The sequence below is a fragment of the Vicia villosa genome, unplaced genomic scaffold (assembly GCF_029867415.1).
Source record: "Vicia villosa cultivar HV-30 ecotype Madison, WI unplaced genomic scaffold, Vvil1.0 ctg.004691F_1_1, whole genome shotgun sequence".
Taxonomy (NCBI): domain Eukaryota; kingdom Viridiplantae; phylum Streptophyta; class Magnoliopsida; order Fabales; family Fabaceae; genus Vicia; species Vicia villosa.
In genome coordinates this window covers 76,013-148,101 of record NW_026706494.1, presented here as the reverse complement: position 1 = coordinate 148,101, position 72,089 = coordinate 76,013, and positions in this window count along the sequence as shown.

The following is a 72,089-nucleotide window of genomic DNA, read 5'->3' as shown; positions in this document are numbered from 1 at the left end:
GTTCATACACAAGGATCTCACCAAGCAAGTCAACAGATGGTAGTCTCCCTCAAAGAGATAGTTTGTTCACTTTTGGAATTCCTCAGCCGAGAATCTCCTGCAGAGCGACATTCGACAGTCTTCTTCAAATAAGATAGTCTGCTTCACATTTTGGAATTCCCTACAGGTTTGGTATTTCCCCAGCAGGGTCAAGAGGTGCCACTTCTTGTCAAAGAAAAATTCAGAATCTCCCAGCAGATCGACAAATGATTCCCCAGCGGAGTCAGCGAATGATAGTCTTCGTCCAGAAGATAGTTCAGATTCCCCAACAAAGTCAGCAAATGGCAGTCTCTTTCAGCAGAAGGCAGTTTGCTCACTTTCTATCATAACAGAGTCAGCAAATGGCAGTCTCTTTCAGCAGAAGACAGTTTGCTCATTTTCTATCATAACAAAGTCAGCAAATGGCAGTCTCTTTCAGCAGAAGACAGTTTGCTCACTTTCTTTCATGACAGGGTCGACAAATGGCAGTCTCTCCCAGTAGAAGACAGTTTGCTCCCCTAGCAATTGGCAAATGGCAGTCTTTTCCCAAGAAAAGACAGTTTGTCTGTTAAATACTCAAGAGATTGACAAATGGCAGTTTCTTCGAACAGTTTGTCTGTTTCTGGGATGTTTAACTCCCCACAGAGTCGATGAATGGCAGTTTTCCTCTTAGGAAAACAGTTCGTTGATTCCCCGGGCATCAGTTGACGAATGGCAGTTTTCACCCCGAAAACAGTTCGTCCGCCTTCAAACAAAGTCATTAGCCCCTCAAAAGATCATGAGGCCATATGACATTCTTTCAAAGACGTCAAGTCAAAAGGGAAGATGGTGAAGTTTCTTTACAACCGTCAAATGGCATCTTATCTCCAAGCGCTGATAAGAAGTTTGACGAGGAAACAAACCTTTGAAGTTTCTTTACAGCCGTCAAATGGCATCTTATCTCCAAGCGCTGATAAGAAGTTTGACGAGGAAACAAACCTTTGAAGTTTCTTTACAGCCGTCAAATGGCATCTTACCTCCAAGCGCTGGTAAGAAGTTTGATGAGGAAACAGACCTTTGGAGATTTTCTCTTTATCTGAGATATTGTCCAAACGCAACTGAGACCAGTTTCGAGATTTGGACATCCGGAACGAGAGGAGGTTGTTTACCTTTTTCTAAGTATCAACACTTAGTTAAAGAAGATGGATTGCGCATCCTACACTGCCATCCATTCGCCAGAATCCACATCAAGTATTTCTACAAGGAGTTTGTCTCCTCATCCCCCGCCAAGTGCGATAACGGGATCAAATCATGCAAAGATTTTATCATCTCAGGAGCGCCCAAAATTCGGGCATTCTTTGATATTTAAGTCTCTTTTACGCAGGAGAGATCGAGATCTCAATCTCTCTTCCTCCAGATAAAAGAAACTTAAATAGGGGCATCTGTCATACCCTAATTTTTGACCCCCCCCTGAGATGTCACATCATTGACGTCAAATTCAAAAATGTTTCTTGATCGGTTTGGAAGCCGTGATCAAGATTTCATTCATTCACTCATTCTTTGAAAGAAAATTTCGGGTTCATGGAAGTTTTCATTTAAAGGCACCATTACCATTGGTTTGATTTAAGAGACTTGTTTAGGATTTGTTCCATGGTTTTTGGGCACGTGGATTGCTCATGGTGAAGAAATCGAATCATATGGATTATTTGATCATTCATGGAAATTTAATCAAAAGTTGCAAGAAATATCTTTTAATCCATTTTGTTGAAATATTATTTCAAGTATGGTTCAAAGACATGAATTTAAGAATTTCGAGTTCAATATCTTTTCAAGTTCATTGGTGCAAAGACATTCTTCAAATCACTTCAAGGAATTTCCATTCAAGATTGATCATTGTTCATTTGAATTTGCACGATTCAAAATTTCATTCAAAGAATATCCAAGATTCATGATTCGTACAATTTCATTCAAAGAATTCTAAAGGAAATTCAAGCATTACAAATGATGTTCTTTTACATGAAACAATTTCTAATTTCTAAACAAATTACAAGGTTTCATCCAAAATTCAAGAATTACATCATTCCATTCATACAAAGTTCAAGTTCATGCAACTTCTAAAGTTGGAATTCCATTAGAATTACAAGAACAAAAGAAAATACAAAGCTTCTTGAATTAATTCTTCAATCTTCAAAGTCTTCATTAAAGTTTCTCCATGCTTTCTTCAAAAGTTCTCATCTCACATGAAAAAGAAACAAAAAGGGTGGAATTAGCAAAAGTCCAACCAAAATAATTCAAGAGGGCCCAAAAGCCCAATTAAAAGTCAAAGATGTTAGAACAAGATTTGTTCTTATCAATTATCTTAGTTTTGATGATAACAATAATATGAATTTTGCTTAAGATAATATGGTACTCTAATCCAATGCAATTTCCCTTTCAGGAAATATATAAAGAGTACGCATAATTCAGCGCTCAGAAGTTGTGTCTCAAATGGTTCAGCGTGCAACATCAGAACATGGTCTGGCAAGACATCAGAAGATGGTCGAAGCAGAATCAGAACATGGGTCTATGGAAGCATCAGAAGAACATGAGATCAGAAGCACTGAAGATCAGAAGATGGTATCACGCTCAGAAGCACTTCAAGATCAGAAGATCAGAAGATGCTGTGCACCAAGCTGTTTGACTCTGATGACATTCAAACGTCGTATTCACAAACATCAGATCAGAAGGAAGTACACGTGGCAGACTACGCTGACTGACAAAAGGAACGTTAAAGCTACTAAAGGCTACGTCAGTAGACACAGCGTGAACAAGGCTCGAGGTAGTTGACAAAAGCGTATAACATTAAATGCAAAGCTGTACGGAACACGCAAAGCATTAAATGCATTCAACGGTCATCTTCTCAACGCCTATAAATATGAAGTTCTGATGAGAAGCAAGGTTAACGATTCTGCACCAAAACAACTCATATCAAACTTGCTGAAACGCTGTTCAAATCTAAACTCAGAATCTTCATCTTCATCAAAGCTCACTACATTGCTGTTGTAATATCTTAGTGAGATTAAGCTTAAATTGTAAGAGAAATATCACAGTTGTGATTATCGCTTTTAAGAAGCATTTGTAAACTCTTGAATAGATTACATTAAGTTGTAAGGAACTAGAGTGATCAGTTGATCAGTATACTCTAGGAAGTCTTAGCAGTTAGCTGAGCAGGAAGTCTTGGCAGTTGGCTGAGCAAGAAGTCTTGGCAGTTGGCTGAGCAGAAAGTCTTAGGAGTGAACTAAGCCTAGAGTGATCGTGTTGATCAGTAGACTCTAGAAAAGTCTTAGGAGTGAACTAAGCAGTTGTTCCTGGAGTGATCAGGTTGTGATCAGAAGACTCTGGAAGACTTAGTTGCGGCTAAGTGGAAAACCATTGTAATCCGTGCGATTAGTGGATTAAATCCTCAGTTGAGGTAAATCATCTCTGCGGGGGTGGACTGGAGTAGCTTCGTTAACAGCGAACCAGGATAAAAATAATTGTGCATTTTATTTTTATCGCTCAAGATTTTAAGTCACACTTATTCAATCCCCCCCTTTCTAAGTGTTTTTCTATCCTTCAATTGGCATCAGAGCGCCGGTTCTAAGGTGCAAGCACTTAACCGTGTTTAGAAAAGATTCAGGAAGAGAAAAACGCTTCATTTAAAAGATGGTTGATGAAAGTGAAAGGACTATACCTACACCTGCATCTACATCTGGCTCTGCTGAGCAATACAACGGTAACAATGGTTATACTAGACCGCCGGTATTTGATGGTGAAAACTTTGAATACTGGAAAGATAAACTGGAGAGTTACTTTCTGGGTCTAGATGGTGATCTATGGGATCTTCTGATGGATGGTTACAAACATCCAGTAAATGCCAGAGGCGTGAAGCTGTCAAGGCAAGAAATGAATGATGACCAAAAGAAGCTTTTCAGGAATCATCATAAATGTAGAACTGTTTTGCTGAATGCTATCTCTCATGCTGAGTATGAGAAGATATCTAACAGGGAAACGGCCTATGACATATATGAGTCCTTGAAAATGACTCATGAAGGAAATGCTCAAGTCAAGGAGACAAAAGCTCTTGCCTTAATCCAGAAGTATGAAGCCTTCAAGATGGAGGATGATGAAGACATTGAAAAGATGTTTTCGAGATTTCAAACTCTGACTGCTGGATTGAGAGTTCTTGACAAAGGATACACCAAGGCTGATCATGTAAAGAAGATCATCAGAAGCTTACCCAGAAGATGGGGTCCGATGGTGACTGCATTCAAGATTGCGAAGAATCTGAATGAAGTTTCTCTGGAAGAGCTTATCAGTGCCTTGAGAAGCCATGAGATTGAGCTGGACGCAAATGAGCCTCAAAAGAAAGGTAAGTCTATTGCATTAAAATCTAATATCAAGAAATGCACTAACGCTTTTCAGGCTAGAGAAGAAGATCCTGAAGAATCAGAATCTGAAGAAGAAGATGAACTATCCATGATTTCCAGAAGGCTAAACCAACTCTAGAAGACCAAGCAAAGGAAGTTCAGAGGCTTCAGAAGTTCAAGGAAATTTGAACGTGGAGAATCTTCTGATGAAAGAAGATTTGACAAGAAGAAGGTCATGTGCTATGAATGCAATGAGCCTGGACACTACAAGAATGAATGTCCAAATCTTCAGAAGGAAAGTCCCAAGAAAAAGTTTCATAAGAAGAAAGGTCTTATGGCAACCTGGGATGAGTCAGAAGATGATTCAGAAGATGAGCAGGCCAAATGTGCGCTGATGGCGACAGAAGATGACGGATCAGAATCTACATCAGAATCAGATTCTGAAGAGGTATTTTCTGAACTTACTAGAGATGAGTTAGTTTCCGGTCTAACTGAACTTCTGGAACTCAAGTCTCAGATTAGTCTCAAATACAAAAAGCTGAAAAAGCAATTTGAATTTGAAACAAAGAAGCTTGAGTTGGAGAATTCTGAATTAAAAGAAAAACTTTTAAAATTATCCAATAATGTTGGATCTCCTTCTGATTCAGAAAAATCCACTCCTAGTCTGAACCATATTCTGAAAGAATATGATTTAAGTTTCAGAAAGTTCTTATCTAGAAGTATTGGCAGAAATCAGCTAGCTTCTATGATATATGCTGTGTCTGGAAACAAAAGAGTTGGCATTGGTTATGAGGGTGAAACCCCATACAAACTTGAACCTGTTGATGAAATGAAACTTACATACAAGCCATTGTATGATCAGTTCAAGTATGGCCACTCTCATGATATTAGGCACACCTCACATGCACAAAGTTTTCACATAACACACACTAAGAAGCATGTGACACAACCTAGGAAATATCATGAAACTCACATTAAGAATTATCATGCTGTTCCTCCTATTGCTTATAATGTAAAACCCAAGTTCAAACAGAACTTGAGAAAATCTAACAAGAAAGGACCCAAAAAGATGTGGGTACCTAAGGATAAGATTATTCCTATTGCAGATATCCTTGGCTGCAAGAAGGACAAAGCACAACATGTCATGGTACCTGGACTCTGGATGCTCGCGACACATGACAGGAAGAAGGTCTATGTTCCAAGACCTGGTGCTTAAGTCTGGAGGAGAAGTCAAGTTCGGAGGAGATCAGAAGGGCAAGATAATTGGCTCTGGAACTATAAAATCTGGTAACTCTCCTTCCATCTCTAATGTACTTCTTGTAGAAGGATTAACACATAACCTTTTATCTATCAGTCAATTAAGTGACAATGGTTATGATATAATCTTTAATCAAGAGTCTTGCAAGGCTGTAAATCAGAAGGATGGCTCAATCCTATTTACAGGCAAGAGGAAGAACAACATTTATAAGACAGATCTGCAAGATCTTATGAGTCAAAAGGTGACTTGTCTTATGTCTGTTTCTGAAGAGCAGTGGGTCTGGCACAGGAGATTAGGTCATGCTAGTTTGAGAAAGATCTCTCAGATTAACAAACTGAATCTTGTCAGAGGACTCCCTAATCTGAAATTCCAATCAGATGCTCTTTGTGAGGCATGTCAGAAGGGCAAGTTCTCCAAACCTGCATTCAAGTCTAAGAATGTTGTTTCTACCTCAAGGCCATTAGAACTCTTGCACATTGATCTGTTTGGCCCAGTCAAAACAGCATCTGTCAGAGGAAAGAAATATGGATTAGTCATCGTAGATGATTATAGCCGCTGGACATGGGTAAAATTCTTAAAACACAAGGATGAGACTCATTCAGTGTTCTTTGATTTCTGCATTCAGATTCAATCTGAAAAAGAGTGTAAAATCATAAAGGTCAGAAGTGATCATGGTGGTGAATTTGAGAACAAATCCTTTGAAGAATTCTTCAAAGAAAATGGTATTGCCCATGATTTCTCTTGTCCTAGAACTCCACAGCAAAATGGGGTTGTAGAACGAAAGAATAGGACTCTTCAAGAAATGGCCAGAACCATGATCAATGAAACCAATATGGCTAAGCATTTCTGGGCAGAAGCAATAAACACTGCATGTTATATTCAGAATAGAATCTCTATCAGACCTATTCTTAATAAGACTCCCTATGAATTGTGGAAGAATAAAAAGCCCAACATTTCATATTTCCATCCTTTTGGATGTGTATGCTTTATTCTGAACACTAAAGATCATCTTGGTAAGTTTGATTCCAAAGCTCAAAAGTGTTTCCTTCTTGGATACTCTGAACGCTCAAAAGGCTACAGGGTATACAATACTGAAACATTGGTTGTAGAAGAATCAATCAATATCAGGTTTGATGATAAGCTTGGTTCTGAAAAACCAAAGCAAGTTGATAATTTTGCAGGTTGTGATATTGACATATCAGAAGTTGCTGATCCAAGAAGCAACGCATCAGAAGCAGAGCTCCTCAGAAGCAAAGAATCTGAAGATCAAGTAACAGCTTCTCTGGAGGATCTAAGTATTTCTGAAGAACCATCTGTCAGAAGATCATCCAGACTCATCTCTGGTCATTCAGAAGATGTCATTCTTGGAAAGAAGGATGATCCAATCAGAACAAGAGCATTCCTTAGGAACAATGCAGACTGTCAATTAGGTCTTGTATCTTTGATCGAGCCAACTTCTGTTGATCATGCTCTAGAAGATCCAGACTGGATAATTGCTATGCAAGAAGAACTAAATCAGTTCACAAGGAATGATGTTTGGGATCTTGTTCCTAGACCAGAAGGATTCAATATAATCGGTAAAAATTGGGTCTTCAGAAACAAGCTCAGAATGAGAAGATGAGAAATTCTTACGTATGAGTATCCTTTGATATGAAATTTTTGTTAAGAAGTTCTGATAGAAATCTATTAGAAATTGTGATTCAGTTATTACTAACGTTTCAGTGTCTAAGTTGATTCAGAATCTCTCTTTAAAGCAAAACAGCTGTAACTGGCTATCCAGATGGTAAACACGTGTTCACTATTCCTGGACAAGCGTGCGTGCAGTTGAGGGGACGTCTTCTTAGGTAACTGTGCAAATCACGTCTTTTGTCATTATTATCTCTCCTCATGTCACATAACATTAAATGCTTTTCATCATTTACTCTCTTTCAGTTTTCTTTTTATACTCTTCAAACGTTTCTTTTCCCTCTCATATTTCTCTCTCTCTGCATTCGGTTTCTTTTTCATCTCTCTCTTTTCATATCATAAACCCTAGCAATTTCCAATATCTGAAAGTTCATCATGAATCCATCGTCAAACTCTGGAAATCAAGACAATGATAGGAAACAAAAGAGAAAGGCTTCTGCTGAACCAGAAACCAAACCTAAAAGAGTTAGGATCTCCTATGACCCTCTCAAAATATATCAACCCCTTGACGATTCTCGTCAATCACCTCCCTCTTCAAAGACCTCCACCACCTCTTCCTCCTCATTCATCCTCTCGGAACCACCTTCTTCACCATCTGATATCTCCTCTCCTTTAACCCTTCCCTCAGATATTTCTTCATCCCTCTCATACCCTTTTCCCACCAGAACACCTAATCCCTATAGTGTTGTTCTTCCCGACTCAAGGATCACTGTCAACCCTCCAACCCCTACCACTCAAACATATCTGGAGCTCTTACATGCTGATGTAAATGGCTGGTTGGAGATTCTTGGTGCTGCTCACCTTAATCATCTGGATGAGTATGCTACAAACAACCTCTGGAATACCTTTCGTCAGGATTTTCTGGAGAAGGCTACAGACACTCAGAGAAGGATTATGTCTGAAGCTCCTGGTGTTCGTGGTCTCCGGTTGGAAGTTGGTGAGAGCAGCCACCACTGTCTCATCAGGAACAGAAGTGTTCTTGAAGAGAAGATACCTGCAGATGAGTTGGAAGAAGAAAATCTCTGCAGAGATATCGTGGTATGGAAACCCCGATCTTCTGTGCTCTGGTTTCCTGTGCTGACTGGAGATTTTCAGTGGCTGTTCAACTGGTTCAGAATGAACCCTTCTGAAAAAGAACCTCACATGGTCTTTCCAGTAGTGGTTTATCGTGCTGAAGTTGCTGGTCCTACTCCTCCAACAAACCTTGCAGCTATTCTTCAAGCATTGGAAGATGGAACTTCTGAGCTGCCTGAACCAGAATATGCTAAGGCTCCTTCTGAGTCAGACTCAGATGAGGAAATGGGAGATGCACAAGCTGAAGATCTTCCAGAAGATCACTCTGCTGAGATTGCTGTCCCTCTGGGCAGAAATACTGGTGCTTCTTCTTCTGGTGAAACCTCAGCTCTGATGGAGACCTTGGAAACTCTTCATCAGAATCAAGCTATGCTGGCTTCTCGTTTGGACGCGCAAGAAGCAGCCAATGCTGAGTTTCGTTCCTTCATGACAAGGCAAGCTACAAGCACTGACGGGATTCATGATGTTCTGGCGCGGATTTTGCGTAGGCTAGGATCTTAGTCTTTTGGTCTTTGTAGTTTCCTTTCCTTGTTGCATCTGTTTTCCTGCATTCTTCTTGTAATCCTCCTTTGCTGATCTATGAAAAAGTTTCTTTGTGTTTTACATACCAGTAAATGTTTTCTTTTGTCGTTTTTTTTACATCTGAATCTTTTTAAATATTCTTTTTGATGTTATGACAAAAAGGGGGAGAAGATAAATGATAAATGATTTGATTAAATCTATCAGTTGCTGGGTAAAGGCTCCCACACATTCACTAACAAGAACTGCAAGTTCTATATGGTTTAAGTGTTTTGCAGGTACAAAGAAGTGAAGTGAATCTTCAGAAGCAAACACTAGAAGCAAAACCATGGAAACTGAAGCAAGCTGAGTGCTATCAAGCTTCAGAGATCAGAAGCAAGAAAGAAGAATGAATCAGAAGCACTGATAATAGAATTTGAATATCATTGTCTATCCTGTTCTGACAAAATTCTATTTGCCCTGATACACATAATGATATGGCTCTGATACATTATTTGCTCTGATACATGTTTTTAGCCTAAAATGCTCTGATACATTTGGCTCTGATACATATCATGTATTTGAATATACATTTTATGTTCTAACTCGTTCATGCTGACTTTTGTCGTTTAGTTTTTGTTCTGTAACATTTCAGGATGTAGAGATGCTCAGATGATGCTCTGGTACATTCAACAATGTTCTGATACAAAACTAGCATGAAGTGATGTTGGTAGACATTCAAAGTTCTGAAGCTATCCGAGGGAAGCAGAAATCAGAAGATGTGAATGTTCTAAAAGATCCAGTAATTCAAGTTCTGAAGCTGTCCTGAATGGAAGCAGAAGTCAGAAGCTGTGAATGTTCTGAAGATCAAAGAAATTCAAGTTCTGAAGCTGTCCTGAATGGAAGCAGAAGTCAGAAGCTGTGAGTGTTCTAAGGATCTAAAGAAATTCAAGTTCTGAAGCTGTCCAATGGAAGCAGAAATCAGAAGCTATGAATTCTCTGAAGGCAGAAGCTTATATGATCGTCTCTACCGAAATAATCAGGGAAGTCTTTTATCAAAGTTCTTCGAGTATTTATTTCAGGGGGAGATTATTTATCTCAGGGGGAGATTGTTAATCTCAGGGGGAGACATATTCATATGCTTATGCTATAGCTGTGTAATTTGTCTTTTGCCGTCTACTCTTTCTGATCGCAAATTCATATCATTTATATATGTTTTTGTCATCATCAAAAAGGGGGAGATTGTTAGAACAAGATTTGTTCTTATCAATTATCTTAGTTTTGATGATAACAATAATATGAATTTTGCTTAAGATAATATGGTACTCTAATCCAATGCAATTTCCCTTTCAGGAAATATATAAAGAGTACGCATAATTCAGCGCTCAGAAGTTGTGTCTCAAATGGTTCAGCGTGCAACATCAGAACATGGTCTGGCAAGACATCAGAAGATGGTCGAAGCAGAATCAGAACATGGGTCTATGGAAGCATCAGAAGAACATGAGATCAGAAGCACTGAAGATCAGAAGATGGTATCACGCTCAGAAGCACTTCAAGATCAGAAGATCAGAAGATGCTGTGCACCAAGCTGTTTGACTCTGATGACATTCAAACGTCGTATTCACAAACATCAGATCAGAAGGAAGTACACGTGGCAGACTACGCTGACTGACAAAAGGAACGTTAAAGCTACTAAAGGCTACGTCAGTAGACACAGCGTGAACAAGGCTCGAGGTAGTTGACAAAAGCGTATAACATTAAATGCAAAGCTGTACGGAACACGCAAAGCATTAAATGCATTCAACGGTCATCTTCTCAACGCCTATAAATATGAAGTTCTGATGAGAAGCAAGGTTAACGATTCTGCACCAAAACAACTCATATCAAACTTGCTGAAACGCTGTTCAAATCTAAACTCAGAATCTTCATCTTCATCAAAGCTCACTACATTGCTGTTGTAATATCTTAGTGAGATTAAGCTTAAATTGTAAGAGAAATATCACAGTTGTGATTATCGCTTTTAAGAAGCATTTGTAAACTCTTGAATAGATTACATTAAGTTGTAAGGAACTAGAGTGATCAGTTGATCAGTATACTCTAGGAAGTCTTAGCAGTTAGCTGAGCAGGAAGTCTTGGCAGTTGGCTGAGCAAGAAGTCTTGGCAGTTGGCTGAGCAGAAAGTCTTAGGAGTGAACTAAGCCTAGAGTGATCGTGTTGATCAGTAGACTCTAGAAAAGTCTTAGGAGTGAACTAAGCAGTTGTTCCTGGAGTGATCAGGTTGTGATCAGAAGACTCTGGAAGACTTAGTTGCGGCTAAGTGGAAAACCATTGTAATCCGTGCGATTAGTGGATTAAATCCTCAGTTGAGGTAAATCATCTCTGCGGGGGTGGACTGGAGTAGCTTCGTTAACAGCGAACCAGGATAAAAATAATTGTGCATTTTATTTTTATCGCTCAAGATTTTAAGTCACACTTATTCAATCCCCCCCTTTCTAAGTGTTTTTCTATCCTTCAAAAGAGTCAAAGTGGGATATTTTTATGTCACAAATTCTGTCACTTAGAAGTTATGACATAAACTTCACTAAACTATGGCTTATGTCGTGTAGAATCCATCCCATGTGCATAATATATATTCCATGTGATACTTGGTCACTAAGGAAATTCAACAACTAAGGCAGCTTGGCAATGATTACTTGGCAATCATTATTTTGGAGAATATTCTTTGTAATGATTAAAGCTTTGCCACTAAGTAATCTTACAGACTAAGCTAAAGCTCTTGAGGTGCCAAAAATGACCAAAATTGTCCCTCTTTTGTTCCTCTATAAATAGAGGAAAGGCAAGAAAAAAAAGAAGAAAAGGAGGGGAGAACGCAGCAAGAAGTCTGTAACTTCTAAGTTACATTCTACAAAGAAAATACAGAAGGAAGAAGGAGAAGGGAAACTTTCATACCTTGCTTGTTTGCTTGCTGGCAGCTTTTCAACGATGGCTCCCATCTTCGAGCCTCCATAGACGAATCTTCGACATCTTCGCCGCAGGTAAGTCTTCTTCCTTCACTCTCAGTATTTCCATTAATCAGTGTTGTACCTGCAGCAACAACAACAGTTGCGACAACAACAAGCCAAGGTTCAGAAACACAAGGAAATTGCTCGGCAACATCAACCAATTCAAAGCAACAGCAACAACGTGTTCAAGAATTCAGAATAACATCAACAACAACAAGTTCGGTTTCCAGAAGCAGAACAAGACACATACCTCAACACCAACCGGCGAAATCCTCCTCGCCGTAGGTAAGTCCGACTACACTCTCACCCCTTTAAATTGCTGTCAGTTGTTGTTGTTAGTTTTTTTGTTGTTCTTGTGCACTATCTGAAAACCGAAAAAAAAAAACACATAGAACATAAACAATTTTGCTATGTCATAAAAACAAAACTATTCTGTGAAAACGAAATTGGAACAAATTTGTGTTACCTTGAGTTAAGAGAAATTTTGTTCTTTCAAACAGAATAAGTGATATCTTTAGAAATACAAGCTGTTGTTGTTAAACCCAGAACAACCGTGAATCCGAGAGTAGCTTCGTTGTTGTTGTTGTTGCTGTTCACGGCGAGAATGAATGAGTGAGAGAAATAAACCGAATGAAAGTTTGTTGTTGTTCACGGTGAGAGTGAACCGAGAGAGACAGTAGCGATCAAGAGGAGAAAACTGTGAGGGAGAGAGTTGTTGTTCATCTTCACGGAGAAAATCATGAGAGAGCAGAGAGTGATTCAGGGAGAGAGATAATCGTTTGAGAGAAAAATGAGAGTGAGAGCAAGAGAGCGCTCGAGAGAAAGAGAGGATTTTTTTTCCATTGCTTTTGCAGAAGCGTGAAAATGAGAAAGAGAGAGGAGAGTGAGCCGTTGCCTCATTCTTTTGTTCTTAGGGTTTTTTTTCCCAACCCAATTGTGTAGTGAAAGGAAATGGATCCGGGTTCCTCACGAACCGACCCGGTCCGGTCCAAAATCTTTTTATTATTTCAGTTTGGGCCACTGCACCCCCAATCCGAATTTGCACTCCCTCTGGCCCACTTATTAAGCTCTTTTAATTATTTCTTTTAATTTTCTTTAGAAAAATAGTTTGCATCAAAAGACTTAGTTTTTATTTTTAATATAGGATTTAGTTTTAATTTTCTAATTCTTATTAAAAATGCCAAAAAATATATTAGATGCATATTTATAAATATATTTCTAATTATTTTCTTTTCTCATAAAAAATACAAAAACATTTTCTCTTAGAATTAATTTCATTTGAACTTGATATTTTTTTATATTATTGTTGTATAGTTAATCATTTAAAATTTTATTTGATTACTGTTGCACATTACTTGAATTTTCTCACTTCATCCAAGACTTAGAGATTATTTCTCTGTTGTCTTTTGGATTTGTCTGTTTGTTTGGTCTTCCATTTGCTGTAGAAGTCCATACACAATTACTAAGTGATCATGGAATGCTGTAAGCTGTGAGCTTATCCGATGTTCTTTTCTGCTGGTGTGAATGCTCAATAACTGTTGAGATCCCAATTTATTCCAAGCATATCACTTAAGGATCAAGGTAACACCTCAAACTCAGAAATCCAATTTCTCATTCTTCGAGGTAAGCCTAAAACTCATAAAACTGTTTTTCATAACAGTAATCATTTCAAATCATCAATCAACTGTTTTCACAACAGTAATCATTTCAAAAATCACAAATCATTTTCAACTGTTTTTTAACCAGTACTGTAAAGTACTGGGCCTCTAATAGAGTGTAAGTCCCAAACACCTTCTCTTCTTAGCTTGTTTTCAAAACTGTATTTTCAAAATCTTCTTTCTGTTTTCAAAACATTCTTCTGGTATTTGAAGGGCATTATTCCCGGTGAAACTCTTCAGATACCTATGTGACCTTTGTCCATCTTCACTTCTTCTGTTTTCAAAAACCATTAACTGTTTATCCTATATATTCAACTGTTATCCATCAATTGCTGGTAAGGCTTTGTACATACTTCTTCAAAGGCCTCCACTCCATCCAGGTTAGGCTTTACAAGCTTTCAATTTACAGTCTTTATTTAAATTACTGTCAAATATAAATTGTGCATATATATTAGTTTAGAACTACGTTTGAGTATAAACCTTAGGACAGTTAAACTATATATATTTATTATAGGAATATGACCTAGGATTGAGAATGTCTTCCCGGTGAAGGCTCTTTCCTAATTAGAGATCTGTAGTTCAAACCCCCAAGATGAATTATTCCCGGTGAAACATCTTGGCAAAAACCTTAGAATCCAAAAATATAGGACACATCCACCCAAAGAGGAATTATTCCCGGTGAAACCTCTTACCCATTTGCTTAGAGCCCAAAATAAGTTCAAAACTACATAGCTTTCTCTTGTGCTATAACAAGGACCCTCGATTAGCCTCCTCTTGGGCTTTGTACAAGGACCCACGGGCTTCTTAAAAGCATTTCCAGCTTCCTCTTGAGCTTGTATACAAGGACCCATCAGGTTTCTTATAAACATAGGAACAGGTCTTTAGTCACCTTTTAGCCTACCCTGGTGAGTTTTCTTCCAATTTAAACCAGACTTTTAACAAGCCAAGTTTGTCTCAATTTTGCATTGAGTACACCTTTTGGAATGAGAGACATGGACAAGTCTCTGTCACCCTTATCTTCATCAATCTTCCTTAGCAGAGTCTAGGATCCATATTTGCTTATCCTCAGCATGAGTCAGCCTTCATCTTGGGCTTTAAACAAGAAGTCTCCACTAGATAATCTTTCTGCCATTCACCAAAAGAGTCAAAACCCCTGGAAAGGGTTAGCCTCCAAATCAATCCATCATTTCAATAAAAACCCCTGGAAAGGGTTAGCCTCCAAAGTCAATTAATCAAAAAGAGTCACGACCCCTAGAAAGGGTCAGCCTCCAAAAAAAAAACATGATAAAGTCAGTCTTTTAACAGACAATTTCTCCAGCTGAGTCAAAACCCCTGGAAAGGGTTAGCCTCCAAAATCAGTCTTTCAAAAAATCAAAGATTCATTCTCTTAGGAGATAATCTCCCCAAATAGAGTCTCCCTAAGTAGAGTCAGCCTCAATTCTGGGCTTCGTACAGAACACAAAAAAATCCTTAGTTTAAATACTCCCCAGTAGAGTTATCATTTCAATAAGTCAATAAAATCAATCAAAAAGCCTCAAGCTTGGGCCTCATTCAAGCCAGCTAAAGTCAAATCTTTCATATAGTAAATAGACATAGCTTATCTCTATAGAGAGATATTTTTACTACTCTACCACATTCAAACAAACAAACATTTCAATTTCAATTTCATTCAAAGTCTCCCATTTAGGACTCTGAAAGACATGCTCTGGCACATCCCCAGACTTGTACACTTTCCCTAATTTGGATGAGCATCTTTCTTTCATTTTAGAGGCACGATGGCTGTCATACTTGATCAACCAAGTAGACTCCCCTCTTAATGAAACATCATTTTTTTTAGCTTTTCTGTCACTTTTAAATGTTTGTGATAGAATAGTACAAATACCTCTTTGTAAAGATGATTTCATGTCTCTTTACTGTAAACAGAGATTTAATTCCAAGCTTCAACCTTGAGCTTCAAGCAAGGCACCAAAAACAAGTAATTTCCCTAGTTAGTTCCCCGAACTACATTAAGCTCTGACTTCCACTAGGGATATGTAGGCATGAGGTTCACAAGGAATCTCAGCGAGCTAAAAAAATACCAAAAATAGTCAGTCTGTCTATCTGTCTGTCTTTCTTTAATCAATTCAATTCTCTCTCCTAACACAAAGGAGAAACTTTCCCAGTCATTAGCAGCAAACACAATCACAATGACACAGAGAAGGTTCCTGTAGAGTACTACAGATATGTAGGGTGTTTAAACACTTCCCTATGTATAACCGACCCCCCGGACTCCAGAATTTCTAGTCTAGGTGAAATCCCCACACTTAGCAAACTCCTAGGGTTTAGTTGAGATCTTTTTTTCCCTTTCCTACTCGTAGGACCAATAAGAAAGTTCGTGTGATATCGTAGGAAGAACTGAAACAAAATTCATCCCACCACGGGCGCATTCTCCTTCCAAATTTCGCGTGAAGGGTTTAGCGTGCCGTCCTCCCAAGTGAAACGGGGAGGTAAAGAAAACGACACCACACCATGGCTACAAATTCTTGAACCCTTTGACATACTTCAGATTTGGATTTTAACATAATCACCCAAACATGTCTACTATGATCATCAAGTATAGTCAAGAAATATCTAAAGCCATGAACAGAAATTGTACTAAAAGGACCCCATACATCAAGATGAATAAGATCAAACACATCATGTGCATTGTTATTGCTAATAGGAAATGGTAAACATTTCTGTCTTGCCAATTGACACACATCACAAACTGTATGTACACTCTTAGGAATAAAGCTATACATCTTGCTCATACTTTCCATTCTATCAGAAGCTAAGTGTCCTAGCCTTAGATGCCACAAAATGGCAGGAGCTAACTCTACAGCTCTATTATTACATGTGAAAATACTGGAAACAAAGCCTGCCTCCTTATCTCTATGAACTTTGCAAGTGGCAGCTTCCAAATGATATAGTCCATCAATGACTTTAGCTGAACCAATCTTCCTCAAATCCTTCCTTGCCTGTATAATACACTTGTCAGGTTCAAATCTTAAAACACAGTCTTGCTCCTTACATAACTTTGTAATAGATATAAGATTCACTTCAAATTGAGGCAAGTATAGAACATTCTCAATGGTCAGTTCATTAGTCAGCTGCACACTACCACATATAGAAGATGTTATGGAATTTCCATTAGGCAAGTTAACAACCATAGGATCTATCTTCTCATATTTAAGAAAGCATTGTAAATCATGACTGATATGGTGAGTTGCCCCTGTGTCTAAAATCCAGTCAACATTACTTCGAATATTGAAACTAGCAACATAGGCATAAGAATTGAGATTACCTCCCTTAGTAAGATTCACAGAACTTGTACTCTTCTCTAAGAGTTCCATCAAATTGGTATATTGCTCTTTGGTCAATGTCATGTTGCTATTTTCACCTGAAGAAGTGACAGCTCCTCCTTTTGCCTCTGAATCTTCAACTTCAACTTGATTGGCATAAGATGTAGATGAGTTACCCCTACCAAAACTAGGTGGATAACCATGCTTTCTATAACAATTGTCAATGGTATGCCCTGTCTTTCCACAAAAGGTACACACCTTTGCATTACCTCTACCTCTTCCTGAAGAGAAGCTTCCACTGCCTCTACCTCTACCAAATTGTTTTGCTCCCTCAACAGCATTAACCATTCCTGATCCCTCTTCCACTACATTACCAGTTGAAAAAGTTATTCCACAGATCTTCCTCTCTTGCTGCATGATCATGGAGAAAACTTTGTTGATTTGTGGTAGGGGATCCATCAACAACACTTGTGATACAACACTATGATACTCTTCATTCAATCCTATCAAGAACTGTATGATTCTATCTTCAGCTCTAAAGCCTCTGCTATTCCTCATAGCTAAACAACCACATGCAATACGACAAGTACAATTTGGCATAGGTCTATATTGATCAAGTTCTTCCCATAGACTCCTTAATTCAGTAAAGTAATCAGAAATTTTCTTCGTACCTTGCTTCAGATTTGATATTTCTTGATAAAGTTGTGCTACACGAATGCGATCTCCTCTCATGAAACGATCCTTAAGATCATTCCACATATCTACGGCATTATCGATGAACACAACGCTTTGAGCAATCGAAGGTGTTATGGAGTTGATGATCCACGTATGAACAAGATTGTTGCATCTTTGCCACGCAACATAGTTCAGATCGTCTTCGTTTGGTATCTCTATAGATCCGTCTACAAATCTGAACTTGTTCTTCATAGCAAGTGCACGCCTCATCTTCATCGACCAAGCATGGTAGTTATCACCACTCAACGCCGGTGATACACATACCGTCGATGGATTCTCCGATGGATGAATATAGTAAGGATCAAGTTGATCCTGATTGTTGTTGTTATTGTTTCTTGTCATTGAACAATTGCGATAACGCAACAACGAAAGAACGAAGAAAAGATAGCAAGAAGAAGGAAATACAGCGAACGAACAAAACACTTCTCAAGAATGAGATATGCGCAACGAAAGCAGAGCAGGAAGAACCTGCTCTGATACCATCTAAGTAAATGTGAATGATGAATGAATGCCAAGAAACTCCATTGATGGAGAAGAATAAAGCTCTGTGAGTGCAGAGAAGAAACAAAGAAGAAAGGAAGAGAAAATCAATATTGCATTCATTAGTTTGTTACAAAGGCGTTACATGGTTTATATACAAGAGTAACTAACTAACTAAGCATAACAAACTTTCAGTTAGGGCATAACCAATCTCAGCCAATCAATCCTCCACGTCAGTGATCTCATGCACGTGCTTTGTCAGATCTTTCAATGGTTAGATTGGCAAATGGCTATTCTTAGTGATCATGGACTTTTGATTGTGTATTTCCTATCTTTAGGTAGTATACTAAGTCTATGGATGAGTGTCTTTTATGATTTGACATCTTTTTGCTTGGTCTATTCTGAGGGTTCGTGATGAATCTTATTTATGAGGTTGGTAGTGTTTTGTGGTTTTTTATTTTATTTTATTTTATTGTTCTTTGATCTCATGATAAAAGTCGCGACAATCTTAGATCTAATCTAAACCCTACGGGTGAGATTTCTAGAGGTTTAGGTGATTTTTCTATGAAAATCCTTATGAATTTTTAGTTCTGATTTATTTATTTATTTATTTATCTTTTTGTTGTATATTTTATTTTTCTCTTGGGTGGTATGTATAGCACTCCCTTCGCTTACTGTCACCATTCTTTCTGTATTTTGTTGATTTTTATATTTTTATTAATATGTTATTTTGTCATTATAATAAATTCACAACCAAAATTATATAGGCAAGTCAACGGACATATAAATGATCAATTGACAACTAATATGATGTACCAAAGAAAATTTCCTTTGACAAATGGGGAACTAAGAACTACCTACACAAAAAATTAAATAATAAACATGAGATCATGTAGCTTTGAATTCCAAAAGTTTATAGCGAAATTTTAAGGGTATAAGGAACACCCACCGACGTAATCATATGTATTTTTGTATTAAGAGTAAAATGATAAACATTCAATCAATTTGACCAACTATATATTAAAATAAAAAGGTTGAAATTCTGGTCGAGTGGGGCTTCTATTTTTGCTGCTTGATGCTTTTGAAGAGATTGTTAAGCTCGACTAGTATTTGAAACCTTTCATTTGGAAGATGCTTCTTTTGATCTAGGTATTTCTCCTTATTGTAAAGTTCAAAAGATTTAATTACATAAATAAAATTTAATGTATAACGAGAAAGAATAATGACTACAAAAAATTAATAATCTTTCGTAAAAATAACATTTTATATAATAAGACATCATTTAATTTAGTAGGAGAAAATAAAGTAAAGACAATAAAGCTAAAAACACAACACAATAACTAACATATCTACGAATCATGCAAATGAAACCTAATACATGTGTATGGAAAAAATCAGAACCGAGTCTCAACATACCGAACCACCTATCGGTCTCGGACCTACCGCTAACCTTACTAGGCACCAATGAGACAACTTTCCTATCAGCCTAACTCTACACCATCGTGCTAGCTCCTCCACCAGCTCACGATATGCTACCGTGCTAGCTTTGATACCAACCTCATTTTGTGCTGCTGCACCACCTCTGTTGCTAGCCCCATTCTACGGATCTTCCATCTTCGTCAACTTCCAAGAAAAATTTTAGTTTTTGCAATCTCAAAACATGTTTTCTTTCTCTTCATCACTTAAGATTTTAAGGCATACTTCAACAATCTCCACCTTTTCTTTAAATCATGGTATTGTTAATTTACACATCAACCACATTGCTGCTTTATGCCAATTCAACATCTATTTAACAACTTTTCACTTGATCTTGCCACTTGCATCCACTTGCTCCTAACCATGTTTTCTACTTTAGAAGTTTAACATACTCACAAGTATGATTCTTCAACCATCTTTGACTCCAATTGTTTTCAAATGACTCCATAAAGATCTCTATTTATATGTTTTTCAACCCTCCAACCACATTTAAAGTATAACACCCAAGGTTTTCATAATCATCCCATTGAGATGGTACAATCTCCCTCCTTACCTTATAACAAGTTAAATGATAATTAGAGGTCTCTGTAATCCTTCTTACCTATTTAAAAGCCATTGAAGACATACCTCACATGCTTTACAATCAAGTTGAATAGACTTGATTCGATCATTGGGAAGAGTTTTGACAACATTCAAAATAGAGTAGTTTACAACTTCACTACCCAAAGCCTCCATATTTTTTTGATGTTTATTCTTTTAAACAAATACATGTCGACCAGGTAAGCTATTTTGGGACCAACCTTACCCCGACAAACCCATGACAAATTAGCGGTTAAATGAATTTTTATCCCTTGTCTTTTGCAAACTCATTAAAGTGCTCTGAAGCAACCTTCAAACATGAACTATGCTTTTATCTCAAATCGCACAATATGTTCTTGTCATGAAAGTTTTCAATAGATGATTATGAATGAACAAAATAACGATCAATGTTAAGTGCCAAATTGTAGTTATTTTGTGTATGTAAATAGTGACACTTATCAATGCTTTTTGTTAATACCGTTTGAATAATCCCCCGTTTTTGTGTAATTACGTTTACTTTACGAATACTTGTATTTTCATATACTTTTATACCGTTTGATAGTTTTGTTGTATTTTTGTAGGTATTCTTGCGTTTTCGGAGCCTTGAGGAATAAAGTGTCGAAGACACGGCTGCGAGAGCCTTGAGGAAATAATTCTGCTGTTCTGGTGCAGGGCGCTTCGCGCGCTGTAGGGCGCGTCGCGCCCTCTTTGAGTTTGAAGAGCTCAAACTGGCAGAAGTTTGGGCGCGTCGCGCCGGATTAGGGCGCGTCGCGCTCTAGGGCGGTTTGGTAAATTTATACAGGGCGCGTCGCACCGAAGTAGGGCGCGTCGCGCCCACTGCGAAACTCAGTTTTGTATAAATAGTTAATAACAGATTTTTTAGGTTTTTTATCACCTCTTCTTGACAAGTTGAGCTCTGATCCTTTTTTGGTAGTTTAGAGGCTTAGGAAACACCATTGGGTGCGACGTCATGTGGATTGATCGTGGATCTGACTCGATTTCATTGTACCGGTGAGATCTTTCCGGTTCATCTTCTCTCTTCCCTTTGTTTCATTCCAATGGTGGGTGTTGTATGTATGTTTCTACTCTTATTGTATGTATATTTGTGGATCTTGGGATCGTTTATATATTCGCTTTACAAATCTTCATTGTTGTTGTTCTTGATCTTTTTGCTTAAATGCTCTGGATTTGTGTTGTTGCAGACATGGACACCATAGATCTTGATTAGGAATGATAACTGTTAGTTTCTGGGTTGCAGACATGGATTCAGGACTAACAATCGTAGTGGGTATCGAGTCTAATGCCTCCGTGTTGTTTGTGTCGGTGGAGAAATCGCTGATATGAATAGTATGGTTGAGCTTTCGTCGGTGTTGCAGACATGGGCACCGATGTGGCATCTCGAGTGATGCCCGGTGATGTTGATGCGTATTGTGAGTGTCGAGCGATAGATCTTCAGATTTAAGTATTCGACGGGTAGAACGAAATGCAATTCCATAACTATTTCTCTTAGGCTATTGAGATTGTTTATCTGCTTTTATTTACTTTTCCCGCATTTACCTTTCTGCACCTAAATCATGAAACTTAGAACGCGAGATAGTCGAACGGCAGTACTTCTCACCAATCTCTGTGGACACGATAAATCCTGGATGAATATTTCCAAATCTTTTGTTGCTTGCCGCTTTACCGCTCCAACAAAATGGCACCGTTGCCGGGGATTGGTTGAGATTAATCGCATTGCGATGGTTTTATGTTTTAAGTTTCGTATAATTTTGATTAAGTGTTTGGGCAGGTAATTTTCTTTAGGTTGCGTTTGAGGCGAAAGCATTGGCGTACCGCGAGGAAGTTTCTTACCATTCGCGAAACAATAAAGGCGTCGAGCTAACGACGTTAAACGAGCGCTTGTTGGGAGGCACCCCAACGGTTTTATTTTTCTGTTTTTCTGTAATTGAGTTGTGTAGGTGTTAAGTGGTGGCTCACTGAAAAATCTGTCTTTTTAGACTGGTCTGGTTTTTCTGGTGTAGCGCGCGTCGCGCGCTCATGGGTGCGTCGCGCGCTGGGCAACTTTTGGCCAGTGACCTCTTTTTAACGGGTCACTCGGCTCGCCTTTTTCCCACTTACACCAAGGATTTATAGTATAGTATTCTATCGATTTATTTCTAATTCTTTTGTTTGTGTTTAGACTCAAATTTTGGCCCGATTACTTGGAGTCGCATTTGATAATTCTCCAATTTTGATTGATTCAACATGCCAATTGTGCGGTAATGATTGTTCAAATTTGTACGTGGCAAGGTACTCGTTTATCGCTTTCTATAGCATAGCATGTTTATGAGACTTTTCATTTGTACAATTTTCATACTATTCATTCTTTTTGCATAACTTGCTCATGACTTGAATCACAACTAGTTTTTCCTTTTGACCATAAATGTGAGGTGGCTTTCCGTTGTGTATATGTGTGAGTGACCGACATTTCTTGTTTTAACTGGATATTATTATGTTTAATCTTTCGTCTGTATTGATTTTGTGAATGCACGAAAGTGATCAAGGCACTTGTTTGATTTTGAGCACAACTACCATAAGCCAAATATTCAATTCACCTTGTGAGTGTGTGATCATTAGTATCCCTTTTGAGCCTTTTTGTCATTGTCCATTTTGTTTTTGAACTTGAGACATAGTTCACCCTTTTTGATGGATTTTGATTATCTTTCTTTTCTTGACCTTAACTATGATGTTTAGTTGTATTTTTACCTTGCCTTAGAAAGTAGGGAGTATTCACTTTATGTTATGGTTGAATTCAAGTTGGGGAGAAGGTGTTTGCCTCTTTATGATGTGATTGATATGAGGTAGTGGAAAGAAAAGAAAAAGAAAAAGAAAAAAAAAAGTGAGAAAGAAAGAAAAGAAAAAGAAAGAAAAAAAGAGAAAAGTTTGAAAAAGAAAAATAACAAAAAGAGTTGAATAAGATTTGTGCTAATAAGTATTGTGTTTGGTGTGAAACTTGTGATGAAGAGAAAAGTTTGATTGAAATTCCTTTGTTTGAAACTTTGTGGAAGTAATTACTCCCTTAGGTTTAGGCAAGTTTTTGTTTCGATTAGCTTTAGGACTTATCATTTGTTTGTTAACCGAGCCACATTACAACCTTGAAAGCCCTTGTGATTCGTGCCGTTGCATTTTCGATACTATTTTTGGATGAATGCATAATTTTGTCTATTGTTGGCAAGATTGTTGGATGAGTGTTCAAAGTCCTCACCTTTCGGTGTTTTTCATCTACCGATGAGTTTTTGCTAGGCGTGATTCATTATTGAGCTTGTTTTGTTTTAGGATGTTTTGTATGAATTTTTGTACTTAGGAATCGTTTCATTTTCATGTTGTCGTTGTAGGATAGTGGTAAGTGTTTACTTTGTTCCTACGTTTTTGTTTGAACCGTACAATTGTTTCGTTTTTCTAAAACTTTGTTGATTCTTGATTCTTTGGATTTTTAATTTTGCGATTTGAGTGTTTGGCCCTGTTTGAGGACAAACAGATTCTAGTTGGGGAGAGTTGTTAAGTGCCAAATTGTAGTTATTTTGTGTATGTAAATAGTGGCACTTATCAATGCTTTTTGTTAATACCGTTTGAATAATCCCCCGTTTTTGTGTAATTACGTTTACTTTACGAATACTTGTATTTTCATATACTTTTATACCGTTTGATAGTTTTGTTGTATTTTTGTAGGTATTCTTGCGTTTTCGGAGCCTTGAGGAATAAAGTGTCGAAGACACGGCTGCGAGAGCCTTGAGGAAATAATTTTGCTGTTCTGGTGCAGGGCGCTTCGCGCGCTGTAGGGCTCGTCGTGCCCTCTTTGAGTTTGAAGAGCTCAAACTGGCAGAAGTTTGGGCGCGTCGCACCGGATTAGGGCGCGTCGCGCTCTAGGGCGGTTTGGTAAATTTATACAGGGCGCGTCGCACCGAAGTAGGGCGCGTCGCGCCCACTGCGAAACTCAGTTTTGTATAAATAGTTAATAACAGATTTTTTAGGTTTTTTATCACCTCTTCTTGACAAGTTGAGCTCTGATCCTTTTTTGGTAGTTTAGAGGCTTAGGAAACACCATTGGGTGCGACGTCATGTGGATTGATCGTGGATCTGACTCGATTTCATTGTACCGGTGAGATCTTTCCGGTTCATCTTCTCTCTTCCCTTTGTTTCATTCCAATGGTGGGTGTTGTATGTATGTTTCTACTCTTATTGTATGTATATTTGTGGATCTTGGAATCGTTTATATATTCGCTTTACAAATCTTCATTGTTGTTGTTCTTGATCTTTTTGCTTAAATGCTCTGGATTTGTGTTGTTGCAGACATGGACACAATAGATCTTGATTAGGAATGATAACTGTTAGTTTCTGGGTTGCAGACATGGATTCAGGACTAACAATCGTAGTGGGTATCGAGTCTAATGCCTCCGTGTTGTTTGTGTCGGTGGAGAAATCGCTGATATGAATAGTATGGTTGAGCTTTCGTCGGTGTTGCAGACATGGGCACCGATGTGGCATCTCGAGTGATGCCCGGTGATGTTGATGCGTATTGTGAGTGTCGAGCGATAGATCTTTAGATTTAAGTATTCGACGGGTAGAACGAAATGCAATTCCATAACTATTTCTCTTAGGCTATTGAGATTGTTTATCTGCTTTTATTTACTTTTCCCGCATTTACCTTTCTGCACCCAAATCATGAAACTTAGAACGCGAGATAGTCGAACGGCAGTTCTTCTCACCAATCTCTGTGGACACGATAAATCCCGGATAACTATTTCCAAAATCTTTTGTTGCTTGCCGCTATACCGCACCAACAATCAAACCTTCTAAAATATATAAACAACATATTTTAGACCCATTAGCTATGATCACTTCACTATACAAAATCTTCAACACCCCATATTTAACACTAGTGCAATAACCAAGATCATCAAACATGCTTATAGATACAAAATTCGCCTAAGCTATATAACACACTTGTTACCTCAAGAATTTTCGACACATATGTAGGACAAGGCATGAAGTTCAATATCTTAAAAGCATATGTATAGATGCTCATGCTTTAGTCAAAAAAAAGTCTCAATTGATTTGGAAGTCTATTTTGCTTATTTAGATTCGTCGAAATACAGCGCCCACAGTTTTCAGTCGGATTCTTCCTATGGGTCAGCCAGAGTCATGCAATTCTAAAGACTTGGAGAATTTGGGTTTTTTATTTGCTGTCATGCAACTTAGTCGAGACAGGTTTTAAGTGGATAAAGATAGACTGTTTTTAAAGACACGTGGAAGCTCATGGAACGAAATTTTTATGGATAAGAAACGTGTCAGATTTTTCTTAGTCGACCATTATAGACAGTTATTTTAGGATCTCTATATAAGTAGCTTTTGTTTCCATTTCTACAGGTCCGCATTTGTTACATTTCTTAAGAAACTCATAGTATTCGCGCCAGAGAGAGAAAAGAGTGTTATCTAGAAAATGTAAGTATGTGTTTCGTATTACAAATTTCAAGCAATTTTACTTTCACTGCAATTTAAAGTTTTTTCCGTTTTAGTTTTGTTTTCAAACATTTTACCTTTTTACCTTACATTTTTCAGTCAATTTCCTAGCCCAGTTTAAAGATATCAGTTTCGACAAACATTTCAATAAATTGAATATCCGCAAAATTTAGTTTATAAGTGTTGAGTCTAGAATTGTTCTTCCCAAAATTTAGTCGTTGGTTTATGAATTTAAAGAGTAGAAAAGGTCTTCCAGAAAGGTACGTCCATCCACTAATAATTCACAAATAAATCCCCAAAATAGTGGGGAACCACTAGTTGCATCAACAACTAGAGAAGATTCTATTTTAAACCCCGTTCAGGCGTTGCCGGCTCCATCAACGTCGCGGACACAGACGCCAACGACAGTGATACCACCAGAACAAAATGTGAATCCTTCCCAAATATTAAGTTCCCTAAGAACAACTTTTGGTAAACCCAGAATGCCGTTTTGTTGCAGTTTTACAGTGCCAACGGATAATAGAACATATGGGTTATAAGAAATTACTCACACATGCTTTCAAGAGTAAATCATATTTTTTGACTCTCAAGTATTTCTCCATCTCTCCAACTATTTATATATGAATCACACATGCCCATAATAACTAGAAGTAATTTCCAATCTCTCTTTGATATCTTCAATTATTTTCCAAACTCCAAAAACACAGACTTAAAAATAAAGTAGTGAAATATCATAGGATTGGATATATATATATATATATATATATATATATATATATATATATATATATATATATATATATATATATATATATATATATATATATATATATATATATCAAAATCAAAATTTAATGGTCATGATTCACTGTTTTCATTTCTCATAATAACCAAGTGTTCTCACTTGAGTCGTCCCCTATATATATATATACAATAATTCACTACTTATAGTTGTATGGTATATGCTCTAATTTCTTCAAATTTTGCTTAATGATGGCTTATCTTAAGAAGCTTCTCTTGAATCTAACTTTGCTATTTGTTCTTCTCCTTACAATAAAATTAGCAACGGCAAGGGTACATCTCTCGAATAACAAAACAGGTAAGTGATCTTGCATCCCTATATGTAGTGATTAAATCTTGAAGGTGTGCTTATTTTTCTGATGTATCCAAAAAAAAAAAAATTTGAACCCTTCATTTTTCTGATGTCTTTTTGTTTTAATTTTCTTTCTAAAGTTGTGTATTTCTAATTCCTCTTTTCTAATTTATTTTTTTTGGGAATTTAGATGGACGTTTCCTTAATGTTAGTGAAGATGCACCACATGGCCACAATTATAACCATGGATGATGATAAAGAGCCTACTACTGTTTATGCTAAGCAAAGCAAGGGGAGAACTAAGAAATAAAGAAGCAAAGTTGATAACTGTGGCAATTCAACTATGGAAGGCTTGTTCCTGCAGAGATGCATAATAATTATTTGTTGGTTTGTTTTGGGGCTATGAATATGATAAATTATGGATAAAGTTAATTACTCTTGAGGTAATATATCATATTTGGATAGTTGATATTCTTCTCTTTTTGTTTAGAACTTTTATTTCTTAAAATGTGCACAAATTAATTATTTTATTTATTTAAAAATTTATTGAGGTGGCTGGCTATTTAAAATTATGAATATTAATTTTATGGTTAAAATGATCATATGCTAGAAAGCGTTAATGAAACCTTTTCAATGAAAGCTATTTACTTAAATCTTGAAAAATAGGGAAGAGAAAGAGAAGAAGAACAAGATGAAGAACATAAAAGAGGAGCAAGAAAGGGGAGATGGAGGAGGACTATTTAGTTAGTGGGTGTTTGTTGAGATAAAGAGTGATTTGACAAAGTAGGTAGTGGTTCCCTATGAAATTGACACCATATGGAAAGAATGACAAATCTTATAGATCGATGCACTATAGTCAACAGGGGTGATAAATAATATGGGAAACTACTATCTGGATTTTCACTAGCAAGTTTTAGTCAAACCAATTAACAAAAAAAATAAATATTATAAATCAATTGAATAATGTCTTTTTTAAGTCATAAATATATTAAATTAACCATTGATAAAAGGTCTTCTTTTTCTCTGTTTTCTTTCACATTAAGCAAAGATCCGACAAGAACAAGATCTTCTCATCTGCTTCTCTCACAACTAAGAAAAAATTAATAAGCAAGATCCAACAAAGAATGCAATATAATCAATTCTTTTATATGGAATTACAATGCAACAACAATAAGATCTTCTTTTCTACTTCTTTTCTTACGTGTATGGGGTGTGCGCGTGTGTGAGTGTGTGCGCGTATGATACAAATATATATTGAATATTTCATCAACTACCATTAATTCTTGAAATAAACTTGTTATATTTACACATTCTAATGCATCCATGTAGTTGAAATTGGATGTTACAGTGGATGAAGGATATAAATAAAGGCATGAGTCAATGGTACCGTGAATATAGCGAATAATTTGTTTCCAAGCAGACATGTGCTGCATTTCTTTTAATCATGCATAAATAAAAAATATTGTTAAACAACATATGAGCTTTTGGGTGTAGTAAATATTAAGAATTGTCTACAAGGTTAAGTATTCAGTTGGATCATGTGAATTTCTCCTTTGTATTCATGGTTTTAAATTGCGGTTGCGGATGCGGTTGCAATGCGGTCATTGCGCTTGTTGCAATGTGCATTGCGGCCGTTGCACCGTGAAATTTTAAAAGGAAGTGTTTGAAATATTATATTGAAAAACACTTAATGTTATGTTTTTTCATTATATAAGAAGTAAATTGAGTTTTAGAATTCTCATATATTGATTTTTGATGAAAATATTTATAAAAAAAAACATGATTAAAATTGTCCGATGGGGTTCCTAATACATCCAGAGGCGAGATTTCAAAATCACACCGCAATTGCGGTCCGATGCGGTTGCGGAGGCAATTGCGGTTGCGGACCTGTTTACCCAGAAATATGGTAAACAAGCGCTAGTTTCCTTTTTAAAGGTTACTTCTGCGGAATCAACTAGAATATTCCACGACTAATTGCTTTAATTTGTTTATTACGTGTATCTGGTTTGTATTAAATGCAGCAATAACTTTAAAGTAAAAGTAAACACTGAAATTAAAGGCTTTAGAATAACTGAAAGCAATAGAAAACAGTAAATGTGCACTGAAAATGAAGTATAACGTAAAATGATTGCATAAATTAAACTGGTACGCATACGTATATTCCAAAGTTGCACTCATGACTCATTTTGCACAGAGAATTGAGTTTACTTGTGTTTTGTAGAAAATGCGGACCCTAAACTGTTCCTATGGAACTTGCTTAAATAGTAAAAATAAAATAACTACTACTAACGGTCGACTGATTATCAGCCAACACGTGTCTTCGACATGCAATATCTTCAACTGTGAGGCTTCCACGCGTTGTCATACCCCAAATTTGCCCGCCTTATTTTAAACATTATTTTTAATTTTGGGTTTTATAAATCTTAACAATAATTCTTTTTAATATAACAAGTTACTTTACAGTTATTTGTATAAATATTTTACTTAACACCTCACATATTTTGTTTTATAATGCAATTTTATTTTTGAATAAAATTGATTAACATTATTGGCAATAAAACATATTTAAGGACTTATTAGTATTCAATGTCACGGGTTCGAATTTCATTGTTGACATTTTTCCCTCATCCCTTTTATTTTTGTATTTTTATTCAAAATATTAATATATAAAGAAAAATTGTTCTTTTTTAGTATTTTGATTTAATTTTCATCTTTTTAAGTTTTATTAAATTTATTCATTATTACTAATATTTATTTGTTTATTAGAAATAGCTCTTAAATAAAAATAAAAATAAAACAAACTATTAGAATCACCACTCCTATTTTTTCTATCAGTAAACATAAATAAAGAAAGGAGTATTAAAAGATCACGTTTTAAGGAAATTAGTTAGTTTTACTATTATTTGTTATTATTATTATGTGGGAATAGTTAAAAATATTAATTAAAAAAAGAGAGGGAAATCTTTTAAACTGCGGTTACTACTTTTTTTTTTAATTACTAAAGAAACGTTTTCTAACAAAAAAAGGTATTTAACTAAAAAAAAAAGAGAAAAAAAAAAAATGAGAAACCTTTACGGTTAGTAGCTTTTGCAATTAGTGAAAAAACATGTATTTACTACTTTTCTTAAAATAACAGTAGTTAAATTTTATCATTATTAAATTTTATTAATAGTCATTTTTAGCGTTAATTATTAACATAATTAGAATGTTTAAATTGCAAACCGTTACTATTAAATAAAAGAAAGTCTAATTATTTTATATATTGTTACTATTATTAATTTAATATCACCAAATATTATTATAATCAACAACTATTATTTTTGAGTATTATAGCTAATTACAATTATTATTATTATTAATATATTAATTATTTTTTTTAATTAAAAAAAAGGTAAGCAGTAGTTAAATCATTAAGTTAATATTATTAATTTCTTAATTAATTATTATCACTAAACCCTACATATATTATTTATTTATTTTTTAATTTTAAAATTATTATTGACCAAGTCAACTAGGGCTTTTGGAACCCTTCCTCCTCCAAGCCACAAGCGGCGCGGCGGCCGTATTCACCACAAACCCTAATTTCTGAAAACCCTAAAGAATTCAAAACAAATCGAACATGAATCGAAATCGGAAAAGGAAAAAATCTCATTCAATTAAGTACAAAAATTATGAGCTTTAATCAAATACAAATCAGATCGAATCAAGTACAATAATAACGGATCAAATCTCAAAATCAATCTGAATCAAACTAATAAAAGCTATTTCCTAATTGATTTAACTCTAATCACTATAAAACACACCCTAAACGAATGAATCAGGGACCGAAAAATTACTGAAGGAGTAGAAGAGGAGATTCTCACAAAAAAAGCCCTAAATAAAAAAACTTCAACGAAGTTTCGCCGCCGTTCTCGATTTGAATTTCACGCCTGAAACCCCAAATCGTCGCCGATCCGCCGCACCACTTCATCCTCCGCCGTACCTGCGATTCAGAGCAAGGAAAGAAGATCAGAGACGGAGAGGAACCCTATTCGAAAAGAATTTCCGGATTGAGGTAAGCCCTTCGAAAATTTAGCTTTTAGGATTGTGATTCATATGTTGAGTAGTGTTAATTGCATGTTTATGATTTGATTTTGGGGTTATGGGGATAATTTAAGGTTTCTGGGTTTTGGATTCATGGTTGTTGTTGTTGTTTTTGTGTGGAACGAAGAGACAGAGGCAAGAGGGGGGAGGAAGATCGTTTAGAAAGAGAGAGAGGAGAACGTGAATTGGAAAATGAAATAAAATTGGAAAAAAACATAATTAAATGATTCTCCACCTTTCCTTATTGTTATTAAATAATGTACATCTACTTTACCATACATCTGCGGTCCATATTAAATCATAGCCGTATGATCTCATCGTGCGTGCCAAATTACATGAGCACCACGGTAACACCTACGTCCCCCCACACCTGATCCGAACGGATCAAGGTGTGTTGATAATGGGCCTAGCCCAATGTTTTTTACACCCCTATTTTACTCTTTTTTTACAAAAGATGTATAAAATACACCCCTCCTATCTTATTGGGTTTAGGTTTACATCTGGGCCTAATTATATGTTCTAATACACCTGTAATTCTAATTTAATACCCCCTGTGTCACTTAATTAATTAAATTATTCAATCTATTTTATTTAAAAAATTTAACTTTTTATTTTTATCATAACATTTATTTATTTAATATATTTTATAAAAAATCACCAAGTTGGATATAGTTATATTTTAAGATAAATCTCTTATTTTATTAACTTTCAAATATTTTCTTAATACATATTTTACTAAATTTTAATTTAATTATTATAGATACATCCAATTAAAAAACTCAAAACATCTAAAACTTTTTACTAATACCAAATCAATATTAATTTCATAAAAAAGGATTGTACAATTGTTTTTTTTTACTAAACTTAGAACTACGCCCACAATTACCTTATTTTTCTAAACCGGACGAAATTCAAAGGAGAATCTGAAAGTAATTATACAATCCTATAAAAAACACAAACCAAACCCGAACTACGAATTGGGACTCTGATTCTCCATAAGGAGATACGTAGGCATTCAATCGAAAATTGAAGCGAGTCCCCTAATAAATAAATAAATCTCATTTCTTTTATAAATATGAAAATAATGCTTTCGAAACCTTAAAAAACCTAGATCTAAAGGGGGTCCCCTTGAGTACAAGGGAAATAAAGGGTGCCTAATGTCATACCCCAAAATTTACCCGATGTGATTCCCGTTTCAATTTATTAAGGATGTTAAAAATTAGGAGCCATAGGGTCTGATGCATCTATTATCAAACCCGCTCTCCTATGAAACTTCCTTATAGGTTGATTTAAAATAAATGAAGGTATGAATAGCAAATGCTTAGGATCCAATTTGATTTAGGCCCATGTGTTTATCACCATTTAACCATTGCATATTCATATTGCTACTAACTATGTATTATTAATGTTATTATTCATATTATTAGTTTTAAAATTAATATTGGGGTTATTAAGATTAATCAAGCATTGTTATTAGTACTAATTTAATTGATGTTAATTATTATTATTAGAATTAATATCTTTATTAGGTTATTACTAGGATTATATTGTTAACTAATTTTATTGATTAGGTAATTAGTTAAGTGGTTAATTGAAGTTATTGGGTTTTTGTGTTGTCGTTTTGTTATTCTGGTGGGCCAAGAGAACCGGTTACGGGACTCAGTATTGGGTCATGGACTTTGGGCCAGGTTGCATCAGGAGTGGACCGGGTCAAACCGACCCGGCCACTGTTCATCATCCCCTAGCTTCCACAACGCCGCTGCAACAAGCTCAAACCCTAGATCTAAGAGCGAAACGCCCAGGCCCATGGATCACCTTTAAAGAATCGAATCTTCAGCCAACAGAAAACAAAATCTAATCTTAACTTAATCAGAATCAAAACGCAATCAAATAATTCATAAATCAAAAGAATCAAGTAATCTTCATTAATCAAGAGACAATTACAATCAATTCGTAATTACAAAATCAAAACCTAATTGAAATCAAAATTTTCCTAATTCTAATCACTAACCCTAGGCTATAAAACAGAAAGAAATTAACAGAAGAGAGGGGGAAAATTTTTCTGGAGAAAGGTTCTTGCGCCGCCGCGAACACCAGGAACCCTAAGATCTTCAATCTCGATCGTACCTGCAAACACATACGGAGGGAGAGATTAGAGAAGGAGTGGAGCTTACACGTTCCAACATTCAAGGCATAAGGTACCAAAAACCGAACACTTAGCTTAAGAAGCCGCGTTAATGTTTGCATGAATTTGAATTTATTTTGTTTGATTTTCTGAAATTTTGGGGTTTAGGGTTATGATTCGTGATTTTTGGGGTTTTCTGGGTTAGATTGCATGAAGGTATGAGTTTTCCGGTTGAATGTCAACCGGAAAACTGGGTTTGTACGGTGTTGCTCACGGCGGGCGAGGGCGGTTTATGGTGGTGGCCGGAGATTAGTTTCTGGGTCTTTTTGTTGTTGTCTGAAGAAGATAAAGAGGAGGGGGTTGAGAGCGTGAGGTGAGAGCGTGAGGGGAGAGAGAGCAAATGAAGAGAGAGGATGAGAAACGAAAGTGAGGTGAGATTCTGCTTTGGTTTTGGTTTTTGGTTAATGCATCCCTCCGCCATCAGGTTGACGACATGTGGCTTCTTGATAGCCACATGTGTGGCACAAGGACTTTGATCCAGTGCTCGTCACCATACCATGCACCCTAATTCAATAAAGCATGCATGACATTAGATCTTCCCTTGTCTTGATCCAAAACTATTAGATCTAGATCAGAAGATCACAAACGCTTGAGTCCATACCAAATCCTGCGCCTGCGCCATACCGAATCAACCGGGCCAAAACCCCCAATGGGCCAAGCCTTTCCTATCCGCACCCCTCCAAATTACTTAACCAACACAGAATGCACCCCCCTGCATAATTAAAAAATAATAATAATAATAAATTTTTATTAATTAATTTTGTAATTTTGTAATTATTTAATTGTTTGGTATTTTGATAATTTAATTTAATTTTCTCCTCGAACCGACTATACCTATTAGTCGCAAGTAGACGAGAAATAATTTTTATAACCCTCGAGTAATTCTCTCCTCGACCCGACTAAAGCTATTAGTCGCATTAGACGAGAGATAAAAATACAAATCTAAAACACATTTAATTCGCTGCCCGCGACGATCAATCTATCGATCTGAGTAACCAGCAATGCCCCATTAATCCGTTAGCTATACTGACCAAATCTATTGGTCACCGCATCTAACGGTGCCATATTAAATCAGGGTTGTACGCCCAAATCTAAAACACACTAAACCACGACACTACGGATTTTTATCCTAGGCAACTCAAAATGCCTTTCAGATCAAATTTAAACTACGATAGGCCATTCAAAAAGCCTTCAAACAATCAATTCAAAGGCGTACAACCCTGTGCCCGAACTACGTTGACTCTGATTCTCCCTAAGGAGATACGTAGGCACTTGGATAACCAAGGCGAGTCCCCCTCCCTTAAAAATCTCAATTTCCCCCCTATTCAATTCCTTAGCTATTAACCTTAACTTTTAGCCATAAAAACTTGACCCTTAGATTCAAAGCCAATAGGAAAGGGTTGAGGGTGCCTAACACCTTCCCTCGACCTGATTATAATTACTTACCCCGAATCTCTTAACTGCGTAGGGTTTCCTATTCGCCCTTCAGAATAGGTGGCGACTCTAAAAGTCTTATTTTTAGGGCAGGTTGCTACACCTAACACCTTCCCTTTATTTAATTAACTCGCGAACTTAGAATCTCTAAAAATATAGGGTTATCCATTTAATTCCCATCCCTTAGGATAAAAAATAATAATGGTGGCGACTCGAAAAATTTTAAGCCGGTTGCTACAGCTGGCGACTCTGCTGGGGATAATTCTTAAAATAGAGTATTCCCTACCTTTAGGTCTAGGTTTTCTGCTGGGGTTTTTATTATTTTTGCGTTTTTTTTTTCATATTGTGTTTTATTTATTATACTGTTTATTTGTTATTTTGTCATTTATTTATTTTTCATATATGTATTGTTGGTGGGGTCATATTTCAAAGAAAGTGAGAAACATTAAGAGAAGGATTATCAATTGGCCAAAGGGGTTTAACATCCCTACGAGTCTTTGCGACAACTTCGCCTAGAGTCGGTCAAATTCCGAGAAATGTCTCAAGAGGGCTCGCCTCTCTTGGAGTCAGGACTTAGGATTTGACCAACGACTCTTTGTACCAAAAATAAAACATCATGGTGAGACCTTGCATGACCTATGAGATAAGTCTCGGTCTACAAAGAGGCTCCGCTTAAGGGAGGCTCCTGTGCCTTTCCCTTTAGCGTTATCCATGATACCCTTAAGAAAATCACCCTCATGGGGAAGGGTGGAATATCCGTAGGACAAACTTAAATGCCTACATACTAGGGTTACTTTCTGCCTATTTCATTCTCAAGAAACCCGCAAGGTTTCTCTTTTGTCTATCTATCCCAAAATTGATACAGGATATTACTACCCTAGCCTCTTTAGGGTAGTCACTACCATAAACTCGTATGGGGTGTCCTCGTATTATCTCAAGAGTGGTATACGGTATTCGCTACCCTATCCTTTTTAGGGTATTCACATTAAACCCATTTAAGGTGTTTGCATTTCAATATATTACAAAAAAAACGCGTATAGTGTATTACTATCCTAGCCTATATATGCGTTAATTTGTCCGCCTCTCCTTAGCCTACAGGGATTCCATTAGGTCAAATGACATGACTAAAACCAAGCCTCCTTTGTCAATCATAGACCCCTAAACCCACACATGAGATTGCATTGCATCCATGACGTGATTTTGCATTTCCATTTACATATGTACATTTGCATACGCATTTTCATCTCTGCTCTTATCCAATTACCATTTAGCTAGCAGGCTTCCCGATACACACAAGAGAACTTGGAGCATGTCTCAAGAAACTATGGAAGAACTCAAGAAAGATCAAAAACTATTAAGGGAGGAGGTCAACCAGTTACAGACTCAAATGAATTTGGTCATACAAATATTGTTGGAAAGGGAAGGTAACCCTTCATTATGTCAGCCAGATGCCCGTCCAACTTCTCAAACATCACAACCATGGGTGATCCCCCCACTTCAACAACAACATCAACAGCATCGACAACCCTACCAACAGAATAGGGGTATTCATCATAAGGAAGAACCAAAGCCACCCCCGAGAAGGTTTGATCTGCTTCCTATGCCTCACAAGGAACTACTTCAACAACTGCTCAAGGCTTCATTGGTCGAGTTAAAGAAACTTGATCCTCCTACTGGGGCAATCCCACCAAAATATAATGCAAATGCAAGGTGCGAATATCATGCCAATTCTCCAGGGCACACTTTGGAGAAATGTTGGGCCTTCAGACATAAAGTCCAAGATTTGATCGATAACAAGCAGTTGACTTTTGAAGAAGGAATACCCTTTGTGAATGGTTACCCCTTACTTTGACAAGTGCAAAAATATCATCAACATCTCTTAGAATTCAAGGAAGCTCGTCCTTAAGATCATTAGGCTTTGCTATTTTCCATTTGAAATTTTGTTATTGCTAAGTTTTGTTTGTTTCTTAAAGTTGTACTCTTTGATTAATAGTTTTAATAAAATGAGCATGCATGTTTTTGAAGCCAATTCATTCGTATTCACTCTTTCTAAAAAAAATGGAACAAAAAAAAAAAGGTCAATCCATTTGATCCTTTTTCTATTTCTCACATTTAACAAACTTCGAGGGAGAATGATGTAATTAAAATTAATCTAATTTTGCTAACGTATGCTTTCAATGTAAAATTGAGCTGATGATGTAAGGCATTGTTTTAAATCCTAAACAGTGGAGAAATAAGGAAGTTAATCTGTAGTCAACCCCCCTCGAGCCAGAAGTTGGAGTTTTCTTCTATATACTAAAAAAACCTTAATTTTAACCAGGGACGGGGTAGATTTCAATTAATTCAATGGTGCATTCTGTACTCAGGAGAATTAGTCAATCTAAGCAAAAGTTCAGGCACATCTTTTTCCTCGCAATCATCAAAGATTTAGGAAACAATGAAGATAAAGCTTGCAACATCTCCTTCCTCAATATAGCATTCAAGACCAATGAAGAACTAAAGATGAATCTTACGACATTCAACATGGCAGTCACAAATGTTCAAAGATAAAAAAAAAATAAGCTCAAAAATAAAAAAAAATCCCGCTAAGTCAAGTAAAAATCAAAAGAAACTTGACTTAGGCAAAAGTTATGGCATCCCGATGGACCGCAAATTTAAAAGAATTGGTCCATGCAAAAAAATAAGGGATTAAAAGGAAAAAATTGGAAAATAATCTTGTGACTGCCACCTCAAAAATAATCAAAAGCTTCTTATCAACGCTTGGATCTTATCAATGCTCTTCATTGGCGCTTGAATCTTTATCAATGCTTATTACCATCACTACGACTACGAAAAATTCTCTTGCAAACTGAATGCATTCATTGGATTAAGCGAATTTTAGGATTGGAGAACATCAAGGAGAATGGGGTGGGTTTATATAAAATTTGAGCCTTATATCTTTGTTTCTTAAACCACAAACCATGGCAACGTTACAACCTTCGAAAGCCCTAATTGAAGCAAGGTTAAACTATGAAAGCATACTCAGAAAAATTTATGTTAAACTGACTCCTATGTTTGTTAAAATTATTGCTTACCATCTCTAAATCATCCATTCCTTCTCCATAAAAACTTCAATTTCAAAAAACTTGCATGTGCGTCACAAAGAATTACTTTTCAAAATGTACAATTTTATCTACGAATCGAAACTTAGCATCAAGGAGATTTCAAAATTGGTTTAATCAAAATAAATTCATTTCAGGGCGCTACTGACTAGGGGAAAAACATCTAAGAGGAGCCCTATAATCAGGGGCAAATCCTAATGATCATAGGGGTACATCACAGGAAGATCATATTGACTTGGGGCATTCATTCTAAGATTCGATCAACTTGAGTCACATTTCAAAGCACCAGACAATCAGGGACATACATTTCCAAGATCCTAATGATCAGTGGCAAACTTTCAAAGATCAAATATGGGGCATATCGTACCAAGTTCATCTTACGGCATGTAGGATCCAAATTCCCTTCAAGCAATTACAGATTACAACTTTTCCAAGATTTGGACACTTAGCGAAAGTTATATCAAATCATATCACCACACGATGAAGTCTAAGAACATCCCTTCAGAGTTTGAAATTGGGGCATGATTTTTTTTTAAACTCAAACCATGGGGCAATATATATCAAGTTTGTGGGGAGGTTCAAGTTCTTTCTAAGGGTCCTCCAGATCCTAGAGATATTGGGGCATACTTTTCAAAATTCAAGTCTTGGAGAAATCTATATCAAGTTTGCGATGATGTCTAAGTTCTTTCTAAGGGTACTTCCTCCAAATCCTAGAAATTAGGGGCATACCTTTCAAAAATCTGAATATTGGGGTAGACCGCTACGAGGCTCGTTCGAAAGAGTTAATTCAAAACAGTTCATTATGGGGCAGGACATTCCAAGAGTCCACAATCAAAGGCATAATGTCTCGAAGTGCAAAATAGTGAGGTCATTCATATTACAATCAAACTACTCTCGGGATTGTATTAAGAAATGTCTACAAATCAACATATTGGGGTAATACATTTCACAAAGGGGCAAGCTCTCTGCGTACTTTCACATTTCCCTTGGATCCTTCTCCTACGCCAACAATTTACGAGTTCAAAAACAAGTGTCGGGAAGCCATACTAGCATAAACAACTTGCTTTTAATAAGCAGCCTTGGTGCATAAGTAACTCATCTCAATCATAATCATCCACAAACTTATTGGACAATCAAGTCATTTCATTGTCATGAATCATGCATAGCATTCATCTCATCTCTATAAGCATAAAACGTTTTTTGCAAAGCCTAAATTTACTTGGCAGTTATAAAACAAAACTCTTTTACAAAAAATCAAGTTTGCTTATCACCCGGTAACCTGACTGATGACAGTAACCTTACTGTTTGTTTATTTCCAATCGCCTGATTGATGATTTCCAGTAACCTTGCCGATATCAATAAACACAAAAAAACTGATGATTATAAAATCATCGAAATCAGAAATACACAAACATTGGTACAAACATTGGGTGAGAAAATTTGGTGCTTGGGAAAAAAAAACATTGGTGCAAACATTTGGTGAGAAAATTTGGTGCTTGGGGCAAAAAAATTGGTGAGAACAATTTGGGGAACATTTAATGCAAATACTTGGTGAGAACAGTTTGGGGAACATTTGGTGCAAACTGTTAGTAAGAACAATTTGGGGAACATTTGGTGCAAACATTTGGTGAGAAAGTTTACCAGTTAGCATAGGCATGATTATCCACAGTCATTTTACTATCTAATTGTGGTTAAACGCAAGTACTTGGTGAGAACAATTTGGGGAACATTTGGTGCAAATTCTTGGTGAGAACAATCTGGGGAACATTTGGTGCAAACATTTTGTGTGAATCATTTGGGGAACATTTGGTACAAACATGTGATGTGAACAACTTGGGGAACATTTGGTGCAAACATTTTGGTGAGAACATTTACCAGTTAGCATAGGTATGATTATCTACAATCATTATACTGTCTAATCTTGGTTAAACACAAACTTTATCTATCCTCTAGGTCGTGATAGATAAAGAATAGATTGGCGACTACTTGCTCTCTAGGGTACGGCAAGTCAATTCTCCATCTTCCCGCAAATAGATTTGGGTCAAAACCTAAAATAGAGTTGAAACCCGTTATTTGTAGGTTGTGATGAATACACAAAATCTATGATACAATCTAATATGCAAATTACCCTTTGCAAGCTAAGGTTAAATTTGGGGTCTTCCGGTATTTAATAAATATTCGATTCGAACACGCGAGAACTTCGTATTCTCGCTCTCTTCGATCGAACAATATTAAATAGGGGCAGCTGTCATACCCCAAATTTGCCCGCCTTATTTTAAACATTATTTTTAATTTTGGGTTTTATAAATCTTAACAATAATTCTTTTTAATATAACAAGTTACTTTACAGTTATTTGTATAAATATTTTATTTAACACCTCACATATTTTGTTTTATAATGCAATTTTATTTTTGAATAAAATTGATTAACATAATTGGCAATAAAACATATTTAAGGACTTATTAGTATTCAATGTCATGGGTTCGAATTTCATTGTTGACATTTTTCCCTCATCCCTTTTATTTTTGTATTTTTATTCAAAATATTAATATATAAAGAAAAATTGTTCTTTTTTAGTATTTTGATTTAATTTTCATCTTTTTAAGTTTTATTAAATTTATTCATTATTACTAATATTTATTTGTTTATTAGAAATAGCTCTTAAATAAAAATAAAAATAAAACAAACTATTAGAATCACCACTCCTATTTTTTCTATCAGTAAACATAAATAAAGAAAGGAGTATTAAAAGATCACGTTTTAAGGAAATTAGTTAGTTTTACTATTATTTGTTATTATTATTATGTGGGAATAGTTAAAAATATTAATTAAAAAAAGAGAGGGAAATCTTTTAAACTGCGGTTACTACTTTTTTTTTTAATTACTAAAGAAACGTTTTCTAACAAAAAAAGGTATTTAACTAAAAAAAAAAGAGAAAAAAAAAGGAGAAACCTTTACGGTTAGTAGCTTTTGCAATTAGTGAAAAAACATGTATTTACTACTTTTCTTAAAATAACAGTAGTTAAATTTTATCATTATTAAATTTTATTAATAGTCATTTTTAGCGTTAATTATTAACATAATTAGAATGTTTAAATTGCAAACCGTAACTATTAAATAAAAGAAACTCTAATTATTTTATATATTGTTACTATTATTAATTTAATATCACCAAATATTATTATAATCAACAACTATTATTTTTGAGTATTATAGCTAATTACAATTATTATTATTATTATTATTATTAATATATTAATTATTTTTTTAATAAAAAAAAGGTAAGCAGTAGTTAAATCATCAAGTTAATATTATTAATTTCTTAATTAATTATTATCACTAAACCCTACATATATTATTTATTTATTTTTTAATTTTAAAATTATTATTGACCAAGTCAACTAGGGCTTTTGGAACCCTTCCTCCTCCAAGCCACAAGCGGCGCGGCGGCCGTATTCACCACAAACCCTAACTTCTGAAAACCCTAAAGAATTCAAAACAAATCGAACATGAATCGAAATCGGAAAAGGAAAAAATCTCATTCAATTAAGTACAGAAATTATGAGCTTTAATCAAATACAAATCAGATCGAATCAAGTACAATAATAACGGATCAAATCTCCAATCAATCTGAATCAAACTAATAAAAGCTATTTCCTAATTGATTTAACTCTAATCACTATAAAACACACCCTAAACGAATGAATCAGGGACCGAAAAATTACTGAAGGAGTAGAAGAGGAGATTCTCACAAAAAAAGCCCTAAATAAAAAAACTTCAACGAAGTTTCGCCGCCGTTCTCGATTTGGATTTCACGCCTGAAACCCCAAATCATCGCCGATCCGCCGCACCACTTCATCCTCCGCCGTACCTGCGATTCAGAGCAAGGAAAGAAGATCAGAGACGGAGAGGAACCCTATTCGAAAAGAATTTCCGGATTGAGGTAAGCCCTTCGAAAATTTAGGATTGTGATTCATATGTTGAATAGTGTTAATTGCATGTTTATGATTTGATTTTGGGGTTATGGGGATAATTTAAGGTTTCTGGGTTTTGGATTCATGGTTGTTGTTGTTGTTTTTGTGTGGAACAAAGAGACAGAGGCAAGAGGGGGGAGGAAGATCGTTTAGAAAGAGAGAGAGAGAGGAGAACGTGAATTGGAAAATGAAATAAAATTGGAAAAAAACATAATTAAATGATTCTCCACCTTTCCTTATTGTTATTAAATAATGTACATCTACTTTACCATACACCTGCGGTCCATATTAAATCATAGCCGTATGATCTCATCGTGCGTGCCAAATTACATGAGCACCACGGTAACACCTACGTCCCCCCACACCTGATCCGAACGGATCAAGGTGTGTTGATAATGGGCCTAGCCCAATGTTTTTTACACCCCTATTTTACTCTTTTTTTTACAAAAGATGTATAAAATACACCCCTCCTATCTTATTGGGTTTAGGTTTACATCTGGGCCTAATTATATGTTCTAATACACCTGTAATTCTAATTTAATACCCCCTGTGTCACTTAATTAATTAAATTATTCAATCTATTTTATTTAAAAAATTTAACTTTTTATTTTTATCATAACATTTATTTATTTAATATATTTTATAAAAAATCACCAAGTTGGATATAGTTATATTTTAAGATAAATCTCTTATTTTATTAACTTTCAAATATTTTCTTAATACATATTTTACTAAATTTTAATTTAATTATTATAGATACATCCAATTAAAAAACTCAAAACATCTAAAACTTTTTACTAATACCAAATCAATATTAATTTCATAAAAAAGGATTGTACAATTGTTTTTTTTTTACTAAACTTCGAACTACGCCCACAATTACCTTATTTTTCTAAACCGGACGAAATTCAAAGGAGAATCTGAAAGTAATTATACAATCCTATAAAAAACACAAACCAAACCCGAACTACGAATTGGGACTCTGATTCTCCATAAGGAGATACGTAGGCATTCAATCGAAAATTGAAGCGAGTCCCCTAATAAATAAATAAATAAATCTCATTTCTTTTATAAATATGAAAATAATGCTTTCGAAACCTTAAAAAACCTAGATCTAAAGGGGGTCCCCTTGAGTACAAGGGAAATAAAGGGTGCCTAACACCTTCCCTTTATTTAATTAACTCGCGAACTTAGAATCTCTAAAAATATAGGGTTATCCATTTAATTCCCATCCCTTAGGATAAAAAAAATAATGGTGGCGACTCGAAAAATTTTAAGCCGGTTGCTACACGCGTCCTGTGAAAACTGCTAGAAAACTGCTTGAAACTGCTTCTTTTGACTTCAGATGCCCTCCGACTTCAGAGCTATACTTAAACAAAAACGCCTAAGTTTTCTGTTTATTCTAGTCGAACATGCATGGTACATTAACTAATTCTAGTCGAACCTTGGCAATGATGATCTATTGGTAGTCGAACGGTAGTCTTGACTAAACAAACCCATTTAATCAGACTGCTTTGCCTTAGATTCTTTAATAATCTCATCTGTTTCAGAGACCACTTACCATTATTAGCAAGTCGAAATCCTAGGGTAACAAATTGCCCCCCAAGCGACTTCTTTCGACTGATTTCAAAAAGAGAAAGATGGCGTTTCATTTTCCTCTTAGGTTTCGACTTTTGATTTCTTTTTACGCCATGATTATTTTGCACATCCCTAGACACTAATTATTACCTAAATCCTAGGTAGTGGGCTATAACTGCTCCCCACTCTCTAAAACCAGTTTCCAAAGCGTTTTTGACGTGACCTTTGATTCAACAACTTCTTTTTACACGATTTTGCTGACGTCACTACAGCCTTATATATATATATATATGTGAGTTTCTTCTCCCTTTTTTCTTTCTTCTTGTTTCATTTTCTTCTCAAACGTTTTCAGAGAGTTTCTTCTTCTCTAACCTTCAAACATTTGATTTCTTCTCTTATTCCATACACAACAATGGCTGCAAACACCATGATTAATGCCAACACCACCGTTTACGCTACAGGTTCCAACCCTTTAGGAGCTATTATATCCCGTGAAGAGGAAGAACAAGGGTTGGACTTTGTTCCTCAACCCAAACTCACAGAAGCCAAAGCCATTATTTGGCAAAATCAGATGCTAATCCCTTTCCAAATCACTGATAAACTAGTGGCTTTCTCAGGGCCGTTACCAGATCATCGCTCTCATCCAGCACAAACCACTGGTTTTTTCCCTTGTTTTCAAACTACAAGGCCTGTAGCTTTTGATAAACCACGTCCTCTCGACTTGAAATTCATGGATCCTACATTGAGGGTATTTCGTTCGACTCCAGCTCCTGGCAACAAAGAGTACCTGGCTTGGCTTAACAAAGTCCAAGCAAAGAAACAACAAAGATGGGAAGAATTTGGCATCTTCGACGCCATACAATTATCCAGAACTGGTCATAGGGTTTGTCCTCCAATGTTGCTTGCCTCGTTATTCTTCTGGGGAGGTTCGACCAACACCTTTCATCTTCCTTGTGGAATGATGACTCCCACTCTCTTCGACGTGGCTTCCATCACAGGGCTTTCGCCTTTGGGTGAGCTCTTCGAACCAACGCTACCATCACTAAATACATGCAAGATCATTATGACAAGTCCACAGACGAAGTCTCTGACGAAGAGCATGTTGCCTTCCTCACTTATTGGCTTTCATATTACCTGTTTTGTCCAGGGTCGGTTCAAATAGCTAAAGCTTACATACCCCTGGCTATCCAGATTCATGAAGGTCGAAAGGTCTCTTTAGGTAAGCTTCTACTTGCATATCTCTACCATACCTTAGGCATAGCGTCTTTAAGGATCAAACGCCTGCATGAAAATCCAAAACAGCTGTCTTTGTCGGGACCCTACCGGCTTTTGCAACATTGGTTGAATGCCACCTTCGAGTCACAGATTGGTTACACTGTTTCTCGGTTTATTTTAGAAGTCATGTATGACAGGAGAGTCGAAGGTGTCAAACTTGCCTTCCAAACACCTCAAGACGAATCCAATAGGCCCAACCTAATCAAGTATGTGAAGGTTTTTTCTGAATGTAAAACATTCATTTCTTCCATGGCCCCTTTCTCCAATCGATGCTTTGGGCCAACTTGGTTCAAAGCTATTTTTCCTGGAAACACTCCTACCCTTCGAGCTCAATTAAATGCTATTTGGGCTGCCTTTCTGACCCCAACACTCCTTTCTCATTGCATTGAGTCGACCGGTAAGTGTTATGGGTTTGTAGGTTATCAACCAGACTTGGTCTCTCGACAATTTGGTTTGAGCCAAATGCTGCCCAAAAGCTTATATTCCCATGATGGTGACATTTGTTACTCTGGTCGACCGTTCACAGCCCGTCAACATCTCGACTTCTTAAAGTTTCATAACAAACAATCTTTGGAACACCCCACCTTTACTTTCCAAAACTCTTACTTCACAACCAAAGAATTCAGTGAGTGGTGGTCTGAATATTACCAACTGTTTGATGAAGACTCTTTTGTCAAGAAGCTGAATACTGCATTCGACGTGCTGGAGGATCAACTTACTATAAGTAAGTATTTTACATCTAATTTCGTTTTCTTTATTACCAATAGCAATGTTCTAATTTCAATTTTAGACCTTTCAGGGCCTGATCCTACCAATCAAGTCGAAGTCCCTGCTCCTAAACCAGGTCGAAAGCGTCCCAGTACGTCGAACACCACCACCACCAAGAAAAACAAAATTGTTAGAAAGGTATTTGCCTTGACCTTTATTCTTTTATCAATACTACCTTAACCTTTGTTAATTGTTATTTTCCTCTTTAGTTGATAGTCCCTGCTGACTCAGACGAAACTACTTCTCCACCAAATCAAGAAAGTGAAATTTTTTCACGACCCCCGCTTCCGACTCCATCAAAGAAACGGAAAGTTGTTAAGAACATTCCCAAAGTAGTTGTCAAACCCCAAACAGCTCCAACAATCTCTTCTTCGTCTCAAATTCCTCCTGAGGTAACTTAGCATTCTCTTTCAATATATTTCTCTTTAACAGATTGTTTTCTAACACTTTCTTCTGAATAGAATGCACCAACTGTCGACCATACTCAAGAGAAGGTTGTCGAGGTTGCTGAAAAGATTACTGAGGCTGCTCCTGACTCCAACCTTTTTAGCCCTCAAAGGACTGACCCTTTTGGAAGCACCACTAATTCAGCTAATACTCCAAGTCGAAGTCGAACAGAGCCCCAAGACAATCCCGTCATCGACCAAGCTCAACCTGCAATTAAAAATGTTGAAGTTGCTGACCATGCCTCTCGACCAGAACACAATACCATTTCTCAGTCCAAACAACATCCTGCTGTTGACGACACTAACTCCAACAGTTCTCTTAGTCAGGAGGAAATTCTGGACTTGAAGAAGACTAATCCTCTAGAAGCTCTCTTTCGACTTCAAAAGCTGCGGCCAAGTTCTCTTGATATTCCTGCTCAGTCGACCAACCCTGATGCTGAAATTGATGCTTCCCTTGTCTAGGCTATATGCCAACTAAAGGCCCATCTAAACGAACCCGAGTTCCTTGCTGTCCTTGAGTGTTCTGAACATCTTGGTGGAGAAATTCGCAAGTTATTAGACTCACTCATCAATTCTTCTTTGATTTTGAGGCGTACTTCGACCAGCTCTGGAGGGACCTTATGACAAAGAAAAACATCACTCGACAGGCAAAGAACAAAGAGCGCGAAATGTAGAGGGAATGGGATGCCAGTGCAGCCTCGACTGAGAAGGTTGAAGAATTTCAGGAGAAAACTTTGAAGTTTTCTAACAAGAAGGGAGAAATCGACAACAAAATTGCTGACTATAAGGCTCAAATTGATGCTCTCAACAAGAAGATTCACGATCTTGAACAAGAGAAAGTCACTTTGGCTCAAACTGAAGAAATCCCTTCGCCTGAAACTATCAATCAAGAAGTTTTAAAAGGACTTGGTCATGGTGAAAATGCTCTCAAATTAGAAAGTATTATTCGACAACTCAGGCAAAACTTGTCTCGACTTGACTCTAAAATTGATTTTGAGTCAGCCAAGCTAGCTTATTTTAGGAACAACTTTCCCACTTTGTAATTTTTTGTTTTCGACTGACTGTCCATGTACTTTCTAATGGTCTTTTTGTAATGACTGGCTAAGTTTTCAGCCACCTTTTAATATAATCTTTGGCTTTATTCTATTATGCGAATTTCCTGAAGTATAGGTTTATATTTTTTCAAATATTTACCATTTATCCTCAAGATTCGACCATCTGAATTCAGTTCTTCAATTTCATATGCATTGTTTGAAAATACTTGCAAAATTTTAAACGGTTCTTCCCAATTTGGGGACCATTTACTCAATAACTTATTCCTTTGATCCATGGGTAGAATAACTTTCCACACATAATCACCTACCATGAATGTTTTTTCTTTTACTTTCTTATTGTAAGCTTTCGCCACTTTTTTCTTTTGTCTTATTAATCTATCCAATGCTATTAGTCGTTCTTCGTCTAACTCTACTAATTCATCTAACATCATACTCCAGTACTCCTCTGTCGAAAGACTGTTTTGTCGTTGAATTCTAGCCGACTGTAGATGAATCTCTGCAGGCAACACAGCGTCATGCCCAAAGGTCAAACAAAATGTGGTAGTGTTTATTGCTTCCTTTGGTGATGTTCGACAAGCCCAAAGGATGTGGTCGAGTGTTTGATGCCAATTTCTTGGCTTCCTCCCTACATGCTTTTTTATCAAGTTTATAATAACTTTATTAGCAGCTTCGACTTGACCATTAGCCTGAGCATAATAAGGAGTGGATGTTAGCAATTTAAATCCTGACTCTGCTGCAAAAGCTTGCATCTTTCGACCAATAAAGACTGATCCCTGATCAGTAGTGATAGTTTCTGAAATCCCATATCTATAAATAATATGCTTTTGTATAAAACTAATCATTGCTTCTTGATCAGCATTAACCAGGGGAATTGCTTCTATCCATTTAGTAAAATAATCTATTCCCACTAAAATGAATCTTTGTTGTTTAGAAGATGCAGGTTTGATTTCTCCTATTAAATCCAAAGCCCATCCTCTAAAAGGCCAAGGTTTGACAATAGCATGCAACTCACTAGCTGGGACATGTTGAATACCTGAAAATTTCTGGCACTCTTGGCACCCTCTTGCATATTCAATACAATCTTTTAACATTGTCGGCCAATATAAACCTTGTCTAAACAACAACCACTTCATCTTATGGCCTGACTGATGAGCTCCACAAACACCACTATGAACCTCTGACACGGCCAAATATGCTTCAGCTTCACTTAAGCATTTCAACAATACGCCTTCAGCTGTTTTCTTGTATAAATCATTTCCTAATATCACATAGTTTAGCGCTTTGTATTTAATCTTTCGATCAGTTCCTCCGACTGGGTTATTTAGGTATTGGACCAATGGGTTTCTCCAATCAGAAACTGTCATATTGTCGATGGCAAAAATTTCCAAGGCATGCAAATCTTCACCTTTAACTTTGTCTTTGTCTCCTACCCCCCCAAGTTTTGACGTCGACAATTGTCCCAATTTGTCTAATACTTCATGAGTTTCCTTCTCTTTGATATCGACCATATCTTCTAACTTACTTTTAGAAACTCGATAACCAGAAGCAATCTGTGCCAATTCATTGGCAATGTAATTATCAGATCTTGGTACATGCAAAATCTTAACATGTTCAAATTTCTCTAACAAGCGTACTACTATTGCATAGTATACTATTAGATTTTCTTTGATGCATTTATACTCTTTCTTGATTTGTCGAATCACAAGTTCAGAATCACCTCGAATTTCAACTCGCTTTGCCCCCAAATCTATTAGGGCTTTTAAACCTGTTATCAAAGCTTCGTATTCGACTTCGTTATTAGAACATACATCCTTCATTTTATAGTGGAACTTGGTTGGAAGTCCTTGAGGAGAAATAATCAATATTCCAATACCTGATCCATTTTTATGACTAGAACCATCAAAAAACAACTTCCAGATAGTTTGATCGACTAGATTTGCAGATAGTTCAACCAACCCATGTTCGACTATAAAATCGGCCACAATCTGTCCTTTCATAGCTTTTAAAGGAACATATGTTAAGGAGAACTCAGTTAACGCCAAAGCCCATTTACCAATTCGACTATGCAAAATTGGTTTAGACAACATATGCTTAATAACATCAAAATGAAAGGACACATACACATCAACAGGCTTTATATATTGCTTAAGTTTATTACATGTGAAGTACAAGCATAAACATAATTTTTCAATATCATTATACCTAGTTTCAGCATCCACTAAGGTTCGACTTAGATAATATATAGCTCTTTCGACGCCATTATCATCCTCTTGGGCTAACATACTCCCAATTGTCGAACCTGATGCAACTATGTACAACTTCATACTTTTTGTCCTATTGGGGGGTAACAAAATAGGAGGCTTAGTTAAATAAGCTTTTATTTGGTCGAATGCCTGTTGATGTTCTTGCTCCCATTTGAATTGATCTTGATTCTTGAGCTTCACAAGTGGTGAAAAGATCTTCGTTTTGCCACTTAGATTTGAGATAAATCTCCTCAAGAAATTAATCTTCCCCAACAATGACTGGAGTTGTTTCTTTGTTTCTGGCGCCTTCAGCTCCAAGATTGCTTTCGTCTTGTTCTGGTTTATCTCAATACCTTTCTTGTGAACCACGAAGCCCAGGAAATCCCCTGCATGGAAACCAAAAGCACATTTTAAAGGATTCATTTTGAGTCCATATTTCCTCATTCTTTCAAAAGACCGTCGAAGATGGTCTAAGTGACCATTCTCAGAGTTAGATTTTATTACAATATCATCAATATAAACCTGCATAAATTTGTCAATAAAATCATGAAACATGGAATTCATAGCTCGTTGGTACGTAGCTCCAGAATTTTTTAAACCAAAAGGCATTACTACCCATTCATAAGTTCCTAAAGCACATGGGCATCGAAACACCGTCTTAGGTACATCTTCGTCAGCTATAAAAATTTGGTTATAACCTGAATATCCATCTAATAAGCTGAGATATTCAAATCCGGCTGCGGAATCGACTAACATTTCAGCAACAGGCATGGGATATTCATCTTTAGGGGTAGCCTTATTTAAATCTCTGAAATCTATGCATATACGAAGGCTGCCATTCTTCTTTATTACAGGCACTATATTAGCTAACCATTCGACATACCTCGCAGTTCGAATAAACTTGCTTCTCAGCAATCTTTCAATTTCTACTTTGATTTTTTCCATAACCTCTGGCGCAAATCTTCTAGGAAGTTGCTTGATAGGTTTCTTTCCTGGGTTTAAGGGTAATTGATGTTCTGCCACACTTCGACTTAAACCAGGCATTTCATTGTAATCCCATGCAAAACAATCTTTATATTCTTTCAAAAGTCGAATCAACTTGGTCTTTAGATCACTTGTAAGTTTTGTACTTACATAAGTAGGTCTTTTAGTGACTCCGTCACCTAAGTCAATTTCCACAAGAGGATCTTGAGCTTGCATTCTTTTTATTGATCCTAATGGATCCATTTCGAAGCCTAAAGGTTCATCATCGTATATCCCATCAAATCTTTCGACCTGGTGATCGACTTCTTGATTGTTTTCACTTTTTACCATCATGGCCTCAATAGCCATATTTTTCTCCAGTTCGGCTTCTAAAGCCGTTTTTTCCTTGTTTTCAGCCAAATAAGCCGTTATTCGAGCCAGGTATTCTGACTCAGTGGTCATCATCCTTGACTGTTGTCCTCTGCTCTGGAGGAATTTCATGATTCAATGGTTCATTGGGATCTTTCTTATTCCAAATGAAACCATAATTTGGGTCTAAGTTCAGATACTTAGACACACTTTCATCAGAAGAATACACCTCTTCTACTTTGTAGCAAGGAGCTACGTTCGCCAGATGCTGGTCGAAATGCCTACGACCACTCTCAGTTTTGTAATAGCTTTGGTCAGCTTCAACATTTTCCACTATACCATCTGGCCTCCAAATGGCCACACGCTGATGCAAAGTAGAGGGGACTGTCCCTATGCCATGGATCCATTCTCGACCCAAGAGTAATTTAAAGTTTGCTTGGGATGCAATCACCATAAAGATGGTTGACCTGACCGTCGAACCAACAGCCAATTTCACCTGAATCACTCCAAGTATTCCACTTTTCTTGCCCTCATAGTTAGACAGCACCATATTATGGGGCCTTAAATCTTTGTCAGATTTACCTACATGCTGAAGTGAAGAATAAGGCATTAAGTTCACAACAGCCCCACCATCGACAAACACTTTGTTTATTGGAACCCCATCTACTTTTGCCCTTATGAATAAAGGCTTCAAATGATACATCATTCCTCGACCTGGCTTCTCAAACACAGCCTTTTGTTCTTCCACTACTCCTTTTCCCATTACATAATAACAAACAGGCGTTTCTTCCACATTTTCATCTGGAAGAAAATCATCTTCATTCTCAGACACCTCAGAGATTCTGTCGAACTCTGCTGGAAGTACAGATACAATTCCACAGTCAATTAACAACTCATCTGACTCTATGTGAAAGTTGTCGTGGACCTCTTCGTCCGACAGTGGAGAATACTCAGGCTCTTTTCCTGTATTGAGAGTCGGAGCATCATCGTCCACTAGTTCTTTGATGAGTTTCTTTCCCAGGATCATTCCTGCAGCCAGTCTCTCATTTGCCACTTTGGCCTGTTCTTCAGTCAATTTCCTCTGAAAAGGTTTTGGCTGATAGTGAGAAAAACCTGCCTGCATCATCTTTGAGCTTTCCTGTCCATTCTTATGGCTTCTTTGGTAACGCCTCCACTGCGTTCGAGTCATAGGATTCTTTCCTTTGTAGTTTGGAGATATGTAATCTTTCCACTTAGATCCACTATCAGTCCAGGAGCCTTCAGCATTTGCTCCAACACCTTGGATCTGCCATTCTGGACGTTTACCTCCTCTGAAGTTAATGGGTTTCACCCACTTATCCTCAGGGACATCTGTCTTGGGTCGAAAAGTCTTTGGCTTTCCGAATAGCTTCCTGTATTCTCCAGCCCTTCGACCACTGTTTTCCCCTGTATACATGAACTGACGATTCTTACCTCGACGAGGGTCGAACCTCACTCTGTTTTCAGCATCAACATTGAAAACAGCATCACACCTTGGACATAATCCAACTTGAGAGTTGTTGTTGTGACACCTCTCAAGGAATTTCAGAAGGCTCTCTCTTGGTTCAGGATACACCATGTTCAAGACTTTGCCATCAGTAGCACCGTCTTTCTTTCCGCCAAAACCATCAGTAGTCTCGACCATCATCACATCAGCAAGCTCAGTATAATGAGCCTCTTCGACTTGCAAGGGATCAGTATCAACTTGCATTGATGACTTTGGTTTTTCTCCAAACTGTAGCCTTCCTTCTTTCAAAGCTTTCTGCACCAAATCCCTGAAAAGGACACATTGAGAAGTCTTATGACCCAAGAAATTATGAAATTTACAAAATCCTCTTTTTTTCTTTTGTTCAAGAGGAGGATTCTTAAGTCCTGGGGGTACTATAATTTTCCCGTCAGTTACCAACAAATCAAATATCTCATCACATTTTGTTATATCAAATGAATACGTTTTACTAGAAAATTTTTCATTTTTACTTTCGATCGGATTTTTATCTTTTGAGGGCTTGAGTAATTTACAGATATATGGTGGTCCTGGCTTCAATTCAGCCACATTAACCTCTTCCTCTTCGTATTCACTATCACTATCAGAGTCGAACTCATTTGCAGTAACATAAGCTATCTTTTCTTTCTTATGATATTTACTAACTCTGGTTTTTTCAGCTTTTAGCCTTTCGACTTGACGTACCCTGTCTTCCAGTTGTGCCATATCCCTTAAATGTTGGGTATCTAATTTCTTCCTTATGGAATAATCTAACTCACCTGCAGCCATTTTGACTAACTCGTGTTCAGGAATTTGTGTGAAACATCTAGCTCTCAGTAACCTAAAACGGTTTAGATAGTCATCGACTGTTTCTGTACCCTTTCGCCTAACTCCGGCTAACTCTTTCAGACTAATCTTCGACTGTCCCATATAAAACTGCTCATGGAACAATCGTTCTAACTGGTTCCACGAAAACAAAGATTGTGGAGGTAAGGTCGTAAACCAAGTAAAGGCATTTTTTGTTAGAGAACTTGGGAAATATTTCATCTTTAGATTTTCGTTGTTTGCTAATTCCCCCGCCTCTGTCTGAAATCTAGCAATGTGTTCGACTGTCGATTCACTAGTCTCACCAGCAAATTTAGTAAATTTTGGGATTTTCCAACCCCTAGAAAATTCCGTTTGCCTTACATACTCTGACAATGGGGAAACAAAATTAGGTCTATGCAAACCTACATTTATTCCATTCTGGACCAGAATTTGTTCGACTACATTAGAGATATTATTATGTCCAACATTGACATCTTGCTGGATATTTCTAAGAGCCTGATCAGCATCTTGATGTCTTTGTATTACTCTAGGGATTTCTTGCTCAACCTGGTCCCCATGTCTCGTAGGTTCGACTACGCTTACGTTCGACCCTTGTGGCGTCGAAAGGTTTGGTTGCGGGGGTGCTCCAAAGAAATCTGCAATTCTGGCCATTTGTCCAGCCAATATCTCATAACTTTGGTTCGTGTTGTTTATCATGGGAGTAAAAACAGTTCCCATTTGTTGAGTAAGGGCATTCACCATTTCATGATTACTTTCTTCTATTTGTTGTCGAATTGACAACATTGACGTAGTACTTAAAGATGGCAAAGCCTAGTTATTGTAACCTATGCCCATAGGTCGACCCCCTGGATTTGATGTGCTTGTTGCCATCATGATGTCAGAATATAATGAAGGATTTGTGTGTAAACCTTGCATCATAGACGTAGGCATTCCAAACTGAGGGTTAGAACCTGGTGGAGGTATCATTCCATGAAACGGCGGTCGTAATGGGTTAAACGGTGACCGTACATTCATTGGTGATGATACCAATGTTGCTGCCGTCGATCCACCAGTATTTGTTGTTCTAACTGGGGATGAATTTGCAGCATTTTGTGATATTGTTTCGGTTAGAACAACTCCTTGATTTCCAGAAAGGTTAGAATCATTCGTATTAACTTCAGACATGTTAGTTAATTTTCGACCATTTCTTAATATCATACATAACTTTTACACTAACAAAATATAAAACAAACAGCAATTGACGAGTCCCACTGAGCGTGCCAATTTGTTTACCCAGAAATATGGTAAACAAGCGCTAGTTTCCTTTTTAAAGGTTACTTCTGCGGAATCAACTAGAATATTCCAGGACTAATTGCTTTAATTTGTTTATTATGTGTATCTGGTTTGTATTAAATGCAGCAATAACTTTAAAGTAAAAGTAAACACTGAAATTAATGGCTTTAGAATAACTGAAAGCAATAGAAAACAGTAAATGTGCACTGAAAATGAAGTATAACGTAAAATGATTGCATAAATTAAACTGGTACGCATACGTACATTCCAAAGTTGCACCCTTCACTCATTTTGCACAGAGATTTGAGTTTACTTGTGTTTTGTAGAAAATGCGGACCCTAAACTGTTCCTATGGAACTTGCTTAAATAGTAAAAATAAAATAACTACTACTAACGGTCGACTGATTATCAGCCAACACGTGTCTTCGACATGCAATATCTTCAACTGTGAGGCTTCCACGCATCCTGTGAAAACTGCTAGAAAACTGCTTGAAACTGCTTCTTTTGACTTCTGATGCCCTCCGACTTCAGAGCTATACTTAAACAAAAACGCCTAAGTTTTCTGTTTATTCTAGTCGAACATGCATGGTACATTAACTAATTCTAGTCGAACCTTGGCAATGATGATCTATTGGTAGTCGAACGGTAGTCTTGACTAAACAAACCCATTTAATCAGACTGCTTTGCCTTAGATTCTTTAATAATCTCATCTGTTTCAGAGACCACTTACCATTATTAGCAAGTCGAAATCCTAGGGTAACAGGACCGCAATTTAAAACCATGTTTGTATCCACTAACGTAGATGGTGGATTGCATGAGGACATCCATGTGTGCTCTATAATTTTGGTTGCATATTTATGTTGAGAGAGAAAAAGACCCCTAGGTTTTTTGGTAACAGATGTACCAAGAAAAGCTGAAAGGACCCAGATCTTTCATGGTGAATTTAGAACTAAGTCGTGCCATAATAGACTCACAAAGAGTGTTAGATAATGTAACAAGAATAATGTCATCCAAATATATAAGAACATATGTGATTTCATTGACTTGATGTTATATAAATCGAGAGTGATCTAAAACATTGAGAGAATCCCATCGTAGCAACAAAATCGGTACCAAAAGTGAGGTGCTTATTTAAGTACATAGAGTTTTTTTTCCAAAAACAGTCATAAATAGAAATTAGAGGTTGAAGAAATCAAGGTGTTTGATGCCTGCACATAGTTTTATCAAGATTCCCATACAAAAATTAATTTTTAACATCTAATTCATGAAGATGCCATGATTTGGATGGTATTCGACTTGAAAAAGGGTGTAAATATGCCACCACAAACGACACTAGTTAGTGATTCACACCATTACCTACGAAAAAAGATTTGTATTGCTCTAAAGATCCCTTATAAATCTTCTTATGCCTAAAAATACTTCAATTTTGAATACTTAGCATTAGACTGAAGAGGATATACGTCTCACATGTTATTGTCAATAAGAGCATCATATTTTTCGATCATAGTCATTTTCAATTATGGTCATGTTATGAAACAATCATATTTGTAGGTAGGTACGACATGGAAGTTTGGATTGAGGTATGAAGATTAAAAAGGTCGTGAGGCTTAAAAATATTATGTTGGGATCAGGAGGTGATTTAAAGGGGTGAGGAGGGATTTAAGGTGAAGTTAGTTGGATTGGAGTGGAATGGTGTTTGTGATCAACAAGTTAGAAGGAGGTGACGGGGTTATGTTATCCTGTGATTTTTGACTCAAGCTGCACCAGAACATATTAGGCTTGATTTGGAAGAATATTAAGAACAAGTCATCAAGATTAGGATCAGTCTCTTCAAAACACGTTCAAAATCTCGGGTGATGGTAATCTCACCGTGGGGTAGATGAAATGAGGATATCTCAGGATGCCATCTCTCCGCAAAGGCCGCAAGCATACCATTATGTATGATATCATATGTCGGTCGTCCTTCAGGCATGCCACATCATCTAGAGTGATGGTAATCTCATTATGGGGTAGATGAAATGAGGATGTCTCAGGATGCATCTCTCCGTAAAGGCCGCAAGCATACCATTATGTATGGTATCGTAGCTGAGCGTACAGAGGTCCCTCATGCTTGAAGCTGCTAGTACCTCCTGAAACTATGGCTCGTCAGACTGCGCGAGAGCTTTAATATTCCGCCCATGGTTGTAGAACCTCTAGGGATCCCTACTCTGAAATTTTAAAAAAATTAAAACGGTTAGTAATAAGCAAGGTTATAACTGATGCAAATAAAAATTAATTAACAAATAAAATGTACCTCTCCATCCCATATACGCCTAGCTGAGTGCTTGTCATACCCTGTCAAAAAGGATGCGTCAACAGGACACCCAGGATACCAAATAGGCTTCGGCACCGGCTCATCCTCGTGTGCATGCGTAGATGGCACAACAGATCCTGCATCGCCCATCGCTGCCACAGGCACAAGTATAGAAGTAGAAGTAGTGCCACGACGATGTCTGCAGGGTGGCGGCATCTGCGAAGAACCCCTCGCAGCATCCCGGGGCCTCTGTGAAGTAGTATTAGGCGGGGATGGCCCTTTTACTAGGACAGTTGTAGAATGCCCGGCTGTAGCGGGTGTATGAACTAGAACACCAGCTGAGTGCCCCTCAACTAAGACAGGGGTAGAATGTCTGGTTGTAGCGAGTGTATCAGGTGGAACAGCCTCTCCATCAGTCACCTGAGATATGAACACGCGCCCGTTCGCAATGCACAGATGCGTGCTGCACAGTCCTCGCATGTATATCTCTATCTGGTCCGCGAGTCATAATGTCTGCATAGTAACCGTACATGAACAATAAAATAAATAAACAAGAAATTAAAAATAAAAATACTCTCTCTGTAGATGTACTTACGGAAGTATGTTAGTTTCTAAAACCATGGGTACTTCCGTAGATGGACCTACGGAAGCATGTTAGTTAAATACATTGGGTGCTTCAGTAGATGGATCTACGGAAAGCCCCAACGTCCATCTCTTCCGTGGATGGATCTACGGAAGCAACTGAAACTCAGGAACGCAACAATGGCGTATGAGTCAATCCAGCCACTACAAAATCTATTTTTTGTGGCTTGATCGTCCGTTTAAAACGTCAAACAAACCCTACACTCTAAACACTATTTCTAAACCTATCAATTCATTTCTACTCCTAAATATCACATTCCAATTCAATTTCAAAACTACTCTAAATTAACTAAAAATTTAAAAAACTTACCGATTAAAATATCGCTTTGAACTTGTTTGAAGTTGATGTTGACAAGAGATTTGAAGTTGAACTTGAAAGAGATTTGGAGTTGAGAGAGTATGAGGAGAGTTTGTGTTTATGTTTGAGTTTGAAATAAAGAGAATGATGGAGTAGAAAGGTCTGGCGCGAGTTATAACACCAAACATTTTCGTAGATCCACATACGGAAGACTTTGGTAGATGCATCTACGGAACAAAGCAACGTCAAACAAAAAAAAGGTGCTTCCAGAGATGCATCTACGAAAATACGAGGGAAAAATGGACAACTCGATAGTGCGTGAGAAGGGCATGGAGTTGGTTGAGAAAATCTCTTATTTTAAGGAGGCTTGACATATTTGAGCTCTATCACCCTCCACCTATCACCCTCCACCTTAAGACCTTTTTTTAATTGTTCTTTTATTTGGAAAATGAAAGAGAGTAGTGGAACTAATGTTGAAGGTTGTAGTTGTAAGTACAATATAAGTCTCTTTACAATATCAAGAAATAATTATAGCTATTTTTCTATTATATCTCTAAATATTTATTATTCTCTCTCTTTTCAATTATGTAAATTTATTTTTTTTTCATGTTATTAATGAATGACAATTATGGAAAAATCTTTATAGTTTTTCCTTTTCATACAATCATTACTCTCCTTAATACGTGTGAAAATTTCAAAACGACTTATAGTAAAAAAACTGAGACTTATTATAAGTAATACGAATTAAGAGATTAAAAAAATAAATTAAACATTCATTAATATTAATATTAATAAAGTAAAAAATATGTTTTTATTCAAAATATATGTATTCAATATGTATTGAAAACATAAATGATTAATTTTTTTGAAGAATACTTTATATATTCAATACATTCAATATATATATATATATATATATATATATATATATATATATATATATATATATATATATATATATATATATATATATATATATATATTGAATATATATATATATATATATATATATTGAATGTATATATATATATATATATATATATATATATATATATATATATATATATATATATATATATATATATATATATATATATATATATATATAAAATGTGAATGCATAAAGTTAGTAGATGATATTTAATCTTTCAAGTATTTTTGTGGTTCATATTAATTTGAGGGACTTGAAAATAAAATAAAATTTGAGGGACATTTATCTCTTTTTCTCTCTATATATAGGTATATATATTTCTATCCAATCCTACGATACTTCACTACTTATAGTTGTATGGTATATGATCTAGATTCTTCAAACTCTGCTTAATGATGGCTTATCTTAAGAAGCTTATCTTGAATCTAACTTTGCTACTTGTTCTTCTTTTTTCAATAAAATTAACCACGGCAAGGGCACATCTCTCGAATAACAAAACAGGTAAGTGATCTTGCATCCCTATAAGTATAGTGATTAAATCTTGAAAGTCTGCTTATTTTTCTGATGTATAAAAAAAAATTTTAACCCTTTATTGTTCAATTATTTTCTTAAAATTGTATGTTTTTTTTTTTTTTAATTTTCTTTCTAAAGTTGTGTATTTCTAATTTTTTTTTATTTTTAAAATTTAGATGGACGATTCCTTAATGTTAGTGAAGATGCACCACAGGGACACCATTATAATAATGGATGATGACAGAGAACCTAAAACTATTTATGCTAAGCAAAGCAAGGGGAACACTAGAGAAATTATAAAGAAGCAAAGTGGTTAATTGGGGCAAAGAAACTAAGAAAATAAAGGATTGTTTCAAAGATGCATACATAATCATATGTTGGTTTGTTTTGGACTTTATGAATATGATAAATTATTAATAAAGTTAATTAATCTAAAGGTGTCACACATCTTATTTTTTATATTTTTGAATCAATGTTTTGTTTTTCAATTGCAAACATATATTTATATATTTGATTTTTTATCTTCTTCTTTTCTTTTCTTTTTTTGGTTTAGAACCCTTATTCTTTAAAATGTGCACAAATTGATTTTTTTTTTTATTTATAAATTATTAAGGTGGCTTGCTATTTAGAATTGTTAATAATAATTTTATAGTAAACATGGTCAAATGCTAGAAACCGTTAATGCAATATTTTCAATGAATGAAAGCAATTGAACTTATTTAAAAATTAGTTAGGTGGCTTGCCATTTAGAATTATTGGGTAATTTTCTTTCGGTTTGAGCTTTGCGCTTCTTTGTAATCTCTTGTAGAACTTTTGATTCTTTTAATATATCTTGATTAAAAAAAATTAATTTTATGGTAAAAATATCAAATGCTAGAAATAATGTAAAAATAAACTATTTAGTAAGTTCTAAAAATAATGAAAACTATTTTTGATTTCTGGTAAAAAATAATGTCTCGTCAAATCTTATAACATTTTGGCACAAGCTCTAAATTATTAGGGGTAAATTCCCTATAAACTTGTATGTGAAAGAAAAAAAATATCTTGAAAAATATAGATCTCTCTTATGAACTAAAAATGGAAGACAAACCGAAGAAAAACAAGAAAACATAAAGAGGAGCTAGAAATGAGAGGTGGAAAATGACTATTTACTTAAAGTGGGTGTTTGTTGAGATAAAGAGTGATTTGACAAAGTAGGTAGTGGTCCACTATGAAATTATGGTCAAGAGGGATGATAAATAACATGGGAAAGGTTGAAAACTTTCCTACTATATGGATTTTTACTTGCAAGTTTTAGTCAAACCAATTAACAAAAAAAATAATGATTATTATAAATCAAGTAAATATGTCTTTTTTAAGTCATAAATATATTAAATTAACCATTGATAAAAGGTCTTCTTTCTCTCTATTTTCTTTCACACCTAAGCAAAAACTTTGAGATACTACAAGAACAAGATCTTCTCATCTATTTCTTCTCTAACAACTCAACAAGAAAAATTAAAGATCCAGCAAAGAATGCAATATAATCAATCCTTTTATATGGAATTAAGATACAACAAGAATAAGATCTTCTATTCTACTTCTTCTTTCACCTCATGTGTGCGTACGTGCATGTGTGTGGTGTGTGGGTGTATGCGCGTGTATGATACAAATATTTGTTAAATATTTCATTAGCCATTTATAATTAATTCTTGAAATAAAATTGTTATATTTACACATTCTAATGCATCCATGTAGTCGAAATTGAACGCTAGTGAATGTTGAGACTATTTCGAAATTCATTAAAAAGTTACAATGAAATGAAAGTTCATTTGTGAAGATGTCAAATATACGAAAACGGGAAGGAATGTGCAGTACATGTACTTGACTGCATGAAATCTTCCCACACACGAAGTGTATTTTCATTTTAATATGTGTAGTTCTTTGATGTTGGACTTGATTTTCAGATAGATATAATGCGTTGATGTTATTAAAATATACTAAAGTAACTTTATGACCACAAAACATAGTTTTAAGGATCAGTTTCAAAGCCAACATGATTCAAACATTACATTAGCTACACCTCCTTATTCTTCCTCGGTGCTTAAGTATGAGAACGTATGTTGACGTTTGGTGGAGCAAGAGCTAAAATTATCATTAGGATAAACACAATAAACAAATGTAGATATTCTTGTGTCTTACCAATCATCCTAATTTGCATTTTTGTAAGAGATGGGATTGTTGGTGGATGAAGTATATAAGTAAAGGCCTAAGTCAATGGTACCATGAAAACAACGAATAATTTATTTCAAAGCAAGCATGTGCTGCATTTCTTTTAATCATGCATAAATAAATAAAATATTGTTTAACGACAAAAGAGTTATGGGTCTAGTATTAGGTTGGATCATGATAACGATTATTTGAAGAACCGGTGAGTTTCTCCTTTTGTATCCACTAGCGTAGACGGTGGATTGCATAAGGACATCCATGTATGCTCTATAATTTTGGTTGCATATTTATCTTGAGAGAGAAAAAGACCCCTAGATTTTTTTGGTATAAGATGTACCCAGAAAAGATGAAAGGACCCATATCTTTTTTGACAAATTCATAACTAAATTGTGCCATAATAGACTCACAAAGAGTGTTAGATAATGCAAGAAGAATAATATCTTTCGAATATAAAAGAACATAAGTGATTTCATTGACTTGATTTTTTATAAATCAAGGGTGATCAGGAACACGGTGAGAGAATCTCATCGTAGCTACATAATCAGTAAAATGGTAGTACCAAAAGTAAGGTAAGGTGCTTGTTTAAGTCCATATAGATATTTTTTAACTGAAACAAGCATGAATATAAATTAGAAGTTGAAGAAATCAAGGAGTTTGATGCTTGTACATAGTTTCATCAAGGTTCGCGTGTAAAAATACATTTTTAACATATATATAATTCATGAAGATGTCGTGATTTGGATAGCATTCGGCTTGACAAAAGGTTTCAATATGCCACCACAAATGACACTAGTTTGTGATTCACACCATTACCTACGCGAAAAGATATGTATCACTCTAAAGATCCATGTGAGTTCTTCTTATGCCTAAAAACCCTTAAACTTTGAATACATTAGCAATAGACTAGAGAGGATATATGTCCCACATCTTATTATCAATAAGAGCGTCATATTTTTCTTTCATGGTCATTTTCAATTATGGTCATGTAATGAATCAATGAGATTTGTAGATAAGTGCAATATGGATGTTTGGATTAAGGAATGAAGATTAAAAAGGTCGTGACGATTAACAATATTATGTTGGGAGCAAGTGGTAATTTGAAGGTGTAAGGTGGGATTTGTTGTGAAGTTGGTTGGATTGAAGGGGAATGGTATTTGTGATCAACAAGTTAGAAGGAGGTGATGGGGTTATTTTAGTCTGTGATTTTCAACTCAAGTTGCACCGAAACCCATTAAGCTTAATTATGAAAAATCTTAAGAATAGATCCACAAGATTAGGATCACTCTCTCTTCAAAACACGTTTAAAATCTCGAAAACGTTTGTAGTGATTTGACATATTCTATAGGAGTAGGGGTATGAGATAAATACCCAGGCTAAAACAAAAGCATCTTAATCATATTTTTGACACCAAAATTATAGGAAACAAATTGATTCTCGATAAATGCAATTAGAAGGCTTGAAGATGTTTCTCGATAGAAGTCGTCAAGAGATTGAAGGGCAGTTGTCAATATTGATAGAAGTTTCAAACAGTTCAAGAACGGGAGATACGTGGAAGCAAATTAGAGGACAAAGGGGCACGTAATGATATATTTGTCGAACACTGGAGAATAAACCTTTGTGAAGGATATTGATGTACATAGTATATCAGTAGTTTTCGTTTCTATGACAAGGGTTTGCAATTTTCATAGTTATTCTCTATAAAATTCACACATTCAAGTTACAGAGATAAGAATTTGTGAGAATTGTATGAATGTGCGTTCCACCTATAATTTTAGCAATTTTACTCAATTGTTGTTTATAATTTATCTTCATTTGCGTTTTCTTTGCATGAAAACCTACATGTTACATCTGAGCAATCTCATTTATTGTTCTAAATGCAAACATTAAACCTTCAATCAATAACACATTTTCTCAAACTTTCTGCACAAACTTAGGATTTGTTTGAGTTTAATCCTTTTAGTGAACGGAAATTTTTGTGTAAGAAATTCAAACTTTTGCAAAAAAGTTTTTGTGCTTTGTTGTCTATTTTGTTCTCCACACATGCAATGTTTTTAATATCTGGGTGTTTATGCGTTCGAGGAGTGGTAAAATTCTTGAGATGGGTTCGTCCAAAAAGTCTCCCATTCCCCAAAACGATGCTCTTAATGCAGAAGAACAACAAGTCAAATCGACGTTTGGTGGAGTTTGTACTTCAACATCGGTTGGATTAACCGCTACTATTAAAAGCCAAATGCTTGTTTCGAAGGTATTACTAGAAGTGGTGGTTCCCCATCACAATCAACTAGTTTTCCAACCACTCCCAGGGTTACATAAACTACCATAGGATACCCTAGGTCTTCTTTTCTCCCAAGCTTTGGGGAAAAGGGTGAACTAGGGGTTGCGGAAAAATAAAAGAGAAGAAGATGATTATTTTCTACAGAGTTTATCCCTGCCCACAAACTGTGGAAAACCTTTTATTCACTTGTAACTGCAAATTCTGTGAATATAAGTTGATTACTAAAATAGGGATTACTCCATCTATTTATAGATTTAGGTTAGCTTGTTCTATAATCCAAAAGTCCAAAACTATAAAAGTCTAAAATATCTATTTTGGAACTAAATCAAATCTAATAAAATTTATGTGTAACTAAATCAAATCTAATAAAATTTGTGTGTAACTAAATCAAATCTAACTAAATTAAATATAGTTCGACACACAAATTATTCGACACTATGAATTACAATTTAACAGTTGTGTATTTCTAATTACTCTTCTATATTATTGGATTTTTTCCCGGAACTTAGATGGACGTTTCCTTACTGTTAGTGAAGATGCACCACAGGGCTACCATTATAATCATGGATGATGATAGAGAGCCTACTACTATTTATGCTAAGCAAAGCAAGGGGAGAACAAAGAAATAAAGAAGCAAAGTGGTTAATTGGGGATGAGCAACTCAAAATGGCTTGTTCTAGAGATGCATAAATAATTATATGTTGGTTTGTTTTGAACTTATGAATATGATAAATTATAGATAAACTTAATTACTCTAATGGTTGTTTGTTTTATTTATATATGATCTTTGGGTATTTGATATTTTTTTTTTGAGAATCTTTACTTCTAATAATGTGCACAAGTTAATTCTTTCTTATTTATTTAAAAATTGTTGATCTTGCTTGCCATTTAAGATTATTAATAATAGTTTTATGGTAAAAATGATCAAATGCTAGAAACCGTACATCAATAAATCTTGAAAAATATAATTTTCCTATGAACTAAAGATGAAAAGGAGAGAAGAAAGAGGAGCTAGAATAGAAAGGAGAAAAAAATGACTATTTACTTAAAGTGGGTGTTTGTTGAAATTGAAATGTTTAGATAAAGAATGATTAGACAAATAGACCAGGGGTGTGAACAAACTTATTTGCCACTAAATATTTTACAATAATAAGCTCTTTTGAATTTTATGGAGGAGAGCATGAAAACGATTGTCGTATGAAAAACTAAAAATGAGAAGAAAAGTCATATGTTTAAATTGATGTTGAAGAATGATTGAGACTTAGATTTTAAAGAATTTTAAATTGAATTCATAAAAACCGTTCAAATTGAACATTTGAGCTTTGTTGACTTTAAAATTTTCAATTTTAATCAATGAATTTGATAAGTGAATTTAAAATTTGAGTGGGATTCTACTGAACTCTTAATTAATATGGTTATTTGTCTAAAGTTCTAACTAACATATAAATAAGTAATTTTAGTTTGTATTTTGAGTCGAACATTGCAAAACAAAAATCAAAACAGCCAATGGTTGAAGAAAAAAACTAAATTTGTCAATCATGTTCAAATAAGTAATTTTAGTTTGAGAGATTGAATATTATTAATCTATGTTTTGCGGATGATATTTTGTTGTTTGTGAGCAGTGACCTTGATTCTATGAAGTTGATCATGGATAAAGTTATAGGCTTCTAAGCATCTACAGCCTCGAAGATTAGCATCCCAAAAAGTGAAATCTACTTTGGGGGTGTGGACGATGCTATTACCAATCTCATTCAACACGAAATTGGTTTTGCTATCGGGTCAGCGCCTTTCAAGTATTTTGGAGTTCTCCTGGCTAGCATTACCAATCTCATTCAACACGAAATTGGTTTTGCTATCGGGTCAACGCCTTTCAAGTATTTTGGAGTTCTCCTGGCTAGTAGGAAATTGACTGTCTCTTAATGTCAATCGTTAATTGAGAAAATGCTTGCTCGGTTAAAACATTAGAGCACTAGACTTATTTCTTATGCGGGCAGAGTCCAACTTCTGAAAAGTGTTATTTTCTCTATTGCTAATTGTTGGATGCAAATTTTCCTAGTATTTGCAGAAAATTTTGTGGATTGGCTAAGAAAACATAACTAGAAAAGCTCTGGTAGCGTGAGATCATATTAGTGACCCTCTTTCTACAGGTGGTTTGAACTTGATTTCTCTCCTAGAATGGAATAAAGCAACAATTGGTAAACTCCTTTGGAATGTTTGTGAAAAGAAAAAAAGTTATGGATTAATTGGATACACTCTTACTACTTAAAAAACACAAATCCTATGACCTTCTGTCCTGGTATTCGTTGCTCTTAGATTCTCAAAGCAATGTTAAAACATCAGAACACCTTCGTGCAATCCGAGGTATGGAAGAATTTCCAAATTACATGGAAGTACGTTACGAGAAAGGTTTATCACATGATGAGAGTGATAAAACCTTAAGTGAATTGGAGAAAACTCTTCTATGAGAATCTTGCTAGACCTAGAACTAACTTTATCCTTTAGTTGACTTGTTAGATAGGTTGCCCACCAAAGAACGAATTCACCGTTTTGCTAACAAAATATAGTTTCTTACCACCCTAACTACACACAGGAAAATATTGGGTTATAAATGGGTATTCAAAGTGAAAGAAAATCCTGATTGTAGTGTTAAACAGTACAAGGCTCGCTTGGTTACTTTGGGTTTTCACCAACAACTAGGTTTTATTAAAATGAAACATTCTCTCTGGTTGTGAAACCTATTATAACCAGGTTGATGCTTACCTCGACTCTCACTCTTATATGGGAACTGCATCAGATAGACATCAATAATGCATTTTTGAATGGTACCTTGTAGGTAAAAATGTTCATGCTCCAACCCCCTGGCTTCTCGAGCCATGACAAGTCTCAAGTGTGCAAGTTGCATAAGGACTTGTATAGGCTCAAGTAGGCTCCTAGAGAGTGGTATGAGAAGCTGCACCATACCCTTTTTCAGTTTGGATTTGGGTCTAGTAAGTGTGACCACTCCTTGTTTGTATATTCCCACAAAGGTATTATTTTATATGCTCTCGTGTATGTGGATGAAATCCTAATTACTGGTTCTTCCTTAGTCCTAATTCATGATCTCATTGACAAGCTACATCACAAGTCTGCCTTGAAAGAGTTGGGAAATCCTAAAAATTTCTTAGTTATGAGGTCACCTATCATGCCCAAGGGTTAATGGTGTTGTCTCATTTCAAGTATATTAAAGATCTTCTACTGGGTGCTTAACATGCCTAATGCAAATGAACTCCTACCCCTATGCTCAACACAATAAAGCTTAACTAGTTTGGTTGTGATGTGTTCTCACTACTCAGACCCTTACCATTACAGATCCATTATAGGGGCGTTGTAGTATGTCACTTTGACTCGCTCTAACATTGCGTATATTGTCAACAAGAGGTTTCAGTTTATGGCCTCCACCTTTACCTCACATTAGATAGCAGTTAAGTGCATTCTCAAGTATCTAATAAGTGGAACTGTCAAGTTTGGTCTCACTTTTATCCCTGCCAAGCTAGAGATATTTGCTTCTCTTCGTGCTTACAACATTAGTGACTAGGCAAGTGATATGGATTATAGATGGTTTACATTTGGTTCGTGCATATTCTTTGGATCAAACATGGTGACCTGGAGTTCCAAGATATAGTCCCTCGTAGCCATGTCCAGCGCAAAAGCTGAGTACCATGCGTTAGCTCACTTGACTTCAAAACTTTTTTGAATTGAGTCACTATTGACTGAGCTTCGTATACCTTTTCTTTCTCCCATGCGGCTATGTGATGACTTGAGAGTAATTCACTTCTCTCACAATCCTATCAATCACGCCCGCACCAAACATGTGGAACTTGATATTCACTTTGTTTGTAAACGGGGAACTGCTAAAAAGCTTGCAATTCAATATGTTCCTACTACATTTCAGTTTTTTAATATCCTCACTAGGTCTCTTGGCTTTGCCGCATTCCGTGATCTTCGTGGCGAGCTTAATGTGGGCTCTCCAACTCAATTAGCTTGAGGGATCGGAGTACATTAAAAGTGTAGTAAGTTAAACTCGTTATAGCAGTTAGATTGGTGGTTAGGAATTAGTTAAAAAAGTAGTTATGCAGGAGATAATTTGTTATCTCATAACTGTTGGTGATTTTAGTATCATCATTGTATTTTGGTAGTAATGTGATTTACTATAGGCCAATGCAATTATGCGTTAATTTGAAATGAGTTAGGGTAGTGCGGAGTGCACGCTCATCGAGCCAAACGTGTAATTGAATACGAATAATAGAAATGGGGTTCCAAGGGGCGTAGCCCCTGGCGGGGTGCGGGGCAGCGCCCCGTCAGGGTCCAAGGGGAAGAGCCCCTGGAGGGGTGCGGGACAGCGCCCTGCCGGGGTCCAAGGGGAAGCGCCCCTGGCTGGGGTGCGGGGTAGCGCCTCGTTCGAAAAATTCGTTTGAATAGTTGTACCCTTTCCCAACTGACATAACCGTTTTTCTGAAAAGTTGTACCTTTTCGGTTTTCTGTTATTAATCTCCTATATAAGGAGTCATTTGGCCTCAATTTTGGTACATGAAATCATACTTCCTCTCTACATTCTGATTTGTTCTCTATTGTCAGAAACAGATTGCTCTTCGAGAATTATTCCCGTAAAGATTTCGTGAACCCAGACAAGAATAGGGTCGAAATACTTTGTTCGGAAAATGAACGAACACGATTCTTCGAAAATATCCAGGATTATCATACCAATTTTCTAACAATAACCACGTTTTCTCTATGCTTATATATACCCCCTTCCTTCTTCCTTGTGTTAAGTTTAATCAGAATAAATTCACTTCATCTACACTCAATTTGAGTTTCAACACATTACAATCACACTATGTTCCAATATGTGTGCATAGACCACATTATGTCTTTGTTATGGGGAACGGTACCATGTTTCTCCCCGTTCTTTTTTTACGAGTTCTTTACTACAACTTTTCTATTGATTAACAATGAATCCACGAATGTTCATTGCAGCGAACAAAAAAACATATAATTCTCAATAAAAACTTGAAACATAGTTTGAAATCTTTTTTTATATATAATTAAATTCAACTAGCAGCATCAAGACTTTCGTAGAATTCTACTTTAAAGAAATTCATTTATAATAGCATAACAAAATTATAAAAAAACTATTATTTATTTCAATTGGTTATGTACGAATGATATCATTTTTAAGGACTATGTTTGGAATGCTAAAGATGTGGTTTGGGGCTGCAAAGCTTTGTTATGGAGGTGGTCATATATAAAGAAAACTACTCATTGCAATTGTAATTTTTATGAGTTTAACAAAAACCTTTTGCTATTCTTAAGATGGATTTTATTTGGTGAGCAATTTTCTTTTTTCGAACTTATTTAAGCCCCCTTTTGTAATCGTGTTTTAAACTTTTGTTTCCCTTCAATACAACTTGATTAAAAAAATAACTATTATTCTTATTATCTTATATAACTATTTAATTATATTTTCATTATTTAGTTAATTAAAATAGTAAAGTGACTTACAAAACTTGGCCTCCAGATAAATTAATTGAAATGAAAATTTTCCTTTAAAATAAATTATTTCTTCCATAATTTTTAGAAAATGACTTAAAAAACTTTGCAACAAGGTGAATTATCTACTCACAACTATGACGAATCAACTTCGCGCCTAACAATTTATTCTAAAAATGTGTTAAAATAACGCTGACACCCCTCTAATTTTAAAACATGCACTAATATCTCCTAAGCATACTACCTATATATACATAAAGTTTTATTGACAGATCAAAAACAATCAGTAAATGTCACCTATACCTACAGGTTTTTTACTGTCACTAAAAATTAGAGGGTGTGTCAATGTAATTTTAATAGATTTCAACGATGATCAGTGTTTTTTAAAACTAGATGGGATGTAAGTGTCATTTTAATAAATCTTAGGGGGAGAATGTCTACACGTTCAACAGAGCTTAGATAGTTTTTGCGGCATTGTTATAGAGATCCACTCCGTAGTTTTCACATTTACTCCCTCGTCTTTAATCCACAAATTTAAGTTTTGGTTTTTTAGCTTATGTTGCAATAGAAAACATTCAAATGATAAGAAGATGCAACCCCAGCATTTTTCTTCCCTGCATAATGAACTAGTTCTACTGCATTAAGATCTTCGGCTTAAACTCCTAACCTTAGGGTTAGGGGCCTTGGTTTTGGTGCTGTTTTACTGGTAATCTGCGGGAATTTTTGCATCTGCGGCTGTAATTTGCCGCTTCTTTTCATCTTCAACTTGGTAGACTACCATGACCAATGGGGGGTGGTCAGTAGTTTGTAACAACAACCAAAGGAGGAATAACGTAAAAGGATCCTGTTGGACTGATAGGAGAGGGAGAGAAGCAAATACGAAAGTAGAAGTGTCTAACTTTTTCATTAATGAATTTCCTGAAGAAATGAGTGCCAAGGACCTTTTTGAAATCTTCAAAAGTTTTGGCTTGGTGATGGAGGTAGCAATACCGCCAAAAAGAGACAAGAAGGGTAAGAGATATGGATTCGTGCGGTTCAAGAAGGTAGATGATGAAAGAGGTTTAGCAATCAAGCTTGATAACTTATTCATCAGAGGAAGGAAACTCCATGAAAATATCCCTAGATTTAACAGGGAGAGTAAAACCCATTCCAAGGTCAATCAGGGTGAAATGGACATGAAGAGGAAGACAGAAGAAACAAAAAAGGGGGAACCAGTTCATACAGATAGGAAGTTTAATAACCCAAGAGAAAAATCGACATATGCCAATGTGGTAAAGGGTAGGTTATGGGAGGATCAAGGGAAGAGGAACAGGATACAAGATAAGGAAAGAAATATTCTAGGGTGGTGTGGGAATGAGAAGCTGCAAAGATTTGTTCATCGCCGGATTAACATAGAAGAAGCTGATATGTCAAGGTTTGCAAGTGTTTTTGTCAGAGTTGTGGAAGTGGAGGGAACAACGTATAACATACAAAATGCACTTCATTCTGAAGGATAGTTCAACATCAAAGCTACACCTTTGGGGGACAATCTTTATCTTTTGGAGGAAAGGGAGGAGGGTGTGATTAAGTCATTGGTTGAGGAAGATCAAGCCTGGGTAGAATGTTAGTTTTCAGACATACATCCATGGTCCCTACAAAATGTTGATAATGAACGCTTAACATGGATGGGATGTTTTGGATTACCCTGCCATGCTTGGAATCCAAAAGTGTTTGCATTCCTCTCAAGCTCGATGGGTGTCTACGTTTGTTCAGATGCTGAAACTCGTGATCAAAAAAGATTGGATGTGGCGAGATTCCTGGCCTGGTTAGGACCAAATATTCTCTTGTGTTGAATGAAGCCATAAACATGGAAATAAATGACCATGTATACAGAATTAAACTAGTGGAGGACATGCATGGTCCCAAATGCATCGTTGTTTCAGACGACTCTATTAAAGGTAACACCTCTGAAGATTCAAATTCGAAGGAGGATGGCGAGGAAGATATCGCGTGGAGCGAGGAGGAGGATGGTGAGAGTGGGGAGGGTGATAGTCTTGGAGAAAAGGAAGCTTCATTGTCCGAGAAATTAAAATTACAAGGAGAAAGTAACATAAAAGCGACGGCTGAAGAGATGGTGCGAGTTTGGTGGCAGATACTTATGTGAGAAAGGAGGATTATGGGATTCCCCATAAGATGGGAGATGTCAAAGGACACAATAGCTTCATGGAAAAGTCAACAATTATTAATGGTGATGGTGATGGGGCAGAAAATGGGTGTGATTCAACGGCGGTAATTAACAATGTGAGTGGGGCCATTGAGTGTGGGGCCATTGATGCGGGTAATGTGAGATTAGGGATGGATTTAGTGGGCCTTGATAATTTAGATTCCATTTCATGTACGCAAATGGGCCTGAGAGGCCCAGTAAAAAAGATCAAACCCAACAGAAAGAAGGCTTTGGTTGATATTTACGAATCTCTGAAAATTCCCTATGCCCATTCGTATTTCACAACTCTCCTTCAAACCCAATTTAACCCTAACTCGATGATGACGAGAAACCAAGAGCAGGATCAAGGGAGGGAGGTTGCAGTGGCGAATTCATACTCGGGGGACTCAATCATGGATTTTGGGGTACAAGTTGGAAACAGAAGACTATGGAAGTCTATTGAAAGTGTCCCAAAAAAGGTGGGGAATTCAATCAAGGAGCTAGGTGTTGAGGGAGACAAAGATGACGAAGTATTCAAAGCTGTTATTTGTAAAATGGAGGAAAAAGGGAGGAGGTGTGCAGTAGGCGAGAAGGAGAAAGAGATGGCCTTGCAATGATTATTGGAACTTTCAACATACGATGGAGTGGGAATACGATGAAACAAAAAAGTATTGCACAAATTACCAGGAAAATTAATCCACATGTTATGTTTATACAAGAAAGCAAGGTAGCAAAGTTGTCAGATCAGGTGGTGTGGAGATTGTGGGGATCCAAGGATTGTGACTGGTCGGCAAAGAAGCAGATGGCATATCAGGTGGGATCTTAACAATTTGGAGGAAAGGTGTGCTGTGGCCAGAATATACATTTACAGGAAAAGGATTTCTGGGGATAAAGGTGTTGATCAATGACAAGGTACACTACTTTATTAATGTATACTCTCACTGTAGTCTATTAGATAAAAGAGAGATGTGGATGGAACTTATTTGCTGGAAGAATAAGCTTGAACCTGGTGAGTGGGTGGTTGGGGGGGATTTCAACTCAGTCAAAAATAGGGAAGAGAGGAGGGGTAAGGAATTACATAGCAGAGGTACTGAAATTGAAGAATTCAAGTGTTTCATTGATAATATGGAGCTTATTGATATGCAAGCAACAGGTGGTTTGTTTACTTGGATAAAACCAAATGGAAAGGAAGCTAGTAGATTAGATCGTATTCTTCTTTCTGACGGATTGATTTCAAAATGGGAGATAGTAGCTCAAGAGGTAGGGAAGAGGGACGTTTCAGACCATAAACCGGTGTGAACTAAAACAAGCAAGGTGGACTGGGGGCCTAAAAGTTTTAGAGTGTTGAGGTGTTTGTAGGATCATAAAGAGTTCAAGGAATTTATCAAGAGGGAGTGGAACTC